Raw genomic sequence first — 72089 nt, 5'->3', positions numbered from 1 at the left:
AATTTAATCTGTGCCGAAGGGAACAGTCAAGTTCGTCTGCTCCAACATCTCCTACTGTCGCTCTCACAGATTCATCAACTAAACCATTAAATAAAGTAGAAAATACTAAAGTAGTTTCTCATCAGTATTGAAACAACAGAAATACAGTATTTCCTGTTTGCCAAACATAAATTAACTGAAGCTACAGTATGTTACTTCAGAGAACCCCCCCTTATACAGAAACACTGGATTGCTGCTGGCCCCGTCTGTACTGTTCCCAAACCTAGTTGTTAGTTAATCGAATTGATTATTTACAGGTTCCAGATTCCTGATGTAGGAGCTCTTCGAGGTTCTGTATCCACACAGGTCTTTACACGAGCTCTGTAGTATAAACTAAACTGTCACCACTTCACGTATTCAAAGTTTTTGTTTCCTCTCTTTTACAAACTGACACAACATTACGTCTTACATTTTTTAATTCCCGTAGCCTCCCACTGAAAATCTAGTTTAAAATCTGGTTTATGTTCATGTTTAAATCCTTGGATTAAAAGGTAGAAACCAAGCTGAGTCTTGCTGAACTCTCCGTGACACCTGATGTAAATGTTGGTGAAAATTCATGCATGGAATTGAGAATCTGTCTCCCAATCTCACTCACCAGGCTCCCAGACCGTCAGCCCTGAGCAGCTCTGAGTGTAATTTCATGGCCTGAAAATAAGTTTTTATCCGAGTACATAACTAGCATGTATAAATAGAGCTGTCCTGTGACCATGAGAGGCCTGTGTGCTGATTTGTTGTTGTGTAGGCTGACTGGTCATGTGCTTCAGAATGAAAACCACCACATTCTTCTTTGATCAAATCTGGAGACACGAGAACTAACTCCGACTTATTACTGCAAGATAAGAACGAGAAGTGGAGGCACGAAACCTCTAGACAAGTAATGTATTAAAGATGCCTACAGAGGAAGTAAAGAGTGAGTAAGACTCAGTCAGAGGAAAAAGAAGTGACTGGAAATGGGAGATGGATGGTAAGGGAGGGGTGAGAGGAAGATACAGAAAAAAGAGGATGTGTGACGTGTTTGCTGCAGTATAAAAATAAAACGTCTCCAATCACTTGGTTGAAATGGCCACTAAAAGCTTGCACAGCTGCAGCACAAAACTCTGAGTGCACACAAAATGGCCCCAAACTCAATAAGAGGAAGGTGACCCGCTGATTTCTTTACATTAGATAAGTCCATCAGATACAAATACACAGCGAGGAGGAGGCTGGAAGGAGGTGGGAACAAAGGGAGGAGTAGAACAGGGGAAGACGTAAAGATTAATACTAGATTTAAACCACGGACATTATTAAAGAGACAAAGGGCTTCTCTGATATCCACTGTCCTATCCACTGCATGTACCGCTGCATGTTTTCACTTCATAAAGTTCACATGAATAATGTCTTAGCAGAAAATTGACTCTCAACACAAGCTGCAGACGTGGAGCGGCGTCGTGTTTCTGGTCACATGACAAATAAGTTCTTTTGTCAGTTTTAAGGTACCAACAAACAACTCCAGTCACTACTGTGGAATCTCTTTTGCTTTTTATTAAATCTTGAATCTTAAGCAGATAGTTGGAGACAGACAGGGACTAGTAATAAACAGCTGTTGGAGCCAATTCTCCAGTCTTGTGCCATTAAACCATAAAGAACAGAACATCAACATGGTACAATTAGGAAGGTACCAGTCAGACTTCAAATGATGGAAAACAGAATGGAAATATGTCATTAGAGGTAGTTTCAGTGCGGTGGGGGCATCAGTCGCTCCTTTTATTTATGTATTTTGAACATTTTCATGCTATTCTGATTTGACCTTTATTGATAATTGCAGTCTGGCAGATTACTATAATCTGTTCATCTTTACATATGCAAGTACAGAGGAGACAAAGCAAAGTGGAGGAGATGAGATGAATGTTTGGATGACGGCTGGAGATGAGACGAGAGATTTACAGGGTGGGAACAGAAGAAAAAGGGCCGAGAGGTAAAGAAAAATCAGCTTCCTGTAATAAAATCAAACGATTGTTGACTGAAGCTGGTAGTTGGATTCCTTTTTATTTAGCATTACATCATCAGTGTGGAGAGGCAAAAGGCAGAAAGAGAAGCAGAGATGAGGCTCTTAGAGCTATTGATCTGAGCAGAAACAATCTGCTGCTTCCTTCTGGTTGCTAAAACGTCCTGCTGACCTTGGAATAACATCATTAACTTTGATGAGAAACAAGCTGGAAACAAACACACAAGGAGCTCAACAATGACGCGTTGTTAGTGAGCCAGAAGCTGGAGAGGCGTCTTTGTGACAGAACCTGGAACGATGTGCAGAGAGGAAACAACAGGGGTTGTCACTCTGGACTTAAAGTCAAGTGTGAGCTGGATGAAATCGATTAGGATTCATCCTGAGCAGCATCAACACGGCAGAAACAGAAACAAGGTCATGAAGGAAATATAAAAGAAACCTGCAGCTATTTTGAAATATCACCTCCTGAACAGTCCACTTTGATCCATCTATTCATGTCCTTCAGATTACACACCGCTGTGTGAGTGTTAGTGAAATCATTCTGGGAGGATGCAACACGAGATTACGACTCTTTTTGGCTGCACTGTCCTATTAATTGCTGTCAAATGTGTTATTCATAGCAGATGAAGCTGCAGTGAAATTAGATTGAATAGAGCAGCAGTCGGTGTCATGTGTGAGGATGACTGTGTGACTGATGGGGCCACTGCTTTCCCCTCTGGAGCCAAACCGGTGTGTGTTGGAGGCCACACACACACTTGTTCCTCACATTTGTGAGATGCCTCCCCACCAAACTGCTCCGTACTCATCGTACCTTCTCTTCCAGAGCTATAACTTGGCCGGTGCAGCTGTCTCAGTCATGCTCACACACAAAATGCTAATTCCCGTCTTTTTATCAGTGACCCTTTAAGCAGGTATTGATCTTTCGGAGGCTGAGTGTGTAACTGTGTCTGTGGACTCTGAATCTAAGCACCTTATGTATTTTTCCATGTCATCTGTAATCGCCCCGCCCTGCAGCACTGTTCTCTAAGCTGTAGCTGATTGGTTTTTAGTGTTTCATACCACTAACTAACCTCATCTGCAGCAAAAGAGCTCACAACCACTCTTGTCCACTGACCTGAATGAGAGTACGTGTAGCAGGTGGTGCACAGCAAACATGGTGGGTCACCATCTAACGTCCTATAGCTTCGGTGTTGTTGGTTTTATTGTGATGATGTGCATTGAATACACTGACGAAGCGAACTGAAGCACAAGCACCTTCACTTTCCTGCTGCTCTCTCTACTGTCTGCGTATCTCCCATGAGTATCCATGGCATGGACTACTGGAAGCTGGAACTGCTCAGTGTTTTTTGTTAGCAGAGCTGTAATTGGAGAGTTTCACAAACTCTACATCTGTTCTCAGAAAACTTAAGGAACTACAACCATCCATCAAACCTCCAGACACTAAGGAGGGATAGTTGGAAGCAGCTGTAGCTATAAAGCATCACCTTCATCGTTGTGTGAACAGCGATCTGTGTGCAGGGAAGACAAAACACAAAAGAAACAACAATCAAACCATCCAAGTCTCACCTCTCTCAAACATGATCTTCGACACTTTGGTGCTACTGTTGTTCTCCAACCCAAAAATAAATCTTTCTCCACCTATATACGTTTGACCAGTCATGGTCATCAGTCGTCTTAGAACCTTCAGCTTCCCTCTTTAGTACCTGGAACTTGATTCAGTGTCACCTTCTGCTGGGTGCTCCAGTTTATATATGTTTATATATATATATATACACACAGCTTTATGAAGTTGGGTGTCCACTTTACACCTTATCAGAGGTGCATATTGTGGCACGTTGACTGCAGATAAAGAGGACATTTATAGAACTGTACTGACTACGTGCAGGCCCCGTAGTCTGGCTTGGTATCCTTTCCTTGTTTGGACGTGTAGAAGTGGCTCCACTTGTTGTGAAGGGCTCTTTATGAAAGGTTAAAGGTGTCTCTGTGATAAGTATCTATTTACAATAAAACTTACCTGCTTAGTTTTCAGTTTGCTGTTGTCAGTGATCGGTAAATATCCATGGATGTTGTTAGACACAGCTGAAAACTCATTTAGTATCACCATGTATTTGACTGACACTTTATTATTTCTCTCATTATGCAGAAGTAGCATTGTTAATTTGTTTGCTGGGAGCCCAGTATGTTTTCTGAGTCAGCTCTTGCACCTCATATTACTGTCAGCAGCACAAATCTCTTTTTATTTCAGCTGATTATGGCGATGGTTCCTTTTTTGCGCTTCATTAACCTTGAAAGTGCCGTGTAAACATAGTTATTATTATTTCCTTAGTGAGACCAAGAGGGAGCTGAAACATTGACCAGATACATCCTCATTGAAATGTGCTTTGTGAGCAGTGGCATTCTTTCCTCTACAGGGCACCTTAAGCCACTGTACTCACGCTGTATACTTATATTACTTTGTGTATGTCTCATGACATTGAATAATGCATTAATGCACCTTCTGTTACATGAGCCTGTTTGCAGAAGTTTGTGATATTCACCAGTTTTCTGTCTTTGTATGTTTCAATGAGAAATGTACAGAAGAGAAGTTCTACTGTGAGAACAGATAGATTTGACAGTAAAGTCTGAGATGATGGAGGGAAGCCTCTTTTTCATATGTGACATGGTTCTGCCTCTTATTCCACAGACTGTACGTGAATTCATCCCCGTCTTAGAAAACGCTGCATGTTACAATAGTCAGACGTCATCCTTCACTCTGTGCTGTTGTTTGCTCTCATGTTACAGTTAAGTGAGCATTCAGAACTCACTACCTCTAGACTCCCTCCATTCCCTCTAATGGTGCCCTGCTCTTTGACACTGAATTGTAGGAGTGCATTACCAGCAGGTGTGTGTGAGTTATTGGTCAGAGAGACAGACAGAAGGCCGGCAGTCCCCGAAGACTTCATTACAGCCCTGTGGAGACGCACACGTGTGAACACACTGAAACTCAGCTCTGTGGAAAAGGGCAGACGGTGCACATGTATACACGCACACACACACACACACTCATACACACTCACTGTCACGTGCACACACAACTACACAGGCACAAGTGAAATGTTTGGAAAAGGGCAACAGAGAGCTTAACAAGAGTTCATTCCCAGAACACAGGTTTGTACAGCTACTGTATCTTTGTGAGGACACTCGCATATATATAATGCTTTCCCTAACCCTGCCCCCCTCCCTTCCACACACACACACACACACACACCTCCTCACATTAACCACAGTAACCCTGACCTCTAAAGCCCGGTCTTAACCTTCAAACAGCCCTTGAAGGTCTGAGGACTGGACACAATGGTGCTCACTGCACCTCACACACACACACACACACACACAGTGGTATGTGCAGTGGATCATGCACATAACAGCCTCGCAGTCCTAGGATTCTTGTCCACTCTGTTAGTTCACCGCTGTCGTCTTTTGGTCTAGTCACCTCCCTCCCTGCAGTTGTCCCGTGTTAAACAGCTGAGTGTCCTCTCTAACGTCAGACACGCGCCCCGCCTCAGGCTGCTTGTACAGCTGACGCATCATCCACACACACACACACACACACACACACACACACACACACACACACACACACACACACACGTCAGTTCCAGTCGGATGATTCTTCTCTGATGTTTTTCTGTAAATATCACAGCACAAAATGCTTTTTGCTGCTTTGAGTTTTGTGGGGAGCTGTGGGATTTGTTGGTCTTTATTAGTAGTGGTTCTAGTTTCCACAAATGGAATAGGGGACATTTGAAAACATAAAGTGGAAAGGTCAATTGACCCAAAGACCAATGTCTTTCCACTGTAAAGAACCTGAGTGTGAAGGAATTCATACTGTTAATGTACAATTCACGTGTTCAACAACAACCTGAATATGTCTGATGCATTTCTTTCGCTGTTTTGATTAAATTCTGAGGTTTTTGTCTCCAGAAAATGACTTTTGGTATTTTCCAAGACTCCCATTGTGTTTAGATTGATTTCTCCTTTTGGTACGACTGGGTGTCCAGGACCAAACTCAGGGCTGCAGTGATGTGTTGTATCTTCACTTTCTGCAGAGACTCATAAGGGGAACGGATTAATACTAGTATTAAGTTAGATTTTAGAGTGTCACTGTTACAATATACATAATATAAAACAAATCAACAACAATTCACTCATTTTACACCAAAACCTCGAACTACTAGATGATTTTACCAGAAAACCTTGAATAGATCTTTGAGTTTAAACATGCTATAATGACTATAATGACATATCACAGGACTCACATTCACACCCTGGCACACACTCGACCTCGCTCATACAGCCCTTCAGTGTCACTGTACCCACAGCCAAACCTTCCTTCGTCTCTAACCCCATCTTTTAAAGCAGAGCAAACATGGGTAGAAACTGAACATCTGACTTTGTGCTATATAAATTCTGTGAATTACAAAGAACATTAAAGCATCAAGGTCTGATCCAACTGAGTAAATTTTTGTCTCTGTTCTGTTTCTTCTAATGTAAAGTTTATAATCTGTAAACCACCTGATTAAATAACGTTTTCTAGTTTAGTTTGAACCCTAATTTAGTTAAATGTACTCATCTGCACAGACCTGTGTTTTCATGTCAGTGATTTATACTGATGTCATCAGAATAAGATTTCCTCATGTTTCTTCTCCTGCAGGATTTTTTCTGAGGGACGATGCTTCATCCACTGATCTGAGCAGTTCAGCTGGTGAGTAAACTCTTCGACACTCTCACTGTGTTTAAAATCAGTCCTCTGTTATCATGAGAAACCAAACCACATGGTCCTCACTTCAACCGTCCACGTCCTCCTAGGAATCATTGATTCAGACTAAAGTTTCCAGGGTGCCTGAGAGGTCACAGTCAGGTCAAGGAAGTCAGTTAACCCTGAAGTTCCCCGTCAGTCACTTGTGAAGAAAATGCAAACCTCAGTAAAAACACAGCAGACGAGGTGGGGGGGGGCTCCGAGCTCACTCCCCAGACTGATTTAATAACTGTGTCGTGTGTTTCTGGACACTTTGCTGCCCTGGGTGGGGGTCCTCCAGGTCCCCTGAGGGCTCTGAGCTTTGTTTTAGCTTCAGTATGTTTAAGAAGTTCTGCATATACTGTAATACTACCTGTTTTTTATATCTCTGTATGACATTATCAGGCTCATGTATCTGTCCTCTGCATCTGGTGTCATACATTTAACTGAATGAGCTTTTCCTTTAGGCGTTCACCAGGAGTATTGCAGTAGAATATGCAGTTAAGAAATGATAAATCCTGAGGCATTACTTCAAACTCCTGCTTTGACATTATCACTTTGTCTGTGCATTAATATTTAAACACTTGTAGAGGTTTTTGGGCCTAACACCACTGTCATCTTTGCTGAATAATGTGTTCATAAGCTCTGTGTGTCTGTGCCATCGCTCCAAATTGGCCCTAAGAAAAATCTGTTTATATGTCCACCATGTTTACTTGCCTGAAAGTGTTTGGCTTCAACTTTACTGCATCAGGCGGATTTCTCAGAACTGAGCGAACCTCAATTCAGCTCAGTTCATAACGCCTGCAGTGAGGATGCAGCCAACTTGTTCCATTCATGTCTGCTTTCTGACTTTAGTTTTGTTGAGCCCAGAGAAACGCTCGACATCAGTGAAACACAGAGTAACTGTTAAATGGTCTTTAATCTTTATTCTGTTCACGCTGGTCTCTGTCCAGTTCAACGTTCACCTTTTGCCAGTGGCCTGTCAGCACAGGTGGTGAATCTAACTCCCTGATGGTTGAATCTTTTCAGGCCTAATTCGAGACCTTAGTCTTTAAGAGAGAGGACACGTGTCCTCACTTCTTCTGTGGGCAGGTTAAAGTTATGTCACAGGTGGGAAGAGTATTCAGATCCTTCTATTAAACTTTAAGTCAAAGTGGTAAAACCACACTGGAAATACCTCATTACACTCAAATCTTAGCTTAGTAAGATTTAAAGTAATAGCAAAGTACTGAGTTTTACATGTTGTTTAATATGTATGTTACATTTAACCGTCACTACTTTCTCAACAGTTAAGACTACAGCAGTGGATGGAGGTGGAGAAATGTCTGTTTTCATTAAACAGGACAAGTATGGAAGAATAATCATTAGAGGAACTGTGACAGACAAATCGTAAAAAGTACAAAATTACCTCTGGACTAAATTCATAATGGGGCATAAAATGGAAATACGAGCAGTGGTACTTTGAATGTATACTTACAGTACCCACCGGTCAGGCCTGTGACACGCTGCCTTAGCTTAAATACAACCACTTCACAAATTCCAGCATGTTTCAGCCAGTTTGCTCTATTCGAATACTAAACCACACCGAGTACACGTCCACAAGTTACAGCAACATAGATAGTTACAGTATCTCTGCAGCTCTACTGCTCAGTAACGTCCTTGTTACTTATACCTTTACAACAGGAACTAAATCTTACATCAGTCAAAGCTGAAGGAAGTGACAGTGGCTGCAGTTTCCCTGAGTCACCACCTCCACCTCTGCTCCAGCAGAACCAGCAGAACCAGTATGGCACCGATTATTCACAAATAACAGTATCTTGTTTCTGTTGCTTTACACAAATAGCTGAACTCACAGGGCTCTGTAATTAACACACACACACACACACACACACACACAGGGCGCCTTTTTTCAGACTCTAATTACAGTACAGTAGGAAAATAAAACCTTTGTTGTATTTTGTAACAGAGGGTTGTTGGATTTTATGTTTTTCACTTGGCTCTTTTTAAAATGATAGCTGGAAATTGTGACTCGTGCATATGGTGTTTAATGTGCTTCGGTTTGTTGTGGTCTGTTTCAGTATGTTTGCTTTTTCTGTTCTGCTCCCTGAGCCCACATTTCTCAGTCTGTTTCTATCTCTTCTATTTTCCTTCTCGTTTCTTTCTTTTTCCTCCGATGCATTTCTCAAACAGCCTTTTTAGTTGCCATTCCACCGTCTGAGTCTCTCTGTAGCTTTCATCTCTCCTTGTGTCTCTCTCCAATCCCTGCCTCCCTGTCCCCTCTCTCGTCTTTCTTTTAAATCAACTTCACTCTCTTGTTCTTTCCTCTCTCCTCTTCCTCTTCACCCTCTCCACTGAGCTGCCAATTAGTCTGTGAAATGGGAAATCTCAAAAAGCTGTATGTATCTTTATATAAAAGAAAAACCAGAAGCCAGGAATCAGATGGATTTGGTTCGTCTGTGCACAGAGCTCACACAGCACTGTTTTTTTTTTTCAATGCCTGAATTAGTTTTTCTGGATTTTGACATTGTCTATCAAAATGTCTTTTTACACCACATCTCTTGATCTTTTACATATTCACAGATACACTTCATCCTCCTACTGTAAAAGAATGGGCGTGAATCACATCCTGCAGTTTTAAATTAAAAACGGTGGTTAGGGGGAGTTCAGCTTCTCAAAGGGCAGAGCAGAGCCAGGTTCTACTTTAGCATTTGATAAGCCGTGCATCGTAATTGAGACCTTCTTTTTTCACGCTGCTGTTTTCCCAACTCGGTGTTAAACATATTCCTGACATTTTGTTCATTTCATCCCTCGGCTCCACTGATTTAATTCTGTGGCGTCACCTGAAATGTCAGTGAGGAGTTGTGGGGTCAGGGGGTCAAGTGAGGGGGCAACGGTACGATATGAGCTCATTTCCTGCTGGCATTGCTACTGTGTGACCTGGACCTCCCACACACGCTGAAGTGAATGTGTGACAGTGTCTCACACACACATATTTAATGCACATTTTATAGTTTGTATTCTTTTACTTTGCACATATCTAATTAGTTACTATGGACCCGATTGGTCCAGATGAACATATCTCAACTAATGCTTTGCAACCATGATGTTGTCCTTTTTGTCCTTTTGTTTTCACTGAAATATGGTTCTTAATTCAGACATTCATGGTCTCTAGAGGATGAACTCATCATCATCTTACATCATTTCCATGTCAGTTTTTCAGTGGATTAAATACCTGCAGAATTAATGACAGCTGCTAAAATAAGTGATTAAACAGTGATTTGCAGTTTGTGTTTGAATCAAGTGCTACAGGTAAAAGCAGGAGAGGACATGTTAGAGACAGAGGGCTGTGTTAACTTCACAGGGACTAAACAGACATGATGATGTGATGTTCCAGCTATTTGACTGACTTGTAATCTCACACAGCCCATTCTCTCTCCACACTGTGTTAAACTTGGGTTTCAAGTGTAGAAAAGAAACGGTGCAAGAGTAGATGTCTGCTAAAACGTGTTTGTGAAGGAAAACTTTTAGGATGAAGTGAGACTAAAAGAAATATGCACGTATCGCACATCCAGGGAGGTTATTGCACTTTCACTCATGCTAAAGTGTCGTTTCTAAACTCCACAGTGCAGATGCTGCTCAAAGTAATGATACTGAGACCTGTTGTCTTTCTTTTGAATCATGTCCTTTAAATGTTTCATGTCAGAAGTAATGTGTTGATTTTAATTAGCACCTTGTTAAACTGCTGTGTCTACTTCTACTTCATGATGTCAACCAACAGATATGGGTCACTAAAGATCACATGGAACATTTGGAATGACAGTGGAATCAAGTTGATTCAGCCTGTTGACGCTCAACACTCTGCACGGTGGTTTATATTAGTACAGTATGTGGTATGTATTTGTTTCTACCTTTACCAGGTACAGGCAGTATCTAATGTTAAAATGGAACATACTACTTGTGTGCACACATTCAACATGGTGCTTTGCTGGACCACCCTGCATCTTGTTTTGCCTTTACATCTGCAACCTGCTGAACAAACGCAGTGGTTGTCGCTGGAAAAGAGGGCTACAGTATGTATTTAAAGAAATTTTACTCAAGCAATTAAAATCACAGTATTCCAGCTTCAGGGGCTGCCACACTGCTCAGTAAAGCCAAATGGACTGAGAAAGCTGTTTTGCCAGTAGTAGACGATTTAAATGTTTTTCCTGAATATAAGATTGTAGTTTTCTGTCATTCTTCATGTTTTCTTCAGTCAGTCATGAAAACTGTGGATCTGAATTTGTCCAACTTTTCTTTATGAGATTGGTTGATACATGTTTTCATAGCCGGATTCTCTAAACTGCACATATCAGCTGTTTTCTGATCGATAAATACGACCTGTACATGAGGACGTGTGCATTCCTGATATCTGATCATTAGTACCGGTCAGTGATTTAAGGTCAACATGAAGTTCATGTTCTTCTTTGTATAAGAAGAAGTTTTATTCACTAAAACCATGAATTTCACAGTGCAGAACCTAAAGTCTCCTGTCAGAAATCATTGAGAGTCGGTGTCATTACACATTTAGAAATCGATCAGTGACATCAGAGGTGACAGAAATAAAGAGGGAATGGTTCAGGCTAGATAGATGCTAAAAACATCTTTCAACAGCAAACTGCTCCACGACTATTACAGTAGTAGCTGTATTACACTGTCAGCTGTTAGCTGACAGAGGACAGAGGATGATACTGGACACAGACCTGAATAAAGACCCTGAGGCAGCGAGAGATTCCCCCTGTAAGGACAAGACAGTCTGTCTGTTCAGGGCTGCTATGACAGGTGAGGATCACTTGAAAATGCTTTTCAAGGAAGGAGAAAATTGGTGGCAGACACGAAATCTGATAAATCCCCCTTTTATACTAAACTCTTTTAAAAATGAATCATTTTGAAGGTTGTTTTTTCTATTACCTACTGTTTCATCTAATGCTGAAGCCACAAACAGGCTCAAAACCTCAGACCCTAAACTCGGATCCTTCAGACCCACAGCTCCAAATGATACTGAGCATGAAATACCAGGAGAAATGAACTAACCATTTTTAAATGTCTCGTGATTAATGGGTGTGCAGCCAATTGGGTTAATGGATCCAGTTATCAGTGGTTGTGTCAGGATCTCAGCTGGATAATAATGACTGCTCTGGTTTTGTGGAGCATCTAATTCAATAAAGAGTCCATTACTTCCTGCCTGTTAGTCCCCAGAAGCCTCTGCCCCCTACCTCTGTGTCTCTTCCCTGACATCAGCTGCTTTCTTTGTATGATGGCCTGTTACGTTTTCTTCCAGCGTAATTCTTTTATTGGAGTTGGTGTTAGCATTACTTACGTAGAAAGGCAAACAGCATCGAGGCATCGTCGTGTTCGTCTTACTCAGACGTACGGTAGTAGGAGTTAGAGTTAGTTAGTCAGGTAGAGGTTCACTCACATTATCAGTCCACTAGCCCCCCCCCACTCTAACGTTGTCCTGTAGTCATGCTGTCTTTCATTGTGGTCTGCTGATGCTGTGAAAAGTGGTTTATACAGATGTTTTCAGCCAGGTGCAGGACAATTGCAGGGAGCTGAGGAAGAACAGACATGAAATAAAGAGACTGTGGGATGAAAGAGGGCAGGTGCGTGCAGGTGTGCTACAAACAGGAATTCAGTTATTATAGTCAGACCTGCTGAGGCGGCCCACCCACCGACATGGTCAGCAGCTGCAGCTGCAGCCTTTTGGGTGAAAAGCTTTGTGTTAAAGTCTCATATCGAATGATTTTTACCTTCATCATTTGAGGTTTTTAGAAGCCCTGGTTCAGAAAGACGAATGATATCGAATCACTTTGAGAAATTAAAAATGTAAATTCGTCACTTTTAAATAATTAGTTCTATGGTGTTTTGTACAGAATCAGTTTGTTTCTCTGTTTTCATTTTCTGGATTCGAGCTTAATGTTGCCTCCTCTCTGGTTGCTGTCACGCTTTTATCACACATGCTGCTTGTTCCCTGTTTTCCTTCCTGTCTTCTTTCCCCTGGTTGTTTGCTTTGTCTCTTTCCATTCATACCTGCCCCACCCTCCACTACACTGCACTGTGCTTCTCTTTACGTTTCCCGTCGGCCGCTGGCCACAGTGAAACAGAGAGATAATATCCATGCGTGCTCAGAGATGAGAGAAGAGGCTCTTGAGCTAAGGAGCCAATTGACGGCAACTCTCCCACCTCAGACAGAGCAAACATGGCTGAATGAGCTTGATTTTCATACGGAATAGAAAGGAGGAAGATGGAGTTTGTGTGTGGGTGTGTTGAAAACCTATTCGTGTAATTGAGTTTGTTTGACAATAGAAAGGTTGAACAAACATTCATGAGACAGGAGGAAACAATCTGTGCTCTAAAATCAGCTTCAACCTGGATCTGTCTATGTTGTGTGGCGTGTTATCACATTACCTAACAATGCAGGTGTGCTGTAATGCTTTACACAGTCGACCTGCTGTATGGACAGCCGTGCTTTAGGCAAAAGTAAATAATGCAGCTGTGGCTTATAGAAAATGGTAAATGAATCAACATCAGTGGAAGACGTAGTATTCAAAATCCGCAGAGTCATCATGCATGTTCATAGTTGAATATTTCATTGATACGTTTGTGTGATCATAATTTAAATAATAATAATATATTCTATTATTATAGTTTGTCAGGTCGTGGAGGGTGAGCAGGGTTTTGAATTGCTGTATATTCAATGAGGGAATAGGAGTTGTGGTCATGATAGAGCAGTCTGGACATGTGGTGGTGTGTTGGGGAGTTTGTAGGTAGACTGTAGAGGATGCTGTTACAGTCTGGAAGACACGAATGCTGCAGCTGGCAAAGGTGGAGCTGATTTTAATGACTTCATTATACAGAGTCATCTTATTTTAGAATAATGTCATAATTTCTTTGTTGAGCACTTTGTTATTAAAGACCTAAAATGTAATGCTTGTGTAGAGTAAATGTACTTAGTTACTTTTCCCCATTCTTTACACACTGAACTAACTTTAGAAACAGAGAGAATAGATTTATTGGAATTATAGGGACTTGTTAGACTCTGAGCTGAACCTGATCCAAAATGAAACCAGCCTCAGGAGCTCAGCTCCACTCAGGCTGCAGCTGACAGAACGAAACTCTTTCAAACTTTTGATATGTGGAGGCTTATAATGACATGACTGTCCTTAAATGTTTCCCAGGCCAATTTCTAAGGACATAAAACCTCAAACAGAAGAAAAGAATTCAAAGAGGGGAATTTGAGAAAAGCTCTTCTTTGGCATAAAAGAATGTTTGAAATGAAATTTCAGTAGAAATAAAACTCTGAGGCTCAAACCTTCACATTCATGAAAAAATAATTGGGCAGTCATAGAATCATGTTTGGTTTTGTGACCTTCACACAGCCTCTCATCCCACTTCACAAGCAGAAGCAGCCTGATCTCTACACAGCAGCAGAGTGAGTGTTTGGTTCGGGACAGTAGGAGAATACACGGCGACCTGGCAGTTCACCAGTTAACTGTCACACATGTTCAAGATCCACACTCACATCTCACACATGTCAAATGAATCTCTGCCACATATGTTTCCCTAAAGCTCACAGCACTGTGTGTTGATGAGGTCCAGGCTAATTTAAGCAGTGTGCAGGCCTAGAAAAACCAGATCCTTGGTTGTGTGATGTTTGATATTTGGTGAATAGCAGTGACTGACTGGTGCTGAATATTTATTTAGTAAGTTCATTACATCTGATTCTCTTCAACCCTTTAAAATCAGACATTTTAATAGTCTCATGAACTGAGATGAGAGCAGGAACCCCGTTCTTCTGTGGGAGACAAAACTACAGACACGTTACTGATATCTGCAGATTTTTAACTGAAAGACAACACGAGACTCGGCCTCGTGCGCTGTGACCAACACAGAGCTTGACTCTGCACTTTGCATGTATCATTAGGCTGTTTCCCGTCTCTTCCCCCAGCCGACACCTACAGCACCTGACGTTCTTAGCATTTGCCTATTTTCCCTGTGGCAGCAGTCGTCTCTGCCGCTCGTGAAATTGTGTGTATCTGAGGAGGGAACGGTGGTTTAGAAAACACCCAGAGAAACTGGTGAAGAGCAAACTGGAAGGAGAAAATGAGACAAAACTAACGACAAGATGACGGTCTCTTCCCTGTTAAATGAGACCCTGCAGATTTTCTGTTTTCACAAATTAAACAGTGGCGTCAGGTATGATTAGTGGTGGGAGATCTTTTCAAAGCACAACGACCATGAAAGAAAATGTCCTTAAACAAACAATGAGAGAAACCTCCTCAGCACCACTTCACTGAGAACAACTGAGCGAAATAGAATCCATGCACATGAAAAGTAAAAATAATAGAATTGAATAAAGACTAAAACTTGAGATAAACCTGCAGAGCAGCAGATGATTGGAGGATTAGTGACGTAGTGACTCAGACACCTGAAACAACAGTAAAGAAACCTGTGCAGTTTCCAGTAGCTGGTGAAAAGTAATTAAAATCACACTGAAGCAGGTTTGCTATTGAGTCAACCCCAGATGTGATCCATAGGCCTGGTCCACGGTGTGGCTGTTTGTTCTTTAGTTCACAGCAGGTGATCTGCATATCGTGTTGTGGTATTCAAATGTTCCCCGGTTGGCAGAGAGTGACATTTGAATAAAGTCTGAGCTCTGACTTTCTGTCTGCTTTTTCTTATTCTGCTGCCTGACGGACGGCAAAAAATGTCACAGCTGCATCTTTTATCATCTTTTCAAAGATTGTTTTCTTTTTCAGTGTCTTACTGCCTTTGTGTTTCGGTCCTTTTTTGTCTTCAAGGGAACCAATGCATTTATAAAATAATTCATAAATACTACATCGTATTTCCACTCCTTCTATGAGCCTGAGGCCTCCGTGCAGCTTCTTCCAGTTCAGCTGTGAGCCTCATTTACAGCAGCCGTCCACACAACCGTCGTGTACATTAAATTTACACTCTGCGCATATGTGTTTGTGCATCTAGTGTGTAATGCATAAATGCAGCCTGTGCACATGAAACTTTAATCACAGCTGCAGGAAAACTGGATCAGAGCAGAAACAAAAGATACAAACAGGACTTAGTCTTAGTCGAGAGCTATTACTGTGCTGTTAGTATTATATCGTGCAGCATTAGAGGCTTCGTCGTGGTTTCGACTCATCTCTGTCCTAGTACTTTATTATTACTGCCTAATGTTATGTACTATATACTGTATTGTATATACCAGTAGTTATTATAATATGGTTCTAAAATCCTTCTGAGAGGTCTGAGTCTCCATCATGTGCCTGATTGCACAGCTAAAGGCACAGGTCAGTTAACTCTGCTTTTATCTCTCCCTTGTCCATTTTCTTTCTCATTACTATGATTATAGTTATTGTCTGTATTTTACTCCACATTTTGGTTTTGTTCTTTTACTATGATGTTTGCTCTGCTGCTGTAGGACTGGATTTTAGTGTTATCTACCTCTGTCTTTCTAAAATGGATTTGAAGAATAAAAAGGGACAAATGATGAAATTAGAACTAACAAAAGCAGATTCTGAACTCATTATTATCTGTCCTTCAGGTTTGGTATCCTTTTGTACATGCCTGCCTGCTGGTCTGTTTCCTGTCGGACTCTCAGTCTCTCTCTGTCTTTCTGTCTTATTCTCAAGCCCACAGTTGCTTCAATGACTCCTCTCGGCTTTTTTCTCACCGACTTGCCACAGACCGTTAAAAGCTTCTTGAAACAGGGCTATTTCCCTCAAACTGTCACTGTGTCTGCTCAGTTGAATTTTAAAGTATTTGCACCGTTTAATGGCTGTGTACTACCAGCCCTGAAAATACCTAAACAACATGTTAGTGCAATCTTTTTCTTTCCTTCCCCCGAATTGTCTCCTTCTATGTTTTCATGCAGTCACATTCTACATTATCAGACAAATTACACCATTTTTCACACAGTCACATGAAAGCTCATAATTACAGGCCAGAATAAATATATGCATCCTCACGATTGTGTTGGGCCTGCGATTTATGACTAAGCCTCGCAGTCTGCCGGGAGGCTTTGTGACAGGACACTGGTGGCTGAGGAAAACCGTGTATCTGTCGTCTTAAAGCGTTGACAGAAGGTCAAGAGATGCGGCTGGTTGAGTAGCTCAGAGGATTCGGATCAGAGTTTGTGGTCGGGGGTTGTGCATATTCCTGAAACATGTCCAGGATTGTGTAGAGTGTGTAAACTGCACTCATTTCCATGATGTGGCCTTTTCTTTGTTTCTTTCTTTCACTCAGTCAGATGAACTGGAGCATCACTGAGCTTCCAACACAATTCATTCCCATCACCGTCCGTTACTAATTCAGTGACGCTTCTGTTGTTTTCTCTCCGCTTGGAATTAAATCACTTTGGATGCTCAGCATGTGTGTGTGTTCATGTCTGTGTGTCTTTCGGTGTTGTTGTGCATCAGCCCTGTTTGTTCGGACTCTCGGTGAGTCACATGCATGTATATTCTTTTATATGTCCGAGCCACATTTGTGACTGCATGAGGCAGACGGAGTCAGCCTTTGCTGAGTGTGTGTCAGTGTGTGTGTGTCTTGTAAGCCTAGCCGTGTGTAAGTGCTTTTGGCAGGTCTGTCTGTGTGTGTGCAGGCAGCACATGTTTTCCGCTCTATTTGTGTCGGAGCCTGTGTGTGTGTGTGTGTGTGTGTGGGTCTGTTGGGCTGTATGCTTCTGGTTATGCACGTGCTGTGTGTGTGTGTGCGTGTGTGTGTGTATAGTCCTGCTCAACAATGATTAAATGCGACAAGGTCAATACCATCATTTACCTGCCACACACACTCACACACCAGGATGACGTAAAAATAAAAAAGGAGGTGAACAGTGACATGTACAGTTCAGGTCATTGACACACACACACACACACACACACACACACACACACACACACACACACACACACACATAAAACATATTTATTGTATGTGTGCACACTGAGATAGGACAAACTTCCAGTTGCATTGATACATGATTAATCTCCTGTAAGTGTCACTAAAATATTTCAGGGGCGACTGTGACTGTGGACAAGACACTGAAACCAAACCCTTCTCACCTTGAAGCCCTTTGTCCACACAGATTCAACCTGGACACAAGTAGTTACACAACTTTTCCACAAGACTTAATAAATGTTTAATTCTTTCCAAAACGAGTTGCACCACAAGTTAATTATCACTCGATCACAGTTGAAGTTTAGCAGCATAGAAACTTAATTCCAGTCTGGGCTGAATAGAAACTTCTCCATAAAAATCCAACAAATCTAAACTGTCCTCATCTTCTTGTTCACCCCTCTCTCTGTTGTTCTTCTCCATTTTTCTTTTTACTAGACAACAAACCAGCAATTAAATGACTAAATTGGTTGAACAGTGCTGAAGATCGGTTTCTAATAACTGAGCCAAACCCCTGATTCTGATGTCTGATGATTCTTTTTATGGTGTTTTCTGGCCTTTTTTTAACAGTATTAGTAAAGCGGGAGACAGGAGATATATGAGATGAGAACAGGGTGTGACACACAGCTGGAATCAAACCAGGGATGCTGCGTTTCCATGGCATCCGTCTCCAAAAGTGTAATTCTCACCCCTGATAAACATTCAGAGGCTGACCTCTGAGTAAAGGTTTGACCTGCTGTCCCGTCTGCAGCTGTGCTCGACTTTTTCTATGAATGGAGATGTTCGTCCTTTTGGTTGGGTTGTTTTCGTTACACGTTGCCATAGCAACGGGCTGCAGGCTGCAGTCGTCACATTTCCAAAACCCAGCGACCGGTTTGTTGATTACACTTTTTGACTTGATGTTGTGATGAATCTGTATCTAAGTTACAAGTAAGTGCCCTTTATGAGGGTCTGCTAAGCTAATTTTAGCCTTAAGATGTTCTCAGGTAGCATCAGCACTCCGTCCAGCACCATTTTCAGCATGCAAAACAAGCCGGCAACAACTTTAACCCAAAGTGCATCATGAATACTGAATGCACTGAACGAAGGGGAACTTTATCTTTCTTGTAGCAGCTGTCGACTGATACTGTAGTTTCTATTTTGAGGTTTGTGTTACCATGCTAGCATTTTGGCTTTCCATGTAAACTCCCTTAGCATTAGCATCCTAGCATTAGCCTGTCCTGTTAATTACAGTGATTATGGACAGCACCAACAGGGTGGAAGAGACACATGTGGAAAACGACCTCCCTCTCTCTCTCTGTCTGTTCGTGATGTAAAAAGAATCTAAAATTTAAATCCCAGTCTCTGTCACAGTCTCTCTCTCCTCCTCTTCCTCTTCCTGGATTCAGTTTTTAAATAGAGGCTGGTGTCATGCTCACACACACACACACACACACACACACACACACACACACACACACACACACTGTAGATATCCAGTGATGTCAACCCCCCTGTCGCTTTCCCACTCTCAAACACACACACACACACACACACACACACACACACACACACACACACACACACACACACACACACACACACACACACACACACACACACACACACTGTAGATATCCAGTGATGTCAACCCCTCTGTCGCTTTCCCACTCTCAAACACACACACACACACACACACACACACACACACACACACACACACTGGTAGTGATGTCATTTTCTCTCTCTCTCTTTCTCCAGAGTCTCCTGTCATCTCAATCTGTGACATCATCGTCTGATGCTGTTAGTCATGCACACACACACACACACACACACTCTCTGACTGCAGCACATGTATACACACTGAATTTAAATATGTGACACATCACATACATCTGTGCATCCCAGTGGACACACACACAAACGTATGCACACTAACACACATACTGTTGCACAACTGATATCTCTCACGTGCACGTGCATGTGACTGTGTGACTGTGTGTATATCACTCAACAATATTGTAAATTCTTTTCTGTGTAAATCACAGTATGAGGTTAAATCTTCCTCTGATGTTGTGAATTGTAGTTTCTTTGTTGTTGACACATTATGTTTGTGTCTTTTGAATGATTTTTACCTTGTGTATGAATTTGTCGAACTCATCTTTGCATCTTCATTCAATGACTTACAAATAGACAGATCTACAATATAAAAAAACATAAAAACACAAATTCCAGTCTTGAAATGTGACTTAAATCCTCGTGTGGTTTCCTCCACATGTTTACACATGGATGGATTTCCAGGCACAGGTCCCAATAGGACTAAAACTGTTTATATAACAGTTGGGAATGTGCAAGAAGAGACAGAGGACAAACAAAACTGACCTGAAATAGAAATGGGCATATCAAATAAATAAGAACTGGTTAATACACACAGTGCTTGACTGATTAAGAGCTCTACATGGACGGGGCTGAATAATAAACTAACTGTTCATTCAGTATCGGAGGATTTCGAAGCTTATGTTTCCCATCAGCCACAGAGCTGCAGGTTAAATGGCACAGATGGACAGAATGAGTGAAGGGACACAGTCGAGTCAGGACACAGCGGAGAGCTCAGCTGAAACATTCGAGTCGAGCTGCTGCACAGGTGAATGTTATTAGGAGCTGTTACATGTTAGCAGATGGATTGTTTCTGTTTCTAAAAGCAGCTGCAGCCGTGCAGTAGATTAGACTCTGAAAAGACGAGCTGAGAGAGAGATTGCACTGAGTTCCAGAAGTTAGTGGAAAAGACCAGACAGGAAGACATGACATCATGAGTCTGGGTCTCTTTACATCATTACACAAATATGCACAGACCCACACAGACACATGCACACATGTGATGTGGAATCGCAGACACACAATGGACGTTTAGCTCTTTGATTTTTTCTATTTTACAGGCTCTTCGTCCTTGACTTTGCTGCTGACCGTTAACCAGTGACATGATTTAAATCAGTTCGCTGCCGTTTTAATCCAATCGGCTTTAAGGAATGAGTTGTTGGCTCAGCATTGAATCCAATCAGTTGTTAGAAATGAGTTGTTGCCAGCCAGAATCAATCAGTCCTGCCCACCTGGTAATCAAATCCAATACAATGATTTAGTGTATGACCATGAAATCTATTCAGCCCGTGTGCTGCCTCTGTTTCGTTCTCTGACTTCCCGTCCCGTCTTGTCCAGAATCTGTCCGTGTGTCTCTCTTTGTGTTTCCTCCCTCTGTTCTTCTGTTTTATATTCATATGCAGACTTCCTTTTTCTCTCTGGTCATTTCTTCCAGAACAAGTTCTATGCCCTGTTTAGGAGACACTGAAATGAAAGGCTTCATTGCCTGGTGACACAGTCTGGTGTTTGCTGTGTGTGATCAGCACAGGGTGCAGATCTTTAAATCATTCCCCTCTGAAAACTGAGCTTTTCTAAAATCTCTAATTCCGTTTTTTTAATTAATATGTTTTGTAGCTTCCTGACTTATTTTAATTTTTAAAAGACGATTACTTGAAGGACTGTGAAGCATAACCAGTGAAACAGAGCTGTGGCTGAGCAGGAACGGGGGGGCTGGGTGGAGCAGAACAGTTACAGTCCTAATGTAGAGACTGTCTATATACTCATTGGCTTCATGACAATAGTTCTTAGCTGTTACTGTTTATGTCACTTTTCAGCCACATCACGAATACACTGAAGACAATGGAGGAGAACCTGTCACCCCAAAGCTGTCCCACTAAGTCCCACTCAGCTAAACTGAGAGTCTGTTAGTGTCAGTGTAATACTGTATTTAAGAAAACTTGTCCTTATTTGTTTGTTCTGTATTCTTACGGCAGCTCGGCCAAAAACCACCATCAGAGACAAAAAGCATCTCTGAAAGATCCAACGTTGATGTGCATTTTACACAAAAGCTGACCTGTCTTTTTCTTACAGTGTAGTGACGTTCTGATTGAAATGTGACACGACCACTGTGAAGAGTACAAACAGATTCACGTACATATACAGTAGCAGCCTCTTTACTGCATCAAGATGTTTTTATAAGTGCTACACGCCTGTCCTCCAGCCTCAGTCTGAAAATCATAACTCTGAAACTGAACAGTTTACCTTGTGGGGGTCGGTTCATTTGAGAGATGAGTCCTCATAATATGACTGTTTGAAATGTTTGTCCTTGTGAGAGTCACGCACACACTGAGCGCTGACCTCATGGCTGATTCATGGCTGATTCCCCTGAGTCCACTTCTACAAGGACGGGTCCACTGGGATGTTAAGTGTGTGTGTGTGTGTGTGTGTGTGTGTGTGTGTGTGTGTGTGTTTCAATCATACATGGCACAAAGGGGTGTGAATAGGCCATGTTTTTAACCCTGTGCTGAAGCATCTGAAAGAGTTTTAATAATTCATATGTTCTGTATTTGCATCACTCACTCAATCACACACACACACACACACACACACACACACACACACACACACACACACACACACACACACACACTGCACAGACAAAAAGAGTAAATGCATCCTTTTAAATGCATGCACTCATGCAGCCAAGCCCACAGACACACTCCAATGCGCACTGCACTCAACTCACAAGAACACACACTAATACAATGGATACAGATTTAGCAACACACACACACACACACACACATTTGACCTGTGCTCTGAAGAAATGAATTCATCTGAAATCGGTGAAAAACTCATTTTGACAAGCGTTTCAGCCCATTCCCTCTCTGACCAGGTGGTCGTGTAAAGAATCTCCTGTCATTCCTCCTCTCTATGCTGTTTCTTTCGCTCTCCCTCTTTTGTGGGTTCGCTCTCCTCCCACCCACGGCTCTCATCAGTTTTCTGTTTCTCAAGTGGGCTCTCTGAAGTTAAAACAACCTCCTAGTGTGTGTGTGTGTTTGTTGTCCTGAGACACTGCTCGTCTAGCGTGCCAGACAGACTCCATTGCATTTGTGACCTACTTTAGCTGCGAGTGTATTTTTCACGAGACTCAAAGATGCAGACTCTTAATGTGCAAATGGAGACGCGTTCATAACAGCTTATACACACACGGAAATGCACACATTTACAAAGTATACAACACACACACACACACACAGATATTTTAATGATCCCATTCACACACACCTCTATTTATCAGTCTGCATACTGTATGTCACTAAGGATCCTGGTTGGCATAGAGACAGATGACTGAAAGGCTGCTCTCCAGACAGCACACAAAGAAACACAAAAACACACTGATCCTGAAAGAAAGAAATCACATGAGCCTCCACAGAAATGATCAAAGACAAATACATACACTTCAACAGAGGAACCCAGCAGTGTAAAAACATGGCGTTAGTGTGCAGGAATGGCTGAAGTCGCCTCCATTCTGCTGTTTTTCTTCCACTTTCAGAGGAGGTTTTGCTGTAAAAGGAAATACTTGAGCATCATTGCACTTGAGTGGCATTTCATGACCAAAAGCTTATTTAATTCAGCCCCCTAAGCTTTTTAAACACAGTTCCCAATTAATTTTTAAATTACTGCACTGACTTGTTGACTAGCTTCTGACACTTGAGAAATTATGTTAATTTGCACAACTCTTACTGCTCCGGAGGCAGCTCGCTGCTTTCACAACGCTGCTCAGGACATTGAATCAATGAAATGTCTTGTAGGCCTCGTGGCTATGGAGCCAAACAGTTTACAATAAAGAGAATTTCTAACTGCTGATCACACGAGTTCACACCGACGTTCACACTCAGCTCTGCACTGTCGCAACGCAATGAAAAAACACACACCACTCACTGCTTTCACTCTCTACAGTATGAAAATATGTAAAACCATAAGACAATACATGAACCAGGATCAGCAACATATAGCCTGAACATCTGGTGACTACGGATGAAACTGATCGAGATTATTGTGGGATTATTAATAATTCAACCAGTATAGTGACCAGAAACATCACAGTTATTAGTTTTAGGATTATTAACTGTAGGATTATTAACTGTAGGATTATTAACTGTTAGATTATTAACTGTAGGATTATTAACTGTTAGATTATTAACTGTTGGATTATTAACTGTTAGATTATTAACTGTTAGATTATTAACTGTAGGATTATTAACTGTAGGATTATTAACTGTTAGATTATTAACTGTTGGATTATTAACTGTTGGATTATTAACTGTTAGATTATTAACTGTAGGATTATTAACTGTTGGATTATTAACTGTTAGATTATTAACTGTTGGATTATTAACTGTAGGATTATTAACTGTTGGATTATTAACTGTTGGATTATTAACTGTAGGATTATTAATAGTTGGATTATTAACTGTTAGATTATTAACTGTTGGATTATTGACTGTTAGATTATTAACTGTTGGATTATTAACTGTTGGATTATTAACTGTTAGATTATTATCTGTTAGATTATTAACTGTTTGATTATTAACTGTTAGATTATTAACTGTTGGATTATTAACTGTTAGATTATTAACTGTTGGATTATTAATAGTTGGATTATTAACTGTTAGATTATTAACTGTTGGATTATTGACTGTTAACTGGATATTATCTGTTGGATTATTACTATTATTATTAACGGTAGTATTAACTGTTGGATTAATTGACTTTAGATTACTGTGAATTATTAACCTACGGTTGGATTATTGGACTTTATGATTATTACTTAGTTGGATTATGAACTGTTAGATTATTAACTTTAGGATTAATTGACTAGTTAGATTATTAACTGTTGGATTATTAACTGTTGGATTATTAACTGTTAGATTATTAACTGTATGATATTAACTGTTAGATTATTAACTGTTGGATTATTAAACTGTATGTTCTGCTGAGTGCAGGCCACACTAATAGAAAACACTGGTATCAAGTGGAAATTAAAGAACATGCGTCATATCCTCGAAATCATCTATTTAGCAGTAAACTGCTACAAACCCATGATGATGTCAATTATCTCTGTTAATAGCAAACTGAATTTCATATAATAATCCCACGTAGTCTCACATACGTGTAAAACTTCTCAAACTGTTTTAAAGCGGACGTATCAAGTGATCCATCAAACTTCATCCTGTCCTTAAGAGAGGATTTAGAACCGTTAACATGAAACATGAACTTATTTCAGAGGTTGTGTAAATATCATTATCTCAGTTTGAGCCTCAGAGAACTCAGACTTCAGTAGAGAACATGTCCTGTAGAAGTTATTTCCCTTCATCTGCCTTTTCTCATTCCCACAGAGTTAAAAGAGAAACAACAACAAGGATAAAACCGACACCTGCTCCACCAGAACCGGCACCACCGTCCACTCCAGCCCCTGTCACAGCTCCAGGGCTCTCCAAGGATTCCTCGCCGGATTCGCCAAAGGGTTCTCTGTGGTGTTCTGGAAAGCTCCATACGCCTCGGGGCCTCAGACATTCATGCGTCTCCCAGCGGCAGAGACCACCCACACCTCCACCCACCACACCACCACCACCACCATGAGCTGTGAACAGGAGTTCGGAGAAGGGGCCATGGGAGTCACGCTCACACTGCGTCTCCTCATGCACGGAAAGGTGAGAAATCAGTGTCCTGTCCTGCAACGCCAAACACTCACTGGAGACCAAATGCAGATTAATCCACCACTGAAAATAGTCCCCAACATGTGCACATCCAGCTGTGTCTCAGGAAGTAGAGCACGATTCATATGGTGTTGGGGGTTCGATCCCCAGCTCTTGTTACCTGGAACCTGTAGTTTACAAATCAAAGATCAGTAGTTGGAAGGTTTCTGAGTTTTTGACATGCTACTTTATTTTAGAGGTAGAATTTTAAACCTTCTGATGTTAAAAAGACAAAATAAAATGCTGCTGCAGCAAAAACAACAAAGTCAACAATAACCTGAGGTGATAAAGAACTGGTCTTATTTCAGTAGTAAACACAGAAATTCAGCTGTCGTACAGAGAACCTACAGCGGGTTTGTCTCATTTTCAGCCTCGACCTGTCCTCTGAGAATGATTCTAACCTGTCTTGTTTGTATTTTCTCCACAGGAAGTAGGAAGCATTATTGGCAAGGTGAGCAGTTGATATCTTTTCCTTCTACTTTGCAGAACTGAAAACGTTTTTGCCTTTGAGGGGAACGAAACATCTTTTTGGTTCACTGAATGCAAAAGACAAAAGCCCGAATGCCAACTAATTAAAATGATTCTTCTAGCAGAGAGAATTTCTCTGGGAACACAATATCATGGCTTTTACATTGGAATAAATTAAAGTGCAAATCATAGAACCTTTGTAACTTCGAAAACATTTTACATATGTAATAATTTAAATACCGACACAGGAGAATCCTCCCCCGTTTCTCTAAACTGTCCGAGCCGTCATCAAACTGTGGTTTTCTAAAATTGGCGTGTCACTCAAGATAACGTTGAGCGTAATCCTACCACAGTGATATAAAGTTGCCATGAAATATGCATTAATAGTGTGTAAAATTTCCAGTCAGGCTGTGTCATTCCAATCTCGACTTACTGAAAAAGAGCTGCTCTCCAGGGATGTGACTCTATTTAACTGTGGATGTGTTAAATAAAACTCGGTAGGATTTTTTTTCCAAATATATCGCAGCCCAGTGTAGTGTGATAATGACCGCTGCCCTCACAGCACATTCACCAACCGTGATTGGGTCTGATTTCTGTCAGTGTATATTTAGACCCCCCCCCCCCATCACTTACACTCTGTGGCATGAAAATTACATCACGGTGTTACACTCCAAGTTGAGTGGTGTCAGTCTCCAAGCGGCTCTCCGGGGTTTCTCGTGGCATTAAACGAGGCTGCCTCGCTGTCGCTCACTAAAGCCACTCTGTCTGCCTCAGACGGGCTCACGTCATAACGACAAGTGCCAAAACTCTCAAAAACATTCGTGTTACATGATTATTTTTATATTTATCCAGTGCATTAGACTCCAGTTAGCTGTTAGCAGCCCAGTACAGCAGCAGAGAAACTCCTCCACCTGAAGCTGCTCGGGGGCATCCCAGTGGCTGCTGATTAGTAGGCAGAAAGCGTCACCTGGATTTTTCCAGTTGTTTGCAGCCTCCAGTTTTCTTGGGTTCAGTTTTTCTTCCTGGTAAAAACACACATAACAAAAAATAGTATTTTAGAAAAAACTCCAATAATCATCCCTTTTGTTAATTTCATAGGTACTGGTAGATTTCTAATTAATAACTGAGTTAGAGTTAGTCTTTAGAGCAGCTCCATAATTAAACATCTGTATAAGAACGACGTTTAGAACAATAAGTGATAATTATTCATTAATTATTCAACTATTGCTATAAGAAAATTAAAATGAGAAATCTAGTCGATTTGTTTGTGTTTGGAACGATGGGTTCAATAAATACACTGATTAGTTATTATTAGTTAAACCAGATTTAGTTCTGGTTCATTAATTCAACTTAGATTTTGAGATGATAACAGATCATATGTGAATGAAAGTTTGTCCTGTTCTCTGGTTCCACAGTTTACTGACACACTTTAAGAGTTATTTGTCTTTTCCAGGTTTTATCGCAAACTACAAAACTTCACGTTGTTTCTTTTATCAAACATTCAAATCACGTTCTTCTTGTGCCTGTCGCTACTTTGGTTATTTCTTATTTGACTGACTTTCATAAAGGTCTAAGAACAGTCAGCTCTTACCTTGTGCATTTCTTATCTTTCCACAGAAAGGGGAAACCGTGAAGAGAATACGAGAAGAGGTAAGACCCTGCCGCCAACCCCCATCCTGCGTATTCCTCCATTCTTCCTACTGGTTTACTATTAATCCACGATAACCCTTTAAATGCAGCTCACACGCATTCTGCTAATTACAGCGTAATCTGGAAATCCAGGCTAAAACCGTTACAGACAGGAAACACAGGCAACGTTTAGCATTTGTACAAAATCGTAGCATGAAAATCAGCTGTCTGCAACATGATTATATATTCAGTTCCATGTAATTATACTGATAAGATGGAGCTTTTATCTCAATCGCACAATTTTCACCACAAACATGCCACAAGAGGAGAAACATCCCATCATATTCATCTATTTTTAGTGGGTTTTATATTTTTGGCCGCCTGCTGTGACGTTAGCCATGTTGACATTTACATATTTAGCTGTCTCTGCTGTCAGGAGCCTGCACAATAACAGCATGATGTGGAGCTATAGGTGTGGAGCCTCCCTCTGGATTATCTGTCCTCTCTGCCTTCTCATCTTTCCAAAGAAACAGAGACGCAAACTGAGAGTGTAGCAGAGAGAAGACGAGAGCCCAGGGTCCATCAGTCAAAGAAAATATTTAAGGATGACCTTATTTTTCCACAACAAGAGTTCAAAACTACATTTCCTTAAAAACCAAGTATTAAATGTTCATGAAACAGTAAAACACTCACTGATAAAGTCAAAGAGCAAACAAATGCAAATTCTGAATAATCAATAATGTTTATGAGATGCATCTTGGTTTTTGTTGCCTCTTTTATTTACACATACATTTGTACGTGATTTCCAGATGTCAGAAACATCAGCAGCAGGCTGAACTGTTAGCAGCTCATTAGCGCAGAGATCATTGAATTCAATCATCCAACAGCCTGTGGAGCTGGTTTTCCAGCTGTGGTACTTCATGAACTAGTGAACTACTAGTGACTACTTTGTTAGTCTGGTTTAAACATCCACGGCTTTTTAACTAACCTACATCCGTAACTATGGTAACCGTAAATCGTAAAGATGCTGACATCTCAGAATATCAAATATAAAACTTAACTAAAATTAACAACAGCAGATGGAAAAAATAGACTAACTTTAATAGAACTTGTTATTAAAGTAGCAGAATTTAATAAAAGTCGTGGAACCAAGTGAAAACTGGTTCCTTCACATGCACTGGGACTAATATCTTCATCTCTACGCCTGGCAACATGCTTCATTTGCAGTCGGAGTGAAACACGTGGATCTGTGGCTTCAAACATTCAGGGTTCATCTCGCTGAATGCAGAACACAGGTACACGGTTGACTTGTTAATGTTACTGTAGAACACCTGATGTAAACACCAGGGCTGCAGGGATTCCCAGAGGAGAGTTAATGTAAAGCAAAGATCGTTCTTATCTGAGCAAATGTGCATAAAAGGAAAGTCAACGAGAATCAATCTTGGTTGTGTATCGAGGTGCAGTTATTGCAAAATGGCTATCTCATGCCTCGCTGGAGAAACACACATCAAGTGTTTTACTGCCGTGTTGCAGAAGCAGCAGCAGCATCAGGAAGGAAAAACAAAAGCCTGTTCACTGCCACAGCAGCAGCAGAATGCAGAGTGAAATCTGTGAGAAAAGATTCATCCAGGTTTTCTTGAATTCAAAATAGGTCACACAACTCCTTCCGGTGTTTCAACCAAAAAAAAAAAAACCTGCAACGCTCTGCTGTGTTTTAATGAGGCTAAATTTACTCAGTTTAGTTCCCTGCTCGCCTAGAAGAATGTTAAACAAGCCATAAATACATTCAGGAGGGAGAAATTATTTTAGAAAAGCGTGTCCTCAGAGAAGTAGTTTGAAGATGGCTGCATGTGAATCAACACTCCAGAGAGGGAGAGGTAGGAGTTATGTCTCCATTCATCAGGGGAAGTTTAGGTGAAGAGGAGTGAGAGGAATCAGTCAAGAATGAAAGTGAAACATCCAGCGGAGAAACAGGGAGCGAAAGGGATAAATGGGCTTTTGTACAAGGACAAAATCAGATTTCTGACACATTTAAACTGTGAATCATTTAATACAGTTTGGTTCAGTTCAGTGAAGCAGCAACTGGAAAATTTGCACCACAAAGGCAATAAATGCAGTTATCATCGCAGGGACTGTTTGTAATTTGAGCACAATTTAAAAAGATAATCTACTAAATCCATCTTCTGTTGCTAAATGTTCACTGATTCAGCCTCGGCAGTGATGTAAACTTACACATTCAGCACATCCACTATAATTAACGTCACATCACCACAGGTGTGCAGAGATTTCCTTAATCAGTCAAAGTGAAATGAGTTAAACTGAGGTGTAACAGAGTAAAACAGCTACCACAGAGTACCTGTCCTGCACTTTCCACGTCTTTGTAGTTTCAGTTTTCACAAAACCTCTTAATTATTCATAGCACAACACTGAACACAGTACAGCAGAGTATAGGGGTCATTTTTGGTTATTTCTTTGTGAGAGAGAGAAACAGCAGCGGAACCATTTCCCCACATGGGTCCACGTAGAGACAATAACACAGACATCAGGACTGTCTGAGGAGGGAGTTACTCATCACTCTGCAGGATTTCAGGCTGACAGCTCTTGTTTGTCTGTAATAAGTTGCTGTGAACAGACAGAACTGAAAACACGTACAATTACACTGGATTAATTGCTGGTCTAATCAATGGAAAGCTGTGAACTGCCCTGGGTTTTGGTAGCAATTACACCTCAGCTAAAATACTCCCACGTTGAAAACCAACCAGTAAAGCACTAAAATAAAAAACTGCTTTCTATCTGTACTGAAACAACATCTGATGGAAACGCTGCAGACTAACAGCAAAATGTTGTAGACAAATTAAAAATCTAATTAAAAAAGTCAAACCCCCAAAATGAGAAGAATGAGGAAACTGAAAATGTGTTTTTGTTTCCTGACAGCGTAACTCTCAGAGCAGGAACCATGAATATTTAAATGATTATTTGTTTCTCAAGGACAAACACATCACTGAATATACAGTCACCCTGGATTCATACTACAGCTTCCTCTCAGTGCTTTTCTTTACTCTTAACCTCCAGCCTCACTTTGTGGTTATGGAAACTGACAGATCAAACACACACACACACACACACACACACACACACACACACACACACATACACCATTGTTCACGTTCTCTAATGAACTGCATATGAAATTCAGTGTTTCAAGGATTTTCACACAATGCCAGATTTTATGAAGAGGCTTCGGCTCTGAATCACCACATGGGCACACACACAGAGACACACACTCAGGTTAAAGCTCTAAACAAACACACACACACACACACACACACACACACACACACACACACACACACACACACACATTTGGTATAAGACTGAAAGTTCAGACTTTACACCTTGAACATTGAACACAGACATTTTATGTATCTGATCCAAATCATAAGTAAACAAACTGGAACAAATTAAATTAGTAAATTAAACCTAATGTTTGGCGATGTATTCCTTCTTTGCCGTTGAAGTTACCTTTTTGATTTATATTTTTCTTCTGCTAATTTTCACTTCAGCAGGTGAAATACATGTTCAGTTGGGTTTACATATAAAAATCCTAGTTTTAAACCTCAGTATTTCTGCTCATGAAGTCAAATGGTGGCCTGCGATACCTTCTCCTGCTCTGTGGACGTTGTTAACGAGATCACTCGCTGCTGTTTTGTGTTTCCGCTATCTGTTGTTCATCATTTCCATATCCAGGTTTTGGAAATGTAGGGGACTGTACCCACCCAGTAACACATGTGGCATCTCTCCCTGTCATCCTCTCTCTCTATCATCCATATGTTTTCATGCACACACACACACACACACACACACACACACTCACACACACACACACACACACGCTGGCAGCATGAATCCCTAATAAAGCACAACACAGCAGATTAATCCAGTTGAATGACATGGCTGTCAGTCCTTCCTCTGCTCCAAATGAAGAGTAATGAAGACAAGCGCTCCATGCTGCAAGACAACGTAGTTCTGCATGTGTCACTCGTTAGGCAGAAAAGAGGGGTGGGGTTGGGGGTGGAGGGAGGGTTAGGGAGGTGGAGGAGGCAGGAAACGCCCAGTTTCTTACACACAGTATGAAAGTGAGTGAATATCAAACAGAATCAGTTTGGAAGATGTCGTCAAAGTAAAAAGAGGAAACATCTTCACATTGTAGTGATTGTTCCCACTCAGAAACCTGGAGATGATCAGATGATCAGCTGAGCTTTACAGACCACATCGCCTCCTTTACCCTTTTCAGCATCACAAAGATCAGACTGTACCACACTGGTCATATCTCAGCTTCACTACTGCAGTGTCTTACTGAGATGATCCAAAATGATGAGAAAGGACACGTTACTCCACTTTCCAGCTCTCTGCACTGGCTTCTTGTTTAAAGGTTCAAATCCCTGACCTTTATATACAGAGTGGTCAACTCAGCTCAATGCAATGTTCAGTTTTTTTCAATTCAGTTTTTTTTTAGCGTCATCTCAAGGCACTTTACAGTGTTTAAGGTGTGAGACCTTAAAGATAGAACTGTATACAGAATTATATAGAAAACCCACCAACCACTGAGCAGCACCAGGAGACAGAGGAGAGGAAAAACTCCTTTAACGGAGTTTAGTCGTCATCAAACACTGAATTCAAGCTAAAACATTTTATGTCATCTGTCTATGGATCATTCTGCTAAAATAAATCCATGAACACTTCAAAGAATAGTCAAAGAAAGGAGGGGAACAGAGGGATGGAGAGACAATCAGAGGAAAGACAGGTGTGGGATTTATGGATGGAGTGAATGTGAGACCCCCAGTTAGACGAGTAGTAGGAGGACGACGTATTGATAAATTAACAATAATGAGACTGATTAGATAAAAGGAAGGTGTGAATGAACGAGTGAGCAAAGAGGAGGGGTTCTGGTGGAGGGATGGATAATGGGAGGGAGAGAACGATGAAGCTAATGTAGCTCGAGGATAGAAAGATGAATGGATTGAAGGGCAAAGAGGCAATTAGAGAGGAGGATGAAAAGGGAGGAGTGAAAGAAGAGAAAAGGTGGGAAGACTAGATGGATGGAGAGATGGGGGTGAGAGACATAAACACACAGCTTGAGGAGGAGAGGGAGACGCCAGCTAATGCATTTTTATTGAGAAAATAAATGGCAGGAGCAGGAGATTTATTCCACAATTGCTTTATTACCAATTGCACTCACACAGAGACAGCATATTTGTTCTGTCTTCATAACAATGAGAGGAGGCTGCAGTCTGTGGAGGGGGGGGGCTAACACACACAAACTGAAATACACACTCGTGTGCATCGTCACAGTCGCACAATAGCAATGACGAGCAGACGGTGTGTTTGGAAAAGACAGACTCTCCACAAGTTGCATTTTGTAGCTTGAAGTCAACTCGGTGTCTTTCAGGCGTCTCTTCGTACGTTCAATAGAAAAACAATTTACTACAGAGATTAAACCTGAGACGGCTCCTCTGCTCAACATTAGTGCAGAGAAAAGTGGCACTCAAACATTTGTTTGCAGTACTTTTTAAAAATCAGTCAAACAGCAGAATCACAGCTGTCTCAAACCAAGCTGAAGGAAAATGACTGTGAGCGTTTGGACTGCTGGTGAGTCTGTGACTGAGGTTCACAACGCTGATTTTAAAGTATGTAGGTGTTTCACCTGTATAGGACCGATCCTCTTCACCATGAATGGAACAAACAATTCATCCTTTCTGTAGCTGTTGAGGTGTTTCAGTCAGGACAGAAGTGGTGAACGTAAAGTCTTACTGGATATTAAAGCATGTTGTGTTGAACACACAGCCGAACAAACACCGTGCAGCAGATGTGCAGAAAAGAAGTGCACACTCACATGTATAGACATGATTAAAGGCAGTAATGTGATTAAGAGCTCTGAGCTCAACCTTAATGTATGTTAACACACACACACACACAGATGCTCTTTGATATCAGTGACAGACTCTGTGCAACCTTCCTGTTCCGCTGATACATGGCCGTTGTTCTCTCTTCTGCCACTCTTATCCTTCACTGTCCATCCATCCATCTCTGCTCTGCTGTCTTTCTCTGTGTGTTTAGTGATGGAGAGATCAGCTGTAAGTGAGACTGACAAGCCTGATTGCTCTAAGACACTGACTCACACAGAAACACACACAGCTCTGAGCTCAGCAAACTCGGAAAGAGATAAATGACCTGAGGCTGAAAATCGGAGTCTAAGAGGCTTTTTGTCTTTTTCTTCCCGATTTCTTCCTCAAAGAAAAGCTCCAATTAACAGAATGAGAACAGTTCTTGTTAACTTGCTGTGAGGAATGTGGACGTGTATCCACTTGTTAAGTGATGATATAGTTTCACATCGGTTTCTGGGTCCAAACCTTCACTTATCCTCAGTTTAATATGCAGCAGTGTCATCTGAGTCTAAGATAATGCATCAGTTTGCATTTCACCGCTTTCAATGCACGAAAATAAACGTAGTAAAGTAAACTGATAACTAGGTGATTTCTTAAATTGTTGCTGAGCTGTTTTGGAGCCATGTGAGCTGACTAGTTAGAATAAAACTAACCACATACATTGATGGGAGTAAAACCTGGGAACTGTTGCAGGGCAGGGCATGTTAAAATGGCTGAAGCGACTACACCAACAGTCATTTATTCACTCCCAGTTACAAAGGATGTGATTACAGACGTGTACGGAGGTATTCAGGAGAGTTCTCAGTCACAGATCCAAGATACTGAAGCACAAGAAGCAGATTCTGAAACATTTAAAAACGACACAAGCAAAGTCTGGAAGGACGAACTTTAGACGCTCACTGACTCAGATAGAGCGGAGCACTACGAGCGGAGCCCTTTTCTCTGATAATGATCAAAATAATCTTTGTTTTTTCTGTTTTTCCATTCAAATGTATATCAGGCTGTAAAAAAGTCTGATGATGACGCCACTGACAAAGATCCTTTGTCGCCGTGACAGCTGATTTGAAAGCTGTTCTGGGACAGATGAATCCAGAGTGGAGCCGAACACGGTTCAGAAACATACAGCAGAGATTTCTGAATGTTTTTATGAAGACAGAGTAGAAATAAATGAGAAAATAACACATTCAGTCGATTTCCCCACAAACTCAACACCAGGATATGATTCACATCGTCTGTTTTCTGCCTCCTCCCCAACTCACGCTTCAATTTTCTCCTGTCACTCCTCTTCTCCGTCCTTCCTCATATGGTTATTACTGCACCTTCTCTATATCTTCACCTTCTCCTCTTATTTCTCCTGCACCACCTTGTCTCTCTCCTCTCCTCCTGATCCTTCCCCTCACTGTCCTGTCCTCCTCTTCCTCCTCCTACCCTTCCTCCTCTGCCTTTAATAAATCTCCACCCACGCTCTTTCCTCTCCTCTCCATTTCCTGGGCCTCCTCCATCCTCTTCCTCATCAAAATCGTCTTAATCTTTCTCTCCCTAATCCCCCCCCAATATTCTCACCACCTTTTTCATTTCCTCCTCTGCTCTCCTTCCCCCCCGTCGACCTCAGCTTCCTGAAAACCTCGATTTACTACATCACTCTCCTCATCCCCTTGCCTTGGCTCCTTTCCTCTCTCCTCCCTCTTCCTCTTAATCCCTCTCTCCTCCTGCATCACAGGTGAATCTCCTGTAGGGAGCGGGAAGCAGTGCAGCAAATATGGTTTTCCTCCTCTGTCTTAGCCCACATATCCCCCCCACTAATGTGTTTTCTCTCTCCTCTACTCCTGTCCCTCTCTCCATTAACTTCCATCTTTCCTCCCCCATCATGATTCACCTCCTCTCTGCTCCCCACTTCCTTCCCAATATTTCTTCTCATTTCCCCCTCCCTTTCATTGTCCCCTCATCCTTTTCTCCCTTCCCCTACCTCCCTCTTTCCCTCCCTCCTAAACCCCCCAAATAATTTTTCCACAATCCCCCACCCCTCTCCTCCCCGTCCTCCCTCGTCCCTCCATCTCTTTCTGAATCCACAGAGCAGCGCGAGGATCAACATCTCAGAGGGATCCTGTCCAGAGAGGATCATCACCATCACAGGGCCGGCGGATTGTGTGTTCAGAGCCTTCACCATGATCACCTTCAAACTGGAGGAGGTAGATAGTGTGTACACACACACACACACACACACACACACACACACACACACACACCTCTCTCACTAACCTTCACTTATTATAGCTGTTACCTTGCAGAGAGACGACCGAGGAAAACCTTGATCTGTAAAAGTTTGGATTTTTTTATATATTTTTTTCCAGTTGAATTAGTTTTTCACCAAAGCCCAAAGAGACTGAATCAAATTCATTTAAAAAACATTTTAGTTGTCACATTATCAACTTTATCTTCAGCCTACTGGAGAGACTGCTGATGGTACCTCACATGTGATGGTCCTGTCTACTACACCTCCAGTAGGACCTCCTTACACTTACTCTGCCTTTGGCGTCTGTCAAATGACTAAATGTAAATGTATTAAACCTTTAAAGCATTAAACCTCTTACAACAAGAAAGATCAGATTCTAGGACATTTGGAGGAGTTAGTTCAATTCAATTCAATTCAATTCAATTTTATTTGTAGAGCGCTTTTTACAATTGACATTGTCACAAAGCAGCTTTCCACAACCAAAGAACAGTACATGAACAGTGTATGTGTATGAGTCATGGAATGTGATTGTCCCTGATGAGCAAGCCGAGGGCGACAGTGGCAAGAAAAACTCCCTGAGAAGGCATCAGGAAGAAACCTTGAGAGGAACCAGACTCAACAGGGAACCCATCCTCATATGGGTGATTACATGCTGTGTAGGCAGCAGGCAGTTCAGTATAACAGTTAAAGTCTTTTAAGTTAATATGGAGTCCAGTTAGTTAATTGCAGGCAGACTAGTTCCATTCTTAGTGAGGACCTGGGTCCAACAGACACCAATGGGTCGAGTGGAGATGGGGAGTCATGTTGTGGTTTGTTGCTCAGTGACCTCAGAGTGGCCACAGCCACAGATATAATGAAAAGTTCCTGTTTAAGGATGCGATGCTTTATGGCCTCCAGGCTTCCAAACCTCCAAAATGAATGAAAGTCAAATCAGCTGCTCTTCAAAACAGAACTGCGGGACTGTTGGATCCGACTACAGCCGTATTACCTTGATGCCCAATAAACCGACAGAGGGAACATTAAAGTTTCTTCTCAGGAAATATGGATTAAAGCAAGATTATAAGAAAAACCCAAAATAAATTTGCTGATTTATTTAGAGAGAATTAGTTGAGCTCCATGTGGGCTGAATTACACCAAAGTGGTTTTGGCTGTGGAGAAATGGAGTGTCTTATAGTAATTTAAGAATATGTCACATGCTGAGAAATGAAATCCACTGAGCTGGTTTTAAATCCTAGAGATCCTAATGGAAGAAAACAACATGGCAGTGAAATGTGAGGAGAGGCAGGGAGTGGACAGAGATTTAGAGAGTGGTAGATGGGTTGTTGAAAGGATTAAAAACAATGTATGAAATAAGGAGAGAGATGGAGAGAATTACACTCAGGGATCATACGAGAGATGGGATAGAGGCAGAAGAAAGGTTTAAAGAGGGCTGAGAGCTGGAGAGAGATGCAGAGAGTAGAAGTTAATGAGATTTAAAAAGATAGATTATAACAAAGAGGAGGAAAATAAAGAGAATAACAGAGAGAGCGCACGGCGTCAGTCGTAAAACCTACAGCAGCTCTCCAGCACATAGACTCATCCCAGCTGCTGTTCTCTCGTTGGCTGCTCTCAGCGAGGCTGCAGGCTGCTTTACATTCAGATAACATGTGATAATATGTAAATGGACAATTGTCTTTCATCTGTTTGATCATTTGGTTATAAATGATGAATCTCTTCTTACATCTACAGTATGCATCATTTTTATTATTATTATTTTCTAAGTAGACGTATGTTGTTGTTGGGGAAAAGCTCTGGAGATAGATACACCTACCACCCCGAGTTAGGTCGGGTGGTAGGTGTAATTAGATAAAATGCTAAGTCAAATCTAAAAGTTACAGAAAGCAGCAGATAATCAAGTACAGCACCTAAATCTAAAGTGCTGCCAAATGAGAGACGCTGTTGAGGAGAAAGTGAAGGAACGACGAAGGCAAATGGTGTAGAAGATACTGAAAAGTGAAGGAATGGAAACAGCGATATACTTGGGGATCAATTAAGAGAGCATTAGGAAGAGCAGCAGAGAGGACGCATGAAGGATTAAAGAAAATTCAAGATGAGAGACAGATGGAAACATGGAGGCCGAAGAGAGAATCAGCACAACTTGGATTCACTTCACATCTTGTTTATGGCATCTCTCTGCTGCCGTTTATTTTGAAATATAGATCGAAAATATGGTTTTATTTATCCGGAGAAACACACCAGGGACTTTAGCTTTACTCCATCATAGTGGGCATCAGCAGACGCACATCACACAAGTTTAGTTCAGAGAAAAGAAAAGCATCAACCTCCTGCAGAAAGCACTTCTACTTAAATCGGCAGGATCAAGAAAATCTGATTATTTCCCACCCACTGATTTTGTCGCCGTACAAAACATTTTGCACAGCGTAGCTTCCACCGAGCATCATGAAACAGTTTGTGTATGTGTGGGGAAAGTGCTGTCTGTCAATTACTGTGACGAGAACACGGAAAAACAGGAAAACGCTTCCGTAAGACGTTTCTGCCCTGACATGCTGATAGAAATAAATATGTGCTGGGTGTTCCTACAGAGGAGGCGGCGGGGAGGGGGTCATTTTATTCACATCACGTTCATCTGATGGGCAGTCAAGACAAGACAGTGCTGCTATTTACATTTCAGATTCAGGGAGGCCCCGAGTCCGGCTCCGTCTAATTCATTTACCCAATCGTATTAAGACCAGCTGATTTAGGGTGCTATTTATTACCTGAGTTAATTAAAGGAAGTGAGACAGTCTGGAGAGCGACATTAGGAAGGAGTGGGAAGAAAGACAAAGGAAAAGGGGATTTGAGAGGGAAGGAGGAGAGAACATTATGGGATGAAACAGGAAAAAAAGGAGAAGGAGCTGAGGAGGAACAAAGGGAAGACAATTAAAAGATGGGAGAAACCTTTTCTGACTACTGGACAATAAAAAGCACAGTTTAGACGTGTGATGTAAGACAAGGCTGAAGCTGCGTGTTCTCCGTGTGCTGCAGACTCTGCAGAGCAGCAGGACGCAGCAGCAGGATTTCAGCTAGAACCTGATTAAAACATGCACCGCAGCATGTTCACTCATACAACTTTCACTGTCTGTCTGTTGAAAACAGAGACTCACACATGACTACAGGTGGGCTTCAGCAGCAGTTCTATGGAATGGTGGAGGGAGGACATCGTTATCACGTTGCTAAGTTAAACTGCTGGCTGCAGCTTATGTTGTAACCCTGTGGCTCTTTGCTGCAAAGAATCGTGAATCAGAGGAGATTCAAACAGTTGACTTACGTTCTGCACAAACATTATGATCCACACTGGGATAAGACCGGGATTTGGGCCCAATGATAAACACACAGATACAAAGTAGTTGTCAGTATGTGTTAAAACTAATTTACATCCTATTATTGAAACAGCTGTTTGCACGTGTTCTTCTTTCTCATATCTCAGTAGTTTCTTCAACTTTTCTTAATTTGTTAATTTAAACTTTGGTTTCCACTGAAATCAAAGTGACAGTGTCACTCACACTGTGTTATCTGTATAAACCCTCTCCTGAAGTGCAGGATCCTGTGTCTCCTATGAAGCACGAATCCAGAGAAGCAGCCTCACTGAGAATAAATAGCTTTTTGATTCTGTATGTATAAAGGGCCCATAAGAATGTCAGCGCTGATGCACAGCTCGAGATCATGACCAGTAAATCCAGGAATAGAGGTCCTATATAAAAGGACGTGAATAAAGAGTTATTGCCCATAAATCCAGATGTTTTCCTCCTCTTGGAAAAGCAGCTGCATTTATAATCTGTCCACACAGAGCTGAGTGGATTTCAGTTAATTACAGCGTGTGACCGTAAGCGCAGCACAGCGCTGCATTAATTTCAGTGACGTTATATAAGTGTTGGTCAGTAACATCAGTATTTGCTGATGAAGTGTGTAAATCCTCTCACATGTCCTTTATCACTGGACACGACACCAAACATTTTGCAGTGTATTATTATTTTTACTACTATTTGATCTGATGATCTATTTGGCACTTTTCTATGTTCAGCAGCTACAGTAATCTAGTAATGATGCAAATATTTGATGAGATAAGGTAATATAAGGTAGGATGTGCTCTTTAGCAGTTCAAAATTCTGCCTATTCATCAAATCCCATACACCATAACAGAGTCTGACACAGAGGGAGAATAGAAGAGAGGACGACTGTGGGAAGAGAAACAGGGAGGAAGTCAAGGTCACAGAGGGAGACCGAGATGTTTGCCCAGGGCAAATGAAGTCTGTGATCTGCATTAGAATTAAAGGGATGATAGACAAGTGTGGAAGTTGTCTGTTCAATCAGCGCTAGCCTTTCCCCGCCTGGATCACTGACCTCACAGAGGGAGAGACAGAGCGAGCAAAACAAAGAGGAAGGACTCATCATCACTATGCTTTTTCTCCTCGGTTTTTAAATTTTAAATGATTTTTTTATGTTTGGCTGAAATGAAAAAAACACAGCATATTTTTTAAAGGGGTGATTTTCTTGAACAAGTGTAAGGATTAAACCTTTATTTAGTGTTGTGGAGCAAAAAACACTGGGTGTTCAGAAGAAGATGCAGAGTCCTGTCAAATCCTCGCTCCATAGTGGTCAGAACTTCAGCAGGATGCTGTTAATGCACATTATGTTAAAACTCTACAGGAAAAATGAACTACATGGTTCAATACCTTGAAAAAGCTGAAAACTTGTGCACTACTTTATGCAAATATCTCCAAAGTGTGACACTGTGCTCCTAAGATGACAGAATTTATGTAACATCAAAAGTCTCAGTGCTGATGCAAAACGATGATGACTGTAGGATGTCAAGAGTCCACTGGAGCGTTAAAGAGCGACTGAGGGGAAACGTCACAGACACGGCTATGTGCGGTCCAACACAGAGGAGGGACGAGGAAGAAGAAGCCAAAGCAAAGTTATTGCATTAAAGCTTTCCTCTGTGTCTATTTTCATCCTGCTCTTTGCCCTTTTTGTTTCACGACACCGTCCCAGCGCTGTGTGGAAATGATAAAAGCCGTCTTTGTGCTGAACTTCTTCCCTGTCACTTGTTTCTCACTTCAGTTACACTCAGGCTTCTGTTGTTTTCATATTTACAGATTTGTCTTTTTGTAGTTGACTCCAGTGACGGGTATAAAACGGTCCATTCATTTGTGTATTAATATTAAGAATTGATTAGAAAATAACCCACGGACCAACAAAATCTCAATTTCCTCATCAGACAAGATCAAATATGGACGTATTTCTACATTTGTTCTCTTTAAAACAAATCCATCTTTTTAACACAAACAATATTTATGATGAGTTGAAATAATGACTGGGATCTTGTCAGGAAAGATGAGAACAACAAATCACAGTCCGGATTAAACTAAAATTCTCCTGCTTGCATTAATTATTAGTAAACAGGAGAATTTCTGTTTAATCTGAACTGTGATTTGTTTGCTACAACTCCAACAGCACAAACTTGCCTGGGTGTTAATACCTCTGCTCACAAACTGCAGATGTTTTCTATTAAAGGGGTAAAATGTGGCACAGACATTTCTACAGATACACCTAGGCTAATATCCACACTTTGAAGAGCATAAATTCCATCTGTTTCTCTCTCAGGACCTGACAGCCTTGGTAGCCAACGGCACCGTGACCAGCAAGCCTCCGGTCACCCTGCGGTTGGTGATCCCCGCCAGCCAGTGCGGCTCCCTTATTGGCAAAGGCGGCTCTAAGATCAAGGAGATCAGAGAGGTGAGGGTTTGGTGAACTGTTTGCAGCAGAAGGAATCCAATTTTACATGACGTGTCACAGTCCATACAGAGACAAACAACTGTTGAACCAAACAAACCAACCAAATGTGATTTAATAATTTGATCATATACTCATGACTGTGATGCCAGTTCAAAGGTCAACAGCTCAGAATCATGATTTGGTATAAAAACAGTATCAGAAGATGAGATTCAGTGCTCTGTGAGACTCTGTGGGTAAAAAGTTCTATTTAACTTTCTCACTGTAAAACTGTAAAGAATTTGAGGATTTTATCTACAGTTCATATCATTGAAAGATTCTGAATTATACAGTCAACAAAACTACAACGCGTGTTTCTCTATTCAGTTCAATTTCATTTATAAAGCACCAGAAGTGGTCTCAAGGCACTTTATAGTTTATCTTTGTAAGGTTTAAGACCTTACAAGTATAACTGAAGAACAGCATTATATAGAAAACCCAACAGGAGACAGTGGAGAGGAAAAATTCCCTTTAGAGGAACAAACCTCCAGCAGAACCAGGATCAGGGTGGGTGGCCATCTGCCTCGACCGGTTGGGGAGAGAGGAAAGAGAAGAGAGAAAAGAACAGCAGGCAGCAGAGACACTGGACAGGTTGGTGGAACCAGTAACTGGACTGTGGAGATCTACAGCTCCAAGGAGGAGGATACCTGCAGAGGAGAACAGAGAGAGGGAGACAGAGAGGAGGAAACACAACTACAGGACGTGACTGTGTGTGTTTCAGCAGCTATACAGTCACTTCTGTGTGTGTGTGTGTGTGTGTGTGTGTGTGTGTGCAGACGACAGGTGCGCAGGTACAGGTGGCAGGTGACCTCCTCCCTAACTCCACAGAGAGAGAAGTGACGATATCAGGGAACCAGGACGCCATCATCCAGTGTGTGAAACACATCTGCACTGTAATCCTAGAGGTGGGTGTACACGAGGGAGACGGGGGGGGGGAAACGTGAGTCTGACGAACGTCTTCATCTGTTCTGTGGAAATGATGAGTTTGTATAAGACAAATGTCCTGGAAATTCTGAAATGGTTTAATTGGTCGCGTGAAAATGACAAAATGAAAATCTGACAAACAGCCAACTTCATGAAGACATTTCAGTGTCAAAGAAACCTGCTTTAGTCTTTAGTCAGGAATCAGGGGACGTCTTTCATGTTTTAGTAGCTTTAATACACTGAACAATCATTTTCTGTTTGTGGCCTCATTTTTATTCTTAGTAATTAGTCCACAAGGATTTAACGGAGTTTTCCAGAAACTTGGTGAAATAAATGTGAATTTCCCAGTTTTCATTCCTCACTCGTGCGTTTTCTTATGACGACACCCAGCGACAAACAAAAGGCTGCAGCTTGGTGCTAATTTAACACAGAGCTGCAGAGGTGATTCTTTTAAAAATCTAACATTTCCTGAGCTCTGTGATGATGATTTCCACCTGTCTGCTCTCAATTAACATCACATTGGAAGTGTTTTTCTGAGATACCATCCACCTTCCCAATAATCTTCTAAATGGAAACACTGAAATCTATAATTTATTCTTGTATTATAATTAATCACAGGCAGCAGTCATTAAGATGAGCTACGACTTGGAGATTAGAAGCAGAAACAGTGAAATCAAAGGCTCCGGCAGCTCATTGGTATTCCAAGTACCTCAGTCTGGAAGAGAAAAAGAGGAGTGATGGAGAGAATAGAACTAAAACTGCTGACCTCAGCTGAAGTCATTCACTTTCAAGTGCTGGTGCAATCAAAGAGTTTACTCTGCTGACCTGAAGTACCAGCCCTCCATTCACTTTCTGTTTCATCTTAAATAAGAAATCGTTTGATCTACTTTTGCCCTACAATAGCCTGTTGTCTCCCTGCCCACCACCCAGTGCATGCTGGGTAAGATTCACTCCGACCAGGATAAATTAACAAAACACTGTGAGATCCTGTTTTCTAGATCTACTGCAAATCGAACAACTTGTTAGAGCCGCACAGGCAACGTAGCCACAACCAGAGCCCCCGTTTTCTATTAAAATGAGGATTAAACGTCATCTCTCTCCCACGTTATCGAGTGGTTTAACGCAGTCCTGACACCTGTTGATGCGTTTTAGGGACTAAAAGGGGGCGCTTGATTTGATGCAGTTGATCTCCCTGGTAATGCAGTAAGACCCAGTAAGTCTAAACTCCATCTTAAAATCTGTTCTTAGCTCTGAGTCCTCAGGAGAAGGAGGGAAGCCTGAAATATCCTCCAGAAATTCAGTTTTTAACAAAGCAAACTGCAAAATGGCTTTTACAAATGCTGCACAGTATTCCCCCGAAGTACAGCTCATTTCTTTATTTTTATTTTTACCATAAGAATATGTAGAATAAATACAATAAACCCATTTCCAAGGTGAATAAATTAGAACTGCAGGTCAAAATAAACGTCATCAGCTAAAACAATTAGTGTTTTAGACGCAGCTCCAGCTGCACAGCCTCTTCTAAATGAGGGCGACTCTTATAAAATCATCTGTCTACATACAGAAAGCCTGTGATGTCACTCTGATGACACATGTTGTTTACTGGAGAAAATACATGATGTCATGATGTCTACTGTAGGAGAGATAGGACAAGATAAGACAACCACAAATATAACAAGCAGGACTTATTTCCTGCTGCAGATAATAATAACACCTCTTGTCTTGTGAACAGAGGTCATTCAGATGAAGGCAAGACTAAAAAAAAAACAATGCATCAGTCTTCAAATCTATAAATATGCACACAATGTAATATGACCTAATAATTAATTAAAACCACTTCTTCAGCACTGCTGTGCAGATCAGTTGTGCTGAGTTCCTCTGAGCAGCACCAGTCCTTCCTCACTTTGATTTCCCCCTGTGTGTCTACAGTCTCCGCCAAAGGGAGCGACTATTCCGTACCGACCCAGCCCGGCCCAGGGAGCCGTGCTGCTGACAGGAAACCAGGTAAGAGGATGGAGGAAGGCTAATTTAAGAGCCTTCCAGGAACTCGTGTGGCATCAGAGCATAATGTAAAATACCTGTAAGTGGTCACAAGATGACTGCTAAGAGAGTGATTTATTAATTAGAGAAAGGAGAGAGATGGAGATAAACAAAGGGAGAAAGGACGGATGACAGAAGGAAGCTTGTTGGAGGAGGAACTGGGTGGTTGGAGTAAAGGAATGAAGAAATGAACGAGTCGATACCTCATTTATTGTCAGAAATTTAGCTTTATTTGTGATTTGAAATGATAAAGTGTCCAGTTGGTTGCTTTGCCTTTGATTTTCTCACACACACACACACACACACACACACTTGTTAAACATCTATTTGAAAGGTCATGCATTGTGAACAGCAGCTCCTGTCACCAACCACCCAACAGGATACAAATGAGGCCTTTTCATGTTTATTCATTACAAATCCAGACTATTCATCAGCATGAATATGCAGCATTAGTCCTATCTTCTAGATGGAAGTATTTACACAAAGGGGATAATTGATTCTCCGTGGGCTTATCATGGTGTCGTTTGGACTGAAAGGCATTTTAATAATCATCTAGGGCCAAGTACCTTTTATATATGCTGTGCAGTATGAACGTGTCGTCCAGAGCCGCAGAAGAATAACAAGCATCACACTTTAAATTCACACTTGATGTTTTGTTTGTAGGAGACAATCGTTGTTGGTTTTTTATCTTTTCATTAGAGCTGAGGTGATGTTGCCATGGAAACGCTCAGTCAGGACTCTCCCAGCTTAAGGTGCCTGATGAACTGGTTTCGTCTGAATCCTGCATGTCAAACCCATCCTCTCCTACACGTCTGTCAGCTGTGTCATACGATAAAGCTGAAACATGAACTCTTCTCACCTGTTCTGCTGAGACAACACGTCGAGCCGCCGCTGTTTCCCAGTGTAATCACGTTATTGCCCGTTTCTGTTGATTACGATGTCTCCTGTGGTTGTTAAGAGCTGAAGCTGATTATACCAGGAACTGATTCTAATTGATCACCATATGGAACTTATTTAGACAATTAGATCAGGTGATTCAAGTAATATAAGTTAGACTGGAAAAGAAAACTGAGATTAGATTTATTTACTTCAGTTTACAACCAAATGCTGCTGCAAACATTTACTACAAGCAGAAGTACCCCCCTTTTTTAAATTTAAAGTAAAAGGAGTTTTTAGTTTTCACTAAGATGAAATGATGAATTTCATGTTGATGAATTTGATGTTGTTACTTTCAGTGTTTGTCGACTGCAGATCTGTTCTCCAGCCTAAAATATACAGCAATTAACTAGAAAGTAAGGATAATAAAAAAAGATCTTTTACTGACAGACTTAAATAAAAACAGTCTAAAGTTGAGGTTGATATGAACAATGTTTAAATATTTTTAAATAGTGCATTAAATACCAATTTAAAATTGTACTCTAGCACTGTACTGGAGTAAATGTACTAAACTACCATCCCTGGTTTTGCCTCTAATCCAAAAGGCTTCTTCAGTTCTAAGTGGAGACGACAACATGATTTTGAACAGTATCTTAATGACACACAGACATTTAACAAATGTTGTTATGCTAACTTGCTAAATTAAAATAAGTAGTATGATGGAAGTTAAACAGCTACATCAGCATGTTATCATGAACTTGGTAACATCCTTACAGAGCTCCACTGCACAATCACAGAGCTGCTGCGTTTGTTTGTGCACTTTAATTAAAACTATTGTGAGTCATTATCAGCTTCTGAATCAATTCAATTCAATTCAATTCATTTTTTTTTTGTATAGCACCAATTTACAACAGAAGTTATCTCAAGGCACTTTACAGTGTTTAAGGTTTAAGACCTTACAGAAAATATTTATACAAAAAATTATAGAGAAAACCCAACAATCCCATTTGAGCAAGCTTCTCAAGCTTCCGAATCAACTAAGGAAAATAATTTTTAAAAATAATATTAAGTGTATGTGTATACAATATACTTCGTTTATATTTCGCAGATCAATGATTTCAGTTTGTGTAAAAATGATCTTTGTTTTTTTTTGTGACCCCTCTCCACCACACTTCCACACTTCCACACTTCCATTCGTCTTTGATCTTTAAAGTTCTGTGAGACCATTAATTCGGAGCTGAATTGACACTGACCTGATTTCGTCCCAATTAGCTCAAATCCAAAGTAAAAGCTCAGTTTTCCCTGTGGGTTTTTCAGAGTACCTTGAGTTCTGAAAAGTTTTCATGGACAGAAAATCTGATGCTTAATTTGTTGAAGGAGCCGCGCTGTGTGCATTCAGCCTCAGCGGTGCATTGATGCTGAGTGGTATGCAGGTTGTCATTCGGTCAGTTTGAGCTATGCATGATTTTCCCTGAGAGAACGGGCCAACTGAGATCTGTCTGTACTCGGTCACACATCACTGAACTGTAACAGTGACTGTTTGGAGATTGATTCGCCTGTGGTTCCTTGTCTGTCTATATAGTTGTCTGAGGCGTTGAGGTGTTTGTGGATGAACACAGTCAGACTCTGAGTCGACACTTTAGTCAACAGTGGTAAAAGTGTCACCACCACCAACATCAGAGCTTAAAAGTTTTCCTCGTGTCTCATCTGAAAAGTAAAATCAGTATTAAACTAAAGATTCAGTAAAACAAGCTCATGTCCATGGTTCATCACAAAGTTTCTGGCTGGTGTGTGTTCAGATCTACTGTATACAATGAAAAGCTTGTTAGTTTCCTGAGAGTCCTGATCAAGGCCGACATTAAATCAGCATTTATCATCTTACAGGAAGAGTAAGAGGTGTCATATCCTGAAAGGATTTAGGGAGCAGGATCGACTCCACTTCCCAAAAAGGCCATTTTGCATGAGGTTCACGTTCAGGGCTAAATACACCCTAAACTATTTGTTTAACGTGGTCACGTTTGGTGCCATTCATAAAGTTTGTAAATGACAACAGTGATCAGTAAACTACAACCCTGTTGATCATGTGGGCAAAGAGTTCAATAACTTTATACATTTCTCAATGTAAAATTGCAAATAATACAGGGATTTCATCATCTACGAGTCATAATATCATTAAATGATTGACATGTTTTACCAACACCAACAAATGCAAAGTCAAAGTTCAAACTCGACCATGCAGAAACAAAGCTGCCTCCTCTGGGTCTGAGCCCAAGTGGAAAAATAAAAACTTGTTGTGATTCGGCACTATGTAAATCATCAACTGAATAGAAAATCCAGCATCTGCTGTGGTTTGGGGGGTGTTCCACTCAGCCCGTGTAACTTGGCACCGCCTTTAGTGCTGCACTAACTATATGCAGGTTTGGAGCAACATATGCTGCCGTCCAGATGACGTCTCTCTCACAGAGGGCCTTTCTTATTTCACTGCCACACTGAACTAAACTGACCTGCCTGCAGTCCACATCTGTTGCCTCACATTTGACGCAGTGTCACAGCTTTTTCTGGAAGCTACCTGAACTATTCCTGGTCCTAAGATGGCCGCTGTATCCCTGCGACTGTGATAAGGTCTCAGCTATTTGGATTCTCACTCATTGCTGCACAACACCCGCCTCTGTCATCACACTGTGTGAATATTTCCCCTCAGGGATCAATAAACTATTTTTTCTCTTCTACTTCATCTTCATATAAATGAAAACTAAATGAACGTCTTACCTTTTTTGTTTTTTTTATTTTTGTGTTGATTTCTGCTTCCTCTCACTTCTGAGTTAAAAAATTCCAACTGACTAAAACGTTGTTAACAGAGGTGGACAGGTTAGAGATCTTGATATTTAAGTTTTAAAACAGCTGTCTAGTTCAATTCCTGAGCACCTGCTGCATGTTGCCGTTTCCATTCACTGGTTTGTGTTGACTGTGCTTGTGTCTCTCTGTGCTGGCTGAAGGTGTTCGAGGCGTCAGACTTTGGCTCTCATCCCCTATTCTCAATGGCACAGGGAGGAGTGGACCTGCAGCAAGTGAGTATGGCCGCCTGGGGGCAAGGGGCAAGGGTCAAAGGTCACTTTAACACCACAACCATTTAAAAATCTGCCAACCAGCTGCATTGGCCCAGGCTAACAACATATACAGAACCATTTGAAATATTGTAAATCAAAGCTCCTCCAACTTTATTCCTCCTAGAACGTTAAAGCTCACTCTCTGTTTCAAGATCTTGGTGACTGGACTAAAACACTGTAACTTCATCAATAGGCAAATGAGTAGATCTTGAGCTAACTTCAAGTGAACTCAAATGCAGGGAAACAACCACCTCCCTGGAGCCAGGTACAGAGCCAAAGGAGCCGAGTACAATCACTCCACTACCGCCTGCATCCAGGAACGATGCTGCACAGAGAGACCGACAAAGTGGTCAAGGGTTCCAGATTTACAGCTCCACACAGAGAGGCTGGATGAAGGATCATTCTCACACTAACCGAGGCTGAGTAACGATGAAGGCCATGAAGCAAAGTACGAAAACACAGAGATAAAAGGAGAAAGGTGACAAATGGAGATCGACTTGACAGAAAAATAGAGCGGAGGAAGACGAGAGGCAAAGATGAAGGTGAGGGAGAGAGAAGGAGGAAAACAATGGTGAAGCAGAGATCGTTGAAGATTTCCTTCTCACTCACATCAGTTTTATTCTGTCTGCCGACTTCAAAGTCAACCAGCACACACCGAGTACCGCAACCATCCTACAGGAAACGCATCCTTTATGGATTACTACACCTTTTTCATGTGGTGTCTGGATTAAAGGAGTCTGAAGTGGAGATTCATGTCTACTTGTAATAGTGGCCGTACATAGTATGGAACTGAATTGAAGCGATAGAGGGACAAACAAGCACAGGCGAGTAGTGGGAGTAGTAGTACAAGACAACACGTCAGTATGTTGGACTGTATGAAGCTGATCCAGAGTTTAGGAATACAGCTTTACTACTGCAGCTTCTCCAGGACGGCGCCACAAACACTAAAGAAAATATCTAAATATGACACGTGAAAGGTCGACGGAGCTGAATTCTGTGGTCCCTCCTCTCAACACCCTGCACTTTATTATGTTCATTTACAGATTTTGAAAGCAGCTTAAGAATAAAAAGCCCAATAGCAGCTGCTGACTCACTCTCTATGGCAGTAAACGCAGCACAGGCTTTATGATAACTGTGCTGTATTCAAAGCCTAACAAGATATTCAGCGTCGATGACTAGTACGATAAACTGCAGGGCTGGCGTTTTAACAGAAAACAACATCAGGACATTAGTCACTTAGTCAGTTTGTATCCTGTTATGTGGCCTCGAGCTGCTTTGACCAAACAAATACGAACAAGCTGAAATTCCTGGTACATGACTTTGGGAACTGAACAGCAGATTTCATGCCAATGTTTCCTGGCAAAGGTGACGTGATCATTTTATCTACAATTCAGACTCGGAGTAAAATAAACTTCTGTGTAGTGTTCGAACATCTGATATCCGGACTTCCTAGATCGTATTTAAGTTCGTACCATACCTGGAGCAACAAACTCCCACTAGCAGAGCCCCTTACAAGGAGCTTAAACGTTGTTCACGTGTCGAAGCTGCACCAGTTGTTTGTAGGAGTTGGACTGTGCAGCTCCTCTGTAAAGTAGCCATGCATGTGCATTCACTATGCGTTCAATGCATTGATCATGTTGTGGTCTGATTTCTGGATCTTCAGTTTGTGGTTTTTACAGTTTTTCCAGATGCACCTGCACCATACGGCTGATTTTTGCCATTAATCTCTCCAGGTTTTGCTAGAGCTGTTTTAGGACAGTGTGATGAATTGTGTGGCTGCTGGCAGTACATCACAGTGTAGGTCAGGTCAGGTTCATGCAGCCATATTAAATCTTTACTGGGACATTTTCTCAGTGGAAAATTATTTTTCTTACAAAACTTAAAATGTGATCAGTACTTGTACTTGTGAAATGTTAAAATTTCTGGGACATCATGAGAATTTGTCAAAAAGAACATTTCTGCATTTTTTAGTTCTGAGCACTTTCAATTTAATTTATGGAGGCAGATGTAATGAAACTCATTGTTAACCTTCTAGATTTCCCCCCAGTGAACGGATTACTCTGCAGATACTGCTGCACATACAGCACCACTCCAGCTTTCATGTGAAGGGCAGAGTGTTAGGATTACACCATCCGTAACTGAATGGTCGAGGCCAGTTTCTAACAGCTACTGTGTCACTTTATGAGCAAAGTGTCCTTCAACAGTCAACTCACAATCGTTACTTACACATTTATTTCATGTCAGTTGAGAATCAGACTGCAGGCTAAATTCCTCATGCATTTAAATACTCTCCATCTCTACCTGCCTTTGACATCTCAGAGTCATCAACATGACTCTTTCCAAAAAAAAAATATTCTTGGTCCCCTTGCTGACATTTTGTTCCTCTTGTCATTCAGCCTTTGTCTCTGAAAATCACAGTAAGACGATTTGTCACTGACACAGAAACTATTATTAGTGCCATAACAGCAAAGCTAAACTGGGAAGGCATGTGATTGACAGCATGGAGAAGCAGGACACTTCATTATAGCGGTGGAGGACTGCAGTAACGGAGGGAGTGAATTAGTCATTGACTGAATGTTTGTTTGACTTATAAAACCTGACAGGCTGATTGACTACTGTGTTACACTGGAAGTTATAAGAAGACTGGAAAATAGAACGTACAACGTCTGTTTGAAGGCACTGAAGTGTGGTTTGTAGCCGACAGACAAGTAAAACCACTTTAATGTTATGTTCTGTGGAGGAGATCAAGGTTACGGTTTAATGACAGAAATGTCATTAAGTGCTGAGACGGGATGTGAACCCAGTAGGGTAGAGTTGAAGGGAATCAATCATTTGATCCTACAACCACTGCTAAAAGAGAGAAGCACCCAGAGTTAGACTGATAAAACATAGATGCTCCTAGTTGTAAAACTACACTTCCCATGATTTGAGGGAAGTAAAGACGGAACGTAGAGTTCCTGTGGAGTCAGTGTGGTGATAATTCCTGTTGCTGCTCTAATTAGTGTGGATGTGATGAATGTGACATTTTGTCATTTGATAGACATTGTATTGTATTCCAGTAACTAAAGCACTAATAATAACATATTGCATGTCTCATTTAGACCCAGTTCAGAAATGTACTGAGTTGTATTTACTACAACCAGCAGATGAAGGATTTACTGACTCACTAATTAAGAAGCAGAACCTTAAAGTGTGAAACTCAACAACACACTGACTGATCTGCAGAGAAACTCATCACACATACAAACATTAAATGATGTAGAGTTTTATGCATTTACATGGACAGAGTTGACTAAATCAAGATTAATGTGTTAGGATGGACAACGCAGACAGACAGAATTAATTAGCTGAAAGACAGAAAAGGACAGACATGTAGGAGAGAGGGCAGCTTTACTCACGTCACGGTGACAGCTCTGCATGCCTGAGAGCCAGCTTTAGCTACAGTAAAGTGTGTGTGTGTGTGTGTCCTGTTTTTCATGCACAGGGTCCTGGGGGTGTGTAGAAACTGATAATGGAGAGGAGGAGTGACTGGTAGAGACTGAGGGATAATGGGAGAGACGAGGCTCTTCAGTGGTGTCAGATCTGTCTCAGGGAAGTCGTCAGTCACCTCCAGCAGCTGGTTCCGGAAAATAAAGAGGAGATGTGGTGCACATGTAAACAGTGTTTTAGTTCCAAATTGTTGCTGTGTGAGTTGACAGATTGCTGTTTGCAGATGCATTTGACACTTGAGTAGAAACAGTTTGAGCTGCTCTGCCTTGATATTCTGCCTGGTTCTGAGGCTGGAGTCCATCTAAAGTGAACTGTGATCGTCAAACTTTGACCGCAACACTGCTCGTCCAACGATGCAGTTTAGAAGGCAGATGGAGTTTAATATGTTTACTCCCAGATTCAAGCAGGGATTGAACAGGTCCTACGAACTGCTGAAACCTAATGTGACCCTGCTACAGCAAAGGTCTTTTCTCAGGGTTAATATGAAAACATCTTGTTAGGCTTGAGAAAACATCCACGTCATGGTGAAACGGAGCCAGGATTGAACGGCGGTCTTTGGTGTTATGTTGCCTTCGTGTGGTGTCAGGAGAACGGGAATAACATTCTTTATTCTGACTTGGCAGCGTTCAGGCATTATTCCATGCTGCTTAGCCCTCGTGCCAACCTGTAATCACACCAGGAACAGACTAAATTAGCTTCTTCTCTCTTCAGATACAAACACAGTATTTCTCCTACAAATTGGACCTAACTGATTGGATGTTATTTGGATGCAGCTGCCAACACTGGTGCTTTTGCAGCCATTCTATAGTCTTACCAGGTGTCACACATTCCTGTCGTGTCAGACTTATAATTATGAGCTGGAGGTTGGTGTGTTTTCCCCAATCGGCTGCTGCTAATTAATGTGTCAATGATATGATGTCGATGCAGAATTAAAGTCTGATGTTTGGTTGACCCCCACACTGAACCGCCTCCCTCCTGGTGTCTTTTGTTCCTGGCTGGTAGAGGGCTTTGTCACTTGAGGATAGACTAGACTTCATCTTGTTTTCAATCTCTGCATTCGGAGTCAGGTGAAACCTAATGGATGTAACATCCTATTGTACAGTAGTGAGCTACTATGTAAACATAAAACCAGGTCGCAGGCTACCAAGCTGAAGGTAGAGGAAAGAGGAGAAAGACCAGCTTGTGAAATAATGTCGGTAAAATGGATGAATCTAGGAGAATATTGACAGTAAGAGTGAAGGGAGTGAACGGTGGCAGACGTTAAGTAGGTTTGAGTGACAGATTAAGAGTAATGACATGTTTGACACAGAAACACGGACAGAAGATTTCTCCTGTTGGACTGTACCAGTGTTTTTAATGCTTCAAGATTTTTACAAGACAATTCACAAATTCATTTCACGTGTTCCTCACCATCTCCAATCCATACTATAATAAGAAGCTGATGAATATTTATTAGCATGCCATTAGTAATTAATATACGTATAAATAACAACTGCGTTTTCAAAGGCTCATTAGGGAGTTTGATGTTTGTCTTTCACAGAACAGACAGACTACATTTATTAGAACAAGAACCAATCAGCTGCAATGTGTCATAATCAAAAAGGCGTGTCAGACCCTGACTTAGCAGAGAAACCCCGTCAGGAGGGAGCGTGACAAAAGACAAACATCCACAATCTACTGTAGTTAAATCTGGGTAAAGATCTAATTGCAGAGCAGCTTTAATGTAAATATGGACCAACCTACAGAACTACTTACCAAGGTTGTAGAACATGTACAAAGATTATGATGGCAAATGTTTAATTAGCAAAGAACCATTTACATAGTCGAGCATAAGTAAACACAGCAAATTAAACTGTATACAGTTTGACTCAGCTGCATGTAATTATACATTTTACAGTCTATTACAGTGATGTCTGCATTGTGCAGGTTTCCATTGATGCAGAGACGTTTAAATGGCCCATGTGGGCTGCAGTCACCTCTCCAGCTTTATGTCTTATGTTTAAATTTATTCCAAATGTATTTCTGTGGTGTCACATTCTTGGGCAATGCATTAAATATATGTGCACATTTCTCCGAGAGCAGAACTGCACTATAATTTAAAATAAATAAGATATAACAGCCTGTGCTGCAGTTAGGATATCCATCATGACGGTTAAAGTTGTGTTTAAAATAAACGCTTCAGTCAGTGACGAGCAAAGTGTGATTTATTATTGCCTGACAGAATTATCACCTTTACAAAGCTGCGTTTTGCTTAGTATAAAAAAGTGTAAGATGGTAGAGACGGCGTGTGTTCTCATCTGCATCCTGCACAGCACATTATTGTGGAAATGATATTAAAACAGTATCTTCTACTGTGAATCAGAGACTGTTTGTGTTAACAGCAGGTCTCAGAGGTCTTAAAGGTTCATAAAACGTGTTTTTAAATTCTAGCTACTTTTCTATTAAATCATTTGACTGATGCAGTAAATAAACTAATGACAAAGTCAGTGAACTAATATGAAAAGTGCCAGAGCTGCTATATCTCTGTATTTGTACTGATGTTTTTCTATCAGGTTCATATTTACCCTTGTGTAAAAATTTACTGGCTCATCTTCAAATCAAGGAGGCCGAGCTCACCCAGGTCCAGTTTCCTCTTTTCTGAGAACAGCCTGTTCTCCTCTCTCCCGAGTTAGCAGCAGGAGTCAAAAGTTCACAGGCAGTGGCAATGCAGTCTGCGTCAAGGATGACAACTCTGAAATCTGTTATATAAGGTGTGGTGAACCTCAGGGAGACGAGTCTTTTGCATGCATGCACCATCTTTGTCCCCGTCCCCGCACAGACGGCGTCTCTTCCTCAGCCCCTCTCTGCCTGTCTTATGCATCGCCTGTGGAAATGCTGCTTCTCTTTGAAGTTCAGTTTGGGATTTGAAAAGATGTAAGAAACTCTTTAGCTCGTGATCTTGGAGAGATAAACACACACGCTCCAACAAGGCGATAAAGGGACGAGTCACAGGAGAAATGAGCGCGTCGTCTTACAGCAGTGTTTTTAGGAAACATTAATCCTGATGATGAAGTTACAGGAAATAATGCTGCTCGGAGATCGAATGTGAAGACGAAGTGTACAGAAGTGGATTCTTAGCTCATACAGGAATTTGTCTTTTCAACTGTTGCATGGTCTTTTTTTTTAAACTGTCTTTTAAATCAAACTGTGACGCTGAGACCTTGTTTTACCGACAGTCACATCCTGTATCTATATTAAAAATCAGGATGTAAGTACAGCACACGCAGGAGTGTGGGATTGGGTTGGTCATCTAGATGAACATGCAAACACTTTTATAGCCTCTTCTCTTATCTCCAAAACATTTAGATAAATGTAAATGAGGTTGGGTCCAAATATACACCCACCCAGAAACGCCTCATGTAAATGCATGGATCCCTTCTAGACGTATTTGTCTCTGTTTCTGTTTCAGACATATGCAGTACAGAGCCACTACGGCATTCCACATTCAGAGGTAAAAATATCCCTTTTACCATTTCCATCATATTTTCTGTGAGAAACAGGACGAACTCTTATATCAGATGAGTCATTTGGCTTTTTGTCGTTCACTGTTTTAATCCCTCTTCTCTTTCTCTCAGTTAGCAAAGCTCCACCAGTTGTCACTGCAGCAACAGGGTCTGGCACCAATCAGCCAATCAGCTACACAAGTGTTACCAGGTATGTGCACACACACACGTGCACACACACACACACACACACACACACACACACACACACAAATCCTCATTTCTGTTTTAGAAAAAAACATTACCTCAAGTTTCATCATTCACGTTGTCAGAAACACACAACGTGTGTAAAACACTGCTGTCGCTCCTGTCGGCCGCGTGAGCCTCTCATTCTGTAAGAACCGTCTGATGTGCTTAATAAGATAATGGTTTTTAATCATTATATTTGGGTTCTGCATCAACATCCCTGTGTGTTCGCTTTACTTCTCAGCATCCATCTGGGTTTACATGCTGACAGTAGAACAGCTCTCTTTAATTAAACTGAGGATTTTTGGCTACATGCTGATCTGAAGGAACGACTCTGAAGGAACGACAATTGGCTAAAAGCTGAAAATCAAAGGTGCCACCATGCATACCAATGGTTTTCTTTTTATGTGCATCAGTGAAACAAGGGTTACTGTACATATCAAACATGCAGCCACAAGTCAGAACTGTTGTTTTAAGAATTAAGTAGAAGCTTCGCAGAGGTCAGAGGTCAGAGATAAAGCAGCAGCCCTGGAGCTGAGTCGGCTTCCGCAATAACAAAAGTTATGGAATTAAAAGAAGAAAAAACTTTAAGCTGAATAAAAAGGAAACAGCTCATATGGTTGGATGAGTTCCTCCTGTAACACGGCAGTTCTCCTGTGTTGTACCTCCAAGATTTATCCACTGGATTCTCACAGCTGCTCGGTGCAGGTAACCACATGTCAGAGTTACAGCAGCTCTGCAGGATGTTATCCTACGCCGGACATTATAATAAACATGACAACAAGTTTAGATCAAAATCTACACAATTAACTTCAGAGGTCAGGGATCAGGGACTCTGACACCTGAGTTTTATCATCCAGCATCCACCCGACCTCCATATAGGGTCACTTTTTATACAACATAATTACTGCTACTACTACTAGGTCATCCAATTATTACTAATCAGTGAAAAGCACCGTCTGGGCTTTTCCCTTCTGAAGAATAATCATGTGTGATAACAACTGATACCAGATATTTAATGGAGTGAAGACAGTCAAAACCTGCTCAAAAAAATAGTTTAAAATAAACTGTTAAAAGAGCCAGAAATTATTTAAAGTGAATCTATTACACTGAATTAATCTGTTCATGACTTAACAAATACTGATGTGTAAATGTAGAACATGTTAAATATGAGGAGTTCACATTCAGCAGTCGACTGCTCCCACGCTTAGAAAAACACGTTGACGTCGTCGTGTAATTCTTCAAATAAATGTTCAGCACACGCACGAGAGAGCGAAAGAAGAGCAAATTATCATGTGGGGATATGGACGGCTGATTATCCAATTATGTTCCAGGTACAAAACTCATCAGTCGTGGTCATGCTAACACACACACACACAGTATTAGAGATGCTGTCGGTTTAGCTGCCTGTGGAGAGGAGTGAAGGGGAGGAAAAGAAAAGAAGGGGCCATAAAAGACAGGAACAAAGGAAATGAGAGAAACAGGAAGTCATAAAGAAAGAAAAGGAATTTGATGAGCAAAGGAAAGGAGTGAAGGAAAGAAGGGAGAAAAGAGAGGAAACAGAGGAAGGGAAGAAAGGGAGGAAGGAAGGAAACAAGAAATAAAAGGGGAGGAAGGAAGGAAGGGAGGAAGTAAAGGGAAAGAGGAAACAAAGCTACTTTAAAAAGAGTGATGGGTTTTATTCTGGGGACGACTCTACTTCATTTTCTTCCCTCTGTTGCTCTTTTCTGACCGTGACCTTTGACACCACCTCTGTTTTCATATCAGCAAAACTCTTTAACACTTTACTGTCTGTGTCTCCAAGGAGCCGTGGACACCAGTTCCCAAACCACATCTCAGGAGCTCCTCATTCCAAATGATGTAAGTACTTGAATATTAATAAGTGTTTTTACTGACACGAAAGTAAGCAGTGAAAAAAGTCATGACAAATATAGGACAGTGAATGTGACACAGAAGAGAAGGAGTAGTCCGACCAGACAAAACTCTGGAGCTCGTACTTTTCACATGGACGTACCAGAAAACTGTCAAAACAGCACTTACTACTTTTTCCTTAAAACACAGATAACCTACACTCTGTACTGTCCCTGAACGCAGCACAAGAGCAGCGGCAGCAGTTTTACTTCCTGTGTAAATCGTGTGCATGAAGCTCAGTGATAGGTCGAGGTACAACAAGTAACATCAGGGTCCTGGGAAATCTTATAGAATGATGAGGCGTCGCTCCACCAGGAGACTTAGACGCTGTGGACACGTGTCACGGTCTCAGTCCTGGTTTTAAACCGCTGGACCCAGATGGGATCGCGACAGGTTTGGTTCAGGGCTCTGAGGATATTTTGTGTTGAATGGGAAAATGTGAGAGGAGAACACGACAGCAGTTAACACTGTGAGGATGCTACACCCACTCCCACCGCTCTGCTTCATTTGACTCTTTCACTCCTCCAACACTTTACCTCTCACCATCCATCACCGAGTGTTTGTCTGTCACAGCTTCTGTCTGACAGAGTTAAATACAGCAGCTCTGACTGCAGGACCACACACACACAAACACACACACACGTTTAACAGGTAGTGGCGACCACCAGACACGTGTTGCTGTTACTACATCTGCTCACAGGAAACATTAGCACCTCATTAAAAATGATGCTGATGAGCATCTGTTACATTTCTTAATAGTAGACGCTTAATGAGAGACTAACATCAAATCCTGATCACGGGGAGGTGTGACGTGACCCATGTGACCACACCTCTGCCTTATTCTTCTTTTCTATTAGCATCGAGGTAGAAATGAGGCAGGTATAGATGGACTGAATTAGACCCAGCCCAGGACTGAGTCTGACACAGGTTCAAGTGTCAGCTCGGATAAAGTGACGTCACCACAAGAGAAAAGGATAAAAAGCAGGAAATCATTAGAAATAAAGGTCAAAGATGAGAAGATCTGTTGAACTGAGATCACTACAAACACAGGTAAATGTAGGAGATGCAGTAAATTATACAAACGTGATGTGTGTGACATTTAAAGGTGCTTCGCCACTTTCAGCAGACTTTGACCATTTCTCCCCGTTAATATTTCCTCCAACTCGTTCTTTATATTTAGTAAAAGAGGAGGACGAGGTCACGTTGTCACCACAAACCCTGACAAGATAATCAACACCTCTGCAAGTGCAGGTAGAAATTAGCGTCCGTTCAAGCCCTCAGAGCTTCCAGGTTTGTCGTGATGTGGTTTTAGGATGTGCAGTATCCACACGCAGAGAACACACACGTGCACTTATCGCTGAGAGAATAAAGAGGAAAAGCAGAGACAGAGAGCAGCTTAAGAGCCTGTGTGTGTGTAAATGTGCGATATGTTTGTGTGAGTCACTGAGCAGGGTCGAGAGCAGCTTAATAACATCCTATAGCTCACAGTTAGTGGTTTAACAACAACCCTGTCCGACTCTCTCTGTCTCACACACTCACACACACTCAATAAACCTTTCTAAATTACAAGGGCAGCAGGGAATCACCCAAAAATAGCCATCGCCCCATCCCTTTCCTCGTCTCCTCTTCAGCTTCAAGCTGATTTTACCCAACAGCACTTACAAAGCCCTGCTCAGAGGGGGACACACAGCACAGTGCAGCGACCTGCAGAAACCTCACATCTCCAGAGCACTCGACTGAGTAGAACGTGTGTTTACATGCACTTCAGTAACCTGGTTAGTCGGATTCCTTAAACAGGGCACCTGGTTTCTGGAACCAGAGCAGTGGATTAGAGAAACCTGATTTGGTGGATTTCTCTGCCATATTTAATGTGTAACCAGGGTTCTAATCAGCTTCCTGGACGTCTGCATGAGCCAAACAGAAGTTCAAAGGTCGCCTGGGTGGAAACAATATTAAGCACTGAGGCTCAAAACGACGGCTCCATCTTTGTTTGGAAGAAGATGACGTCAGGCTTTCCAGCTGTGGGCTGCCCCAGAATAACGTGTTTCCACTTTCAGGTAGTGGGGGCAGAGAAACGAGATCACTCTGTAACCTGATTACTGAAGTGCACATAAACACACTGAGCGAAGCCACTGGGACTCGAGTGAAGTCACAATTTAACATTTAACAAGTCGATTTAGCCCAAAATGATAAAACCCATCATCCTAAAAGAGAAGAGGGTTAATTCTACTAATCTGGTCTCTAAATATGTTGTTAGGAACACATACTGCTTTATACAGCGAGCTCTGATTCACCATCCATGTATATAATTCCCTGCAGACTTGTATTAAACCAGATCACCATCTTTCTCCAACCTTAACTGAACTATTTACAGTTTAATAACGCCGTCGTCCCTGCAGGCGGATATTGTTCTGAAAGATCTGACAGAAAACACGTTATATAGATGAACATTTTTCAGTTTCAGCTTTTTATTAATCGACATCATTTCCTCATTGTGTTAACAGAATACGTGATTCAGGCTGCGTCATGTTTTCCTCCAAATGCATTTGTTGTTGCATCTAAATGTAAATGAGTCAGACAAGCAAGAGATAACTAAAGAGAACAGAAACAGGCTCTGTCCAAAAGAAAAGGGAGATAACCTTAAAACAGATTCACATGTTGTATATTTACTCTAATTATGTACAGTTTTTAGTATTTGATGAGTGAAACCTTTCGTTTCAGTCCAAACTTTGAAGTCTGACAGCGACGGTTTGATTCAATGAGGCTGTTTGTACGATCGAACTGCGGCTGAAGGTGGATTTCACACAAATTTATCTGACCTGGCTGTTGTCAGCTGGCACTTTGTCTCTGTCTGACAGTGCACACACGTGCACACACACGTGCACACACACGTGCACGCACACGTGCACACACATACTCTATATTATCAGGGCCCTTTCCACAAATAACCCACCGCAGCACAGTGCAGGTGTCCATCAGAGCCGTGTAAGTGGTGCAGAGATTTGGAGAGAAACGTAAAGATTTTAGGAAACTTGTGTTTTTCTGTTAACATAAAGATCATTTAACAGAACATAACCCAACAAGTGATGACGTTTTTCCACTAAAATATCTGCTCTTGATGTTTTTATGGTTGTGTTTAGACTCACATCTCTTAAGATTAAGGTCAGAGAACGTTTGTTGTCCAATCACCAGCTTCCTCTAACGTTACCCTAATACTTTTACAGTTTGGTTGTGTTGACACATTATTTATAGGGAACGTGAGCGCTCACTGAATAATTATTACATCTGAACCCAGTTTAATTCCTGTGTTGCACAAAACTAACTTTAACTGTCTTAAGCGGCATTAATTTGCTATGAATTGTGGATAATGTCAGACTTTTTTCTTCTCGTATAAATAACTTTTGTTTACCTCAGATTATTAAAAATCAGTTTATCTTGATCAAGAAAATATGTTTGCACATTGAAAATGAGCAATAATTTTAAGTCTAAAATTCAAGTTATTGGTCTGAATTTAATCAGCAGCCTCGAGTTGTATTAAATAGTTTCCTAATTTTCTTTACAAGTAAACAAATAATTAAGTGTAAATGTAAAGGTTATTTAACACTTTGTTCCTCAGTGTGAGAAATTTCAGGCTAATGAGCCGTAACAAGGGTTAATTAGCTGTTTGTACACTGAACCTTCATTATGATCAGTAAATTATTCCTGATTTTTTAGTGGATTACATTTACACACTCTGAGACTTCACTCCTCAGTATTTCTTCTGCCACTAACTTTCAGAGCACAGTAAGAGAGAAGTGGCTGTTTTATGTTGCAGTGTCATTAAAATGTATTGTTTTGTCAGAGAAAACTGAAGCCAGATCTCGTTTGATCCAATCCTCAGATTTCCTCACTGTTATTTTCAATCTTTCTGTTTTGTTACGATCGAGTTTCAGGCCGACAGGAAAAATACATTAGCAAATCAGTTTTTTAATGCGGTTCAGCTCCAAATGCAACCTTGGCACCCAGGAGACGCGGTTCAGCCTAATGTCAGCCTGCCAAGCAGTGTTTGCCTTTTAGAAATAAAAAACGTAATGAGACATATTTATGGTCTGAACTGACACCAAGATAAGCCGGGAGCTGTCTGCCTATTGTTACTGTGACGCATCCTGCATGACAAAAGCCTCAATGCGGCCAGTACAGCAGTCACACAGCAAGTTCACGGAAGATGAGTCAGAGACCATCACCTGTTGCTGTTTCATACTGTAGGACCAGAAAACATGAAAGGCAGGGATAGATGGAGGGATGGATGGAGGGGTGGAGGGATGGGTGGAGAGGCTAGGGATAGAAACAGATGGCAGAAGGCACCAGACCATCTTACATCAGACCTCAACTCAAAATCAGACGCTGTGGAATGAACTTTAGAGACGTTCACACCAAACGTCACGACGCTGTGTCCACATGCACCTTTGTCTCAGTTCTCTTGCACTGGATTTGGATTCCTCACAGACGTGTGCTGCAGCTTATGAAGAGCTAATTATAAATGAGGTGGATTGAAGGGAACACAAACAGAACATGACGTCCTGTGGTGTCTCATTTCAAATGTAGCTTCGTTTACGGAAAACAAAACCTAAAAACAAATTCAACCTTTCAAACTCTCTATAATGATAATCTCTGTCTGATCCTCCTCACAGCTGATTGGCTCAATCATCGGACGGCAGGGCTCCAAGATTAATGAGATCCGACAGGTATCGGGGGCTCAGATCAAGATCGGCAGTCAGATCGACAGCACCAGTGACCGTCACGTCACCATCACCGGCACGCCGATAGCCATCAACCTGGCTCAGTACCTAATCACTTCATGGTAAGCACCAGACTGAAGGGAAGAATCAGCTGCTGCTGTTCTGCAGAAAGGGCCACAACAAAACTCCAATCACTGCTGTAGAGAGTTTTCCTTCTGAAGACGAGTCTGAGAATCATTTTTCCGTAAACGTCATTTATTGCTCAGGAGTAGAAATTGTGCTCGTATGTTTCCTTTGAGCTCTGGTGAATTATTTTATTAACACTTCCAAATAAGAGATAGAAGTGCAGCCACAGATCAACAACTCCGTCCAGTTCAATCATTTTATCCACTGAACTCAGAAAAGTGGACAAAACCTGTAGGAGCGTCTGAGTCGGGACCTGCTTCAGTGCACTCCTTTAACTTTTATCAATCAAACCAAATTTTGTCTTTACAACTGGATATTTTAGCAGGGAACATTTTACTATATATTAATGTGTTTTTTCCTACAAAGGGTTTAGTTGCATAAAAAATAGATGCAAAACTAGATGCATGTGAAAAAGCTTAGCTGCCACAGTTACACATAAATATGCAGAGTCAATACTTCTGTCGGCTTCACCACTGTTTGGACTAGAAAAAAAAAAACACAAGCAGGAAGTGATGCGAGCTGTAACCAACGATCCCATGTGAAGGAGGTGTCAGACTCCTCTGGCCTCTTCGATGGTCACTTCCGTTCCATGTATTTGAAACACAGGATCAGTGCTGTGTTATATTGTCCTTAAGGAAAAACAGTTTCTGCGAGACTTCTGCACGGACACAAGCTGTGAGCGGAGCAGTGGTCACTAACCTGAGAGGGTGGACAGGACCTAGGACAGGGGAACTTAGTGTAGGAGTCCAAAACAGATTTACACATCGCTGGACGTCAGCTGATGCGACATTTAGACTGAAACCTGTTTCACAACCAGCCAGGATCCAAACACACGTTCACCTCGAGCTTTTAACCTCTGACTATGTGTAACACGGACTCGTACTGTACAAACGGTACAGTGCACACAGAAAACATCAATTCTCATATCACAACCTACAAAAAGTTCAGTGTTAAATCACTGCTACAGCTACTGACATGTTATTATTTTATTATTTATAAAGGTTTTTAAGTAGAAGCTGACAAAACCCATGTTTGTCTGAAGTTATATTTAATATGAATTTCTAGTTTAGAGTTGAACATTTAACTAAACACCTTTAAATATTTGTAGCAAAGAGCTTTTTTGTGGAGCACCATCACAGCACAGTGCATGCATCATGAAGTACATCTGCAGGAACATAACAATGATTATGTTTTCAAATGAAATGAAGCTCTGCATCTAGAGCCATTTAATCAGGCTGTGAATGTGAGACACATGGTGCACAAACTGTCAGGCAGCTTTAATACAAGTTAGCACGACCATGAATATGCAAATTCATCATTGAACTCGGGGTGAAACTGATATTTCACTTACCACCACTTGTCCTGCTACAGATACAGACAGCAGGGAGAATAGGTTGGGCACCACACACCCCACCGGGTCAGACTCATTCCATTTGAAATGTCAGGTCAGGGAAGGTGAGAATCACAGTGAAGCATCCATAACAAATCCACTCTTTCCCATTCTGTTTTAAATCAGTCAGTACAGATATGACTGGCTGTCAAAATGTTGTTGGGCTGCACATCAACTGCTGAATTCACACTAGAAACTGAAGGAAGTGAAAAGGTACGACTGTGGTGGAAGGCCAAGTAGTAACATTCACTAAAGTACTGTGCAAACTGGGAGCTCGTTGTATTTCACCTGTACTATTTACTAATGCAGTACATTCATCTGATCTTTGAGCACCAAAATCTAATCAGTTCATCCTCTGTCCAGACAAACCTGTAGATATAGATCATATAGATCATGTAGATCATGTAGATCATGTAGTTCATGTAGATCATGTAGTTCATGTAGATCATGTAGTTCATGTAGATCATTTGGTTCATGTAGATCATATAGATCATGTAGATATAGATCATATAGATCATGTAGATCATGTAGATCATGTAGATCATATAGATCATGTAGATATAGATCATGTAGATCATGTAGATCATATAGATCATGTAGATCATGTAGATCATATAGATCATGTAGATCCTGTCCTTCACTGACTGAAGTTCGTGGAATCCATTCTTCCATCTTCTGTGCAGCGTTTCCTGGGTCACTGGCTGCCATCTTCATGCTTCACCAATATCAAAGGTTGCAGCTTTTGATTGTATTAAATAAAAAGTAAGGGTTCATTACCATCTGTAGAAAGGTTCATTGTGCTGCAGGATTTATGGAGGTTAGATTAGGACGGACGGATAAACATGCAACATGCTACATTTAAGTTACACATTAAGAGGATCTTAGAGACAGAGGAAGTTCTAAAGGGTTCACAAACTTTCAAACACCATCTATTACTCCCTTTGGTTAGGATCTACCAGACTCTGCCGCAGTGGGGGGGTCTTTCTAAACATCAGTAAAGTAAAATACATTGAACTCCTGGACCAACCGGGGTTTTTGGTGCTTCAGTTTTTCTGCTTCTTTTCCTGTTTTTGAACCAGTTTCCTCTCTGACAAAACTTCCATCCTAATATATCTATAATGGTTTTGTTCCCTCCTCCCTAAGCCCCCTCCCAAGCCATCACCCCAACTTATACAGCACACCCCCCATCCGTACAGCGAACTCCCTACAATAATCTGTTGCAACCTCCAGCAAAACACACCTGTCTTATGATTTGAGTTTTGTCAAGTTTGTGTTTCTTCATTTTTACTCTCCAGAAAATCCTCTTTGGTTTTAGTTTGGGTTTGATTTTCTTTTTGGTTTTTACTCTTGATTTCTTTAACATGTCTTTTATTTAACCCTCTAACCCTTCTCCATCCAAAACTCCCTGTCCCTTACCCCTCTCCTCCCTTCCCTCCACCCTTCGTCCCCTCCCTTCCCTCCACCTCCCCTCCCAAACTGTTCCTCCCATCCTTCCCCTCCTCCAGTTTAGAGACCGCCAAATCCACCGCCCAGTCCTCCTCCATGCCGTCTCCCGTTGACCTGACCATGAGCTTCACCCAGCCCGCCCCCCCTGCCTCCGCCTCGTCCTCCTCTTCCTCCCCCCTGGCAGCGATGGGCGCCGCACTGCCCCACGCTCCCATCCTGGGCGCTCCCTATGCCCTCCCCTTGTCCAGCCTCCTGGGAGTGAAATCCATCCCATACCTGGCACTCTCCACCCCTCCTGCCTCAGCAGCAGCAGCAGCGGCGGCCGCGGCAGCCATCGGGGCGCCCGTGCTGCCGGGGACGGTGCCAACAGCAGCAGCAGGCGTCCCGGTTCCAGCTCATGCAGCGGCAGCCCTGGCGTCCTACACAGCCAAGATCTCATCCTCGGCCAACGGGATGAAGAAGCCGGAGAGACAGAAGTTTGCTCCGTACTAGTGAAGAATGAAAGGATGAATTTACATCACTGAGGTAGATTCTGAGCTGGTTTTCACATGGAAAGGGCAGTTTTATTTATTTTTATTTTTATTTTTATTTTTATTTTTATTTTTATTTTTATTTTTATTTTTATTTTTATTTTTATTTTTATTTTTACTCACCTTCCCGTCACCACTCCTCATTAATCTCCACTCTTTTTCTCACTTCTTTTTCCTCCTTCCATTTTCCTCATCGCTCATAAAGTGGGATAACTGGAATATGTACAGTTACAGATGGGACTGTTGAGACCTCACAGGTTGGGTTCTCCCATTTTGCCTGAGGTAGAGAGTTTCTGCGGCCCTGTTGACTACCTTAATCCTGTGTGCTGGTCACGAACCACAGCAAGAGCCTTTCGCCTGCAGCTCTTTTCAGGTCCTCACTGTAGTATTTCAATCTGATCCTCTGACCAAATAACACAGAATGTCTCCATCTCTGCCAGAATAGACCGGTATTGTAGGTTTTTAGCAGGCTAGCACTGCTGCAAACAAAACACACAGTTCTTCACAATAAAAGCTTATAATGTGAAGTTTGCACTGGGGTAACTGGGGGCCGCCAATCAGTCCAATCAGATATATCACATCAACACATGTCAGCCAATAAACAGCACAAGCTGGAAGAGACAGTCCAAACCACGACATGCCAAAGTCCTGAAAAAACGATGCTGATGTTTCTTACAAATCTGAAACTAGATCAACAGAAGTAGTTATTTCCTCTGCAAACAGAGAAGAACTGGAGTGAGTCTGCTTATTGTACTGTGGCAGAGTCATACAGTCATGATTAACATAGAAGCTGCTGGTGACTGATGCCAGATAAGGAGGAACTGTGTGTGACAGAGGTCTCGTCATGACTAATCCGAAATAAAAGAAGACAGGGGGGCGTCGTTTAGTGCAGACTGAAGAAGCTACTTGGATGAGTAGTAAACCATTTCAGACTAATAAGACTAATAAGACCTGAGAGACGAAACTCAGGGAAACGATGCCTTTCTCTTCTGCACGTTTAAAACAAACAGTTCGACAAAGACTCAGCAGCTCAGAGTATGAACAGCTGTATCCTAAGTTTCCAGTAATCCCACTTCACTTCTCTCCCGGACATTGATCCAGCTTCCTTGTTTTTGAGGCTCTGCCCTTTCAGGTGACTGCAGCGTGTTTCTGTGTGATGGTTCTGATATTGGAGGTTCTTTGGGCCACGCAGCCTGTAAAAGCCATAGAGACTATTCGTCTGTTTCCTGCTCTCTTTCCTCCTTATTCTATTGTATGTGCTCATATTTATTGACTAATATGAAATGTTCCCTCAGAGAGTTTATATCACTGGTCACTAACACTGAGCTGAACAACTCGGCTTTTGTATACAATGATGTCTACTTGTGTGTGACGGTTTCTCTGCTTCCTCTATGTTTTCTGTATTTTTTGTTTTACTGTAAAGAGGTTTTTTTAACATACAACTGATTTTAAAATCTTTTTGCGTACGTACTTGTTTTTGTTCACAATTCTCATTTGAAACGTGTTGTTTAAATTATTTTTTAACTTATAAAAAGAAGTATTACATTTACTGTTTTAGAAAAAAAAACTCTTTTTCCAACATGGCTGCAGGTAAATACTGTAAAACTGTATTTGAGTTTGTTTCCTTTTCAGTTGTGTGAACAGAATTAATCCTGTTTTGGGAAGAAAAAAAATGATCACTGTATCATTAATTAATACTAATAACCAGATGTTTTTGTTAGAATAGTGTTTTCACTTGTAAACTTAAACTGGACACACACACACACACACACACACACACACTTTCTAACTGGGCACATGTGTTTGTAAATGTCAGAGCTGCTTCTCAACTTTCAGCAGCCACAGAACTACAAGAAAGGAAACTGTCACTTCCCTGTAAAGGTCATAAACCGTGCACACGTGATTATTTCCTGTGTCACAGTTGGTTCTGTTCCCTTCAGCCTGAGTCGTCTGCAGCTGACATCTAATCTAATGAGCTAAAAAATGTCATTTAATTTAAACTTCATTTGTATGTGGAGTGTGCATCTGCCACGAGCAGCGCTGTTAAAGTGATTTTTAAAAGACAGACATGTCAGCATTTTGTAACAGACTTCCTGGATCAGTACTATCGATCCATGATCCTGTTAGCATAAATATCAGGGACAGACTGTGATAATCGGAGTCTGTGGTTTAACACAGTGCGAAGCAAAAATCACATTCTGTGTTCGATTTAAAGAACAATCCATCACTCACATAGAGAGAGTCAATATTTAGGAACTATGACATTAATGCATCAAAATGCATGAGCGCAGGTGTAAAAAACACTCTGCAGGTAGTGATGGGTACTGAGAAGTGTCACAGCAAGAGGGAAAGAACAGTGTCAGTGACTCAGGATTAATCATGTGATCGTGTTAGAACGAGTACTTTTACTGCTGATACTGCATATTGATCACTGAGGATGCTGCCTCTCTGCAGTATTACAGTGACTGATGGAGAATCAGAGAAGTACTGGAGTGAGTCTGCTGATTGTTCTTCTGTGGCAGAGTCCGTCCTCACTGGGGGAGAGTAGTTGCTCTGTTTTCATTGTCTTTAATTTGTATTTGATTTTTATTTTTCAAACTAACCTGTCACTCAGCGTGGTTTACTGTCCGTGTCAGAGACTAATGCTGCATGTTTGCTTGGCCTCACACACACACACACACACACACACACACACACACACACACTCTACTAAATTACTACACATACATGCAACAGTACAGACAACAACTTCTTGACTGAACTAAAAGCAATACTTAGCAGAGCCGGATGAGTAGCTCCACACTGCAACAGCGGCAGGCGAATAAACACGTGTGTACAGATACATTCAGATTTAACATGCTGGGTTGTCGATGCATAGACGTTTCTGTTCCTTCAGTTTGTTTTTAACAAATATTAATGATGTGGTATATTAAACAAGCTCACTTATTTTTATAAAGTCCAATAACCTTGTTGACGAACTGAACTGTGTTTTCATCTCGTCGTCTCACTTCATTTTCATTTCATTCTTCTTCTGTTATTTACTTTCTGCTCGTTGCCCATGTGTCCTTCATCCATTTGCATGAGTCTAACTTGAATTGATGTCTATGCAAAAACATGTCTGTGTGGTTCGGCTCAGTGATCCTTGTGTGGGTTTACATGGAGGAATGAAAGGGCTGCAGGAGATGAGGGGTCTGACTCGCAGTGCAGCTGCCCTGATGATCAGCTCATAATCAGTTTACAAAGGAAAGTCCTGGTCTGAGGCCGTTGAGATTAAACTGTTTAATCAATGGTCATGTTCTCCAAATGATCCTTATGGTAATATATCAATAATTTAATCTGATAAAATTCATCTCTGGTATTTAGAGCAGTTGTCTAAGTTACAGCATCTCACATCTGCTGGTACGGAGTCAAAGCTCATATGTATTTACCCAGTGTACAGTATATTCACATCAAATATGTAACTGACACAATAAGAGAACGTGAATCGGGGCCAAAACAACTTAAATTATCACCTTAAATTACTGATATGATATAAGCAAGTCAGCTGAGAGAAGAGGTCTCACTCTGCTGCAAACTACAGGAACAGAGTTTCTCAGTGGTGATGGTTCTGTTACCTTATAAACACTGAGTGGACTTCAGTGTCCAGGCTTGATGGATGTGAACGACCTCTACTATTGAAGAAAAACTAATACAACCTTTGGTCCGATGTTTAATGAACACATTTTATAACGCTGGGTCTTTGTGTAGCTACAAATGGAGCGCCGAACTCCCTTATTACCCACAGATTCTTCATGAGAATAGCAACCACGCTCTGCACGCTCATTAAATCTGAAGGCTGGCACAGTCCAGCGTCACCTCAGAGGTGAAAAGAACTCGTCCAAAGCTGCTCATCAGCGTAAATGTGTTGCAAGAATCAGACCCTCAGGACAAGATGGAGCTTTCGGGACAACACAAGACTTTATCAAACATAGAGAAGACGTTCACTGTCTAACGACGCCCTCATTCCAAGATGTAGTAGGAAACACACAGATAAATATATAGATACACCCAAACACATTCACTCTGAACCAACAGCTGAACAAATGGAGTACGGTTATGAATATTGTATTGCACTTGAACATGACAAATCCATTCTGAGAGGTTTTTCTCTCCTGAGTATGAAGCACTATCATCTTTCTCTTTTAATTTCTGCCTCCCGTGACCACGAGGAGTTTGGTTCTTTGTGTATCAGCCTGATGCGTTTGTGATTCTGTTTTCTTTCCATTCACACCATGTTCTAATAAATAAAACCCACAATGAAACAAGCAAACTAACTGTGGACTGACTCTTGTTGCGTCTTGTTGGTCAGGTATGAAATAAATTCAGGAGGGGATTCGAGGTGCTGCGTGTTTGGTTTACCAATAAAACCTGTTTGCCTGTCACTGCATGCTACAGATGCTGTGCCTAACTTTTGACTTTAATTATAGTCCAAGTACCTGAGGGGGTGTTTGTGAGTGACTGGAAGCGAGCGCTGCAGCAGCACTTTAAACAGCGTCCCTATAGGTTGTTGGTAACAGTTACCAAGGCACGAAAAGTTTGCTGCCACCAACACATAAGAATAAAAAAGAACAGATTGTCGTGTGGGTGGATGTCTGCTGCTGCTGGTAACCTTATGCCTGCACTGCAGCAAATATATGACCAGCTCTACAATATAACATACTGCGAAGTGTGAGGACGACCCTCTGCTACAGCCGTCTGACAAACATCCACCTTTATTTAGGGAGGGGTGCTAATTAGATGGGTTCTCCCACACAGATCTGGGTTCAGCAAGTCTTCACAAGTCACAGTGTGTTGGCATTTCCTATGTGTGTGTGTATAATAATACAATTATCATAGCAGAAGATGTTCAAAATGTGGATTAAAACAATATTGTTTTATCCACAATGTGGATTTAGTCACAGTATTACACCACAGAGAGAGAGAGGACTTAAAATAAGAGAAGAGAGCTGGGTTAATAAAGCTGAACAGAACTTTTACATCAGGTTTATAAATCAGCTTCTGTTTAGTGATCAGCTGTGAAGAAATGTTCAAGACTACGACAAGTGAATTTATTAAAAGGCAGCGTTAAAGCAAACAAGGTCACTGGGAACAGGTCAATTACACACGCTCGAGTAGAAAAAGTTTCATCTTTCAATTATCTTGAGTCTGAATAAATGAGCATGTGCAGAGAGAACCTGAAGCTGTGTGTGATTTCAGTTCGTCTCATCTGATTCTTCAGCTGCTCCGTGTCTTAGGTTTAGTGTCTGTGCTGTTGATCGAGCTGTTCCACTGTTCTCAGGTCTGTTTGTGAGACACATTTACTTCCCACATGCTCATTTATTCTGACTCAAGTTAAGATTAAACTTTTTAGTGTGTGTAATTAACAAGTTACTCGTGTTCTGTACATCGTGAACAGTGTTGAGCTCAGATATACTGTGGTTTCAGTCGCACTACATGTATCTGGCAGCTTTACTTTGCAGATGCTGATTCTTAAAATGCTTCCATGCATTAGTTTCAATATAACAACTCTGCACCAACATTCATTTTCAAAAGGCTGCAGTGGCTGGAGGATGGGTGGAGAAACTGTTGGTGCTTCTTCCCCAAGTGAGAAGCAGAACAACAAAAAACCAAGTGGCTCTGCTTGTGCCCTCTGGAGTCAGGTTTAATGATACCTCACAGTCTGATGGCATGGTGACGGATCACTAGCTGCAGCATCACACATGCAGTGTAACAGCAGGGGAAGCAGCTCTATATGATCCTCTGCACTACGTTAATGACAAATACTCGTGTGAAGCGTCTGATCCTCATTCTCCTACAATAACATTTCATTAAATATGATTCTGATACTTAACTAACAGCTGTATCCGACTTAATCTGACACTTAAAACGAGATAAACACCAGAGGTTCTGGTTCAGTTCGAGTTCAAACAGTGACTTTTACACAACGTACAATATTTATCTGAGAGTTAGTTTTTAGACGGGACGACTTCTATTAACAGTGACTGAAACCCAGATCACTGCTGATACAGCAACGTACTGAGTACCTGTACGTACTGAGTACCTGTACTTACTGAGTACCTGTACTTACTGAGTACCTGTACGTACTGAGTACCTGTACTTACTGAGTACCTGTACTTACTGAGTACCTGTACGTACTGAGTACCTGTACTTACTGAGTACCTGGACGTACTGAGTACCTGTACTTACTGAGTACCTGTACTTACTGAGTACCTGTACGTACTGAGTACCTGTACTTACTGAGTACCTGTACTTACTGAGTACCTGTACGTACTTACTGAGT

General features: G+C 41.4%; 1 protein-coding gene across 1 annotated transcript; it reads left to right on the top strand.

The window, feature by feature from the left end:
- Positions 1-25033: 25033 nt before the first annotated feature.
- Positions 25034-65787, top strand: pcbp4 (poly(rC) binding protein 4). Its single transcript, XM_026348867.1, has 13 exons — positions 25034-25294; positions 25767-25790; positions 27425-27457; positions 35454-35570; positions 41258-41389; positions 42202-42330; positions 44279-44353; positions 48262-48333; positions 55310-55351; positions 55476-55554; positions 57394-57449; positions 62171-62340; positions 65300-65787. The coding sequence occupies exons 1-13, from the start codon at positions 25160-25162 to the stop codon at positions 65730-65732; spliced, it is 1497 nt and encodes a 498-aa protein (XP_026204652.1). The 5' UTR covers positions 25034-25159; the 3' UTR covers positions 65733-65787.
- Positions 65788-72089: the final 6302 nt, after the last annotated feature.

This window comes from Anabas testudineus, chromosome 5, assembly GCF_900324465.2.
Source record: "Anabas testudineus chromosome 5, fAnaTes1.2, whole genome shotgun sequence".
NCBI classification, from domain to species: Eukaryota; Metazoa; Chordata; class Actinopteri; order Anabantiformes; family Anabantidae; genus Anabas; species Anabas testudineus.
Note: the sequence above shows the minus strand (reverse complement) of the source record. Positions and strands in the feature narration are given on the sequence as shown.

Excerpts from the sequence above, each read along its gene's own strand:
- pcbp4 (XM_026348867.1), top strand. The coding sequence starts at position 25,160 with ATGCGTCTCCCAGCGGCAGAGACCACCCACACCTCCACCCACCACACC. Across the intron at positions 25,295-25,766 it reads GTCTCCTCATGCACGGAAAG|GAAGTAGGAAGCATTATTGG; the intron begins GTGAGAAATCAG and ends TTTTCTCCACAG. Across the intron at positions 44,354-48,261 it reads TGCTGCTGACAGGAAACCAG|GTGTTCGAGGCGTCAGACTT; the intron begins GTAAGAGGATGG and ends TGCTGGCTGAAG.